Source organism: Erinaceus europaeus, chromosome 8, assembly GCF_950295315.1.
Source record: "Erinaceus europaeus chromosome 8, mEriEur2.1, whole genome shotgun sequence".
Lineage (NCBI taxonomy): Eukaryota > Metazoa > Chordata > Mammalia > Eulipotyphla > Erinaceidae > Erinaceus > Erinaceus europaeus.
Genome location: NC_080169.1, coordinates 125573141 through 125642956, shown reverse-complemented (window position 1 = coordinate 125642956; position 69816 = coordinate 125573141). Strand labels below are relative to the sequence as shown.

The 69816-nt window shown below is 56.2% G+C and overlaps 1 protein-coding gene across 1 annotated transcript; it reads left to right on the top strand.

Moving 5' to 3' along the window:
* The first annotated feature begins 26978 nt into the window (after positions 1 to 26978).
* LOC132539820 (vasoactive intestinal polypeptide receptor 2-like) lies at positions 26979 to 68755 on the top strand. Its single transcript, XM_060195750.1, has 5 exons — positions 26979 to 27094; positions 29256 to 29352; positions 48644 to 48751; positions 50251 to 50348; positions 68323 to 68755. Exons 1-5 carry the CDS (start codon positions 27035 to 27037, stop codon positions 68422 to 68424), a joined length of 465 nt encoding a protein of 154 aa, XP_060051733.1. The 5' UTR covers positions 26979 to 27034; the 3' UTR covers positions 68425 to 68755.
* The last annotated feature ends 1061 nt before the right edge of the window (positions 68756 to 69816 follow it).

Here is a 69816-nt window from a genome sequence, read left to right as displayed (position 1 = left end):
ACTCACTCACTCACAAAACACAACTGACCAGTCATAGCATAAGACATTCGGGGGGGGGGGAGAAGAGTTCTGTGAATCAGATTTTTTTTATTCTGCCATGCTGTATTATGGATCCTGGGGTGCATCCTGTAGCCAGTCCTCTTGCAGCCAGTCTTCTTGCAGTATTTCTTGTTCTTCAGGGATATCAGCGCCATCATGTGGGTATTGCCAGACATGGCGGGCAGAAACCCAAACAGGCTTGGAGTAATTTTGTGGAAAAATGCATGCGAAACCCCTCCCTATAGTCAACAAGGGGTCAGGTCCTTTCCAAATTTTATCAAGTGGGTCTTTCCATTTGACTTTAATAGCTGGGAGGGTGGGTGGTGCTTGCCAATGAATAATAATAGGAGGTTGGTCTGAGTTTTTGTAAATATTAAAGAGATTTAATGTAGTTAAGGCTTTTGCCAGCTGGATATTGGAGGGGTACATTTCCCCTTTTTCTTTATTTAATTGAGCCTTAAGAGTTTGATGGGCCCTCTCAACAATGCCTTGTCCCTGTGGATTATACAGAATGCCTCCAACTCTGGGGAACCTCTGCTTGTCTTAAGATTGTTTTATCTGCTCCCGTGTCAATCAAACACTTAAAAGGAATATTACCAATCTTTACTGTCATAGTTGGGTGACCCCTTTCTAAAATAGGGGTGGTCCATAAAATCTCAGGCTCCGAATCTGAGCTGTTCTTTTGCTCCAGCCGGTTATTTCTATGCTGGAAGTTCCCACATACCGCAGGTTCCTCCTTCTGCTCACCCTCTGTTATTGTTACTTGGCGTGATGGGTGTAGCAATGGGTTGGGTCCCAAGCTGGGCTTCTGTTTGTGGAAGAAGGGCACAGCACCAAGTGGGGGACCTGCTTCCTTCCCTCTTGGGGGCGGGGCTAAGGGAAGCCCCACACCTAGTTTAAATCCCTGTTTACATTTGGCAGAGGCGTGCCATTCCTATGGAACCTTGACCAACAATCTCTCCTCCAGTGAAATCCTTTCTGGCATCTGGGACAAGGCATTCGTGGTCTCTGGTTACCTGTCTGGAGGCAGGGTTGCCTTGACTGGAGGCGGGGTTTCCCTGACTGGAGGCGGGGTTGCGGTCTATTTTCTGGACATTGGTTACACCAATGCCCTTGGTGACCACACTGAAAGCAGGCCCCTTTTTGCTTATGTAAGGTAGCTGCATAGGCCTGTAACATAGGTCCTTGAAAAGAGCTTGATCTGAGATCCTGTGTAGCTAGAATCCAAGTATCTGGGTGTTTGTTTTTAAGAGTGATACAGGCCTGTCGAAAATGCGGAAGCATTCCATCCCAGACTATGGATCACAGGAGGAGAAAACGAGCATCAGGATTATAAATCTTCCTTTCCAAACTCGACTGGACCCTGGCAATGAATTTAGCGAGGGATTCATCAGGTTCTTGTTGAAGGGAGAGAATGGGGGCTGAGGCCGCTCCCATGGGTGGTGTTAATTGCTCCCATGCTTTTAATGCACACAGGCATACCTGATCAAAATACCCCGGTGTAAACTTGGCTTCTGCCTGTTGAATCCCTGTTTCTAATTGGCCTGTTCCAAACAATGCATCAAAATTCCCCTCTGGCTGATTTTGAATATTTTTCCACGATTGCTGCAAACATTCGTTGCAAAAAAATGCCTCCCATTGCAGGAAGAGGGGGCCTGGGAGCATAGCACGAGTTACATCCCTCCAATCTTGGGGGGGTATTAAGGTTCTGAAGCAGGCCTTGTAAAATGGACCTGGTCCATGGGGCATGAATACCGTCATCTTTGATAGCCTGGCGTAGTTCCTTCAGGTCTGTGGCGGAATATGGATACCAGGCCTGAGGTTTTTGTCTATTGGGGGCAACATTGACCTGAAATGTGTGGACTTGCTCTGATAAGTGTGTAGCGGTAGGAAGAGTCACCAAAGTGGAAGCTTCTGGACAAGTGGCTGAAGAAGTGCTTTTGGAGGCTACAGGAGAATTAGGACATGTGTCTGTCAAAACGGGGGTGGGCAAAGAAGCAGCCATGGAGGCAGCAGGAGGTTCCAGACATGTGTCTGCCAAAATGGGGGTGGTTGAAGAAGTGGCTGTGGAGTCCAAAGGGGAATTTGGACACGTGTCTGCCAAAATAGGGGCCTCAGGGCAAGATGCCAAAATAGGGGCCTCAGGGCAAGATGCAGAGGAATTAGGGTGGGCCAGGATTACGACAGGCCTTTGCTTCTTCTTGTTTTTAAGGTGCTGGTTAAGTTCTATGATCACTTCCTTTATCTCTTGGACCTCAGCCTCTAGGTCCTTAAGCCTTTTGAGAGGTTGCCCTATATATCCCTTAAAAGCTGCTATGATGATCAACAGGATATAAGGTGCAGCCCCGAGAAAAATGTCCCAGATATATAAAAATTGTATACTGGAAAAAGAATGCAGAATTTGGAAAAGATTTTCCATGGTGGAGAGATCTCAGGAAAACAATAAGAAAGAAGAAAATCACAGTGCCTTAACACAATATTGCAGATACCCAAAAGGTGTGTACTTATCTAGGATGTCTTCTTGTAAATCTACTGCTTACGTGTCCCTGTTCAGGCGCCAGATGCCGGGATAGCCTGAGGGTGCTTCTTCCTGAGCTAGTGCTCTCTGGGTTGGAGAGAACTCAACTGTAGCCGATCTAGGCTGCTACGTGGGAGAGGGATCAGGAACTCGAGCCGCACTAACTTCGCAGGAGATACACTCTGGAACCTTCGGAGCCGGAAAGCAATTTCCAAGTGTGTTTAATCAGAAAAGCAGCTGTTTTTATACTCTCCAAGTAGGGTGGAAACAGGATGTGACATAGAGAGGGTGGAGTGAAAAGTGAATGGTGGAAGATCAGGGTGTGACAAGGAGAGGATCAGGGTGTGACAAGGAGAGGGGGCGGAGCAGGTGAGAATTTTACCACTAAACCACTAATGCCCTGGAGGGAGTGTGGTGCTTTATGTAAATGTAAAAGTGATTTATGTAAATAGACCAAAGCTTTGAATGAGATCAAACCAATCCCTATATAGGCATACCGGTGCTTGGTTAAGCAGAAGCCAGGGGGAGCTGGCATACTACCCAACAGGCCATGGGTGACTTGTGGGCTCTCCTGGGTTCTTCCACCTCAGGATTGTTGTCCTGGGTCCTCCCAGAGGCTGCTGCCCAGGACACACCCCCAGTGATCACCCCATAGCTGGCCACTCTGCCCAGGTCACACGACCCCCCCAATGGTCACCCCATGGCTGGCCACTCTGCCCAGGACACACTCCCCCACTGGTCACTCCATGTCTAGCCACTCTTCCAAGGACACACGCCCCCCAGTGGTCACTCCATGGCTGGCTACTCTTCCCAGGACACACGCCCCCCCAGTGGTCACTCCATGTCTGGCTACTCTGCCCAGGTCACACAACCCCCCCAAGTGGTCACTCCATGTCTGGCCACTCTGCCCAGGACACATGCCCCCCAGTGGTCACCCCATGGCTGGCTACTCTGCCCAGGACACACGCCCCCCTCTGCCTAGGTCACACGCCCCCCAGTGGTCACCCCAAAGCTGGCCACTCTGCCCAGGTCACACTCCCCCAGTGGTCCATGGCTGGCTACTCTGCCCAGGACACATGCCCCCCAGTGGTCACCCCATGGCTGGCCACTCTGCCCAGGTCACACTCCCCCAATGGTCCATGGCTGGCTACTCTGCCCAGGACACATGCCCTCCAGTGGTCACCCCATGGCTGGCCACACTGCCCAGGACACACGCCCCCCAGTGGTCACCCCATGGCTGGCCACTCTGCCCAGGACACACTCCCCTAGTGGTCACTCCATGTCTGGCCACTCTGCCCAGGACACACTACCCCCAGTGGTCACCCCATGGCTGGCCACTCTGCCCAGGACACACTCCCCCAGTGGTCACTCCATGTCTGGCCACTCTGCCCAGGTCACACTCCCCCAATGGTCCATGGCTGGCTACTCTGCCCAGGACACATGCCCCCCAGTGGTCACCCCATGGCTGGCCACTCTGCCCAGGACACATGCCCCCCAGTGGTCACTCCATGGCTGGCTACTCTGCCCAGGACACATGCCCCCAGTGGTCACCCCATGGCTGGCCACTCTGCCCAGGTCACACGGCCCCCAGTGGTCACCCCATAGTTGGCCCAGCAGGGTGGGGAGGGCCACTAGAAGGCCACCCAGCTTCAGAGTTGCCTGAGTCAGCCAAGGCCTCTGGGAAACTCACTGGTTCAGGTGCCTGCTGTGTCCACCCTTCCTTCCACCATGGGCTGGACACCCCAGAACAACCACGTCCATCCACATTGGGTGTCTGGGAGCCCCGGATCCCCAGTTTACACCAACTGCGTTTGGCTCAAGAGGACAGAGACAGGGACAGAGGCAGCCCGGGGCGGCCAGCATAGGACAGGTGTCTGTGAGAAGCAGAGGTGCCCAGCATGAGGGTCTGCTACTGTCAGAACTGGGCCCATGACCAGACAGCCCATTCTGTGGAAGGCGTGAAGGGCAGGCCCTGGGGGAGGCACCATCCTCCGTGGCACAGCAGGACCCGTGGCAAGAAGCTCCAGCCAACGGCCGAGCGAGGGCCAGTATGGCCATGTACAGGGTGAGGGAAGGAGAGGTCAGCAAGGCTCTGGGCCCCTGTACAGCTAACCCAGACATCATGGGATGGAGGTGGGCATCACCCACCCCAGCAAGACCTCAGGGCACGGCTGTCTCCAGAATCCCACAGTCTGGGGACCCAGGCATCACAGAGGGAGTGGCACCTGGCAGCTATCCACAGCCCCAGGCCCTCTGCTCCTCCCCCACAGGACTGCTCCCAACTTACTGCCAGTGGAGAAGGGCAGCCGTTCCTTCTAAGACTGGACCCACGCAGCCCAAGGAGCCTCAGCATGTGAAGAGCTAAGAAGCCCTGGGCTGAGAGATTGCTCAGTGGGCAGGACGCCTGCACAGCCAGGCACACAGGCCAGGCCAGGCGTTCAGAGCCCTCTGGTCTCCTATCATTTATCTCCTCCTATCATTTACCCTGAGAGCAGGGACCCAAATTCTTTCTGGGGAGCAGAAGGTGGGAGGTCTGGCTTCTGTCATTGTTTCTCCGCTGGACATGGGTGTTGGCAGGTGGACCCACACCCCCAGCCTGTGTCTGTCTGTCCCTAGTGGGGCAGGGCTCTGGGGAGGGGAGGCTCCAGGACACATGGGTGAGGGCGTCTGCCCAGGGAGGTCAGGATGGTGTCATGGCAGCATCTGCAACCTGGTGGCTGAAAGGCAGGAAGATAGACAACATGTTTAATAACCAGGAGCCATAAAGTAGGAATAGAGCAGATAAAAAATAGGGGCCTTAAGGTGGAAGGAAGTTGGGAGTGTTTTAGGAATGTTCCTAGGAGCCTGTGTCTTTACTTGAGCCTGACGTCTAACATGGGGATGGACTAGAAATATTGTCAAGGAAGATGGTGTCAGAGTTGAGAGTAGGAGTAGGAAACAGGATTAGGGCAGAGAGTTGCACACAAGCTTGAAGAAAATATGTAAATACAATTAACTATGTACCACAATGATCTAACACGGGGCCCATGCCTATTCATTTTCCTTTTTATTTCTTTTTATTGTATTTCTGCACATTCGAGTTGAATTGGTACAGACATTCTTGTCTTCTTTTCAGTTTATGAAGAAAACATTCAATCTTTCACCACTAAGTAAAGTGACCTTTTGTCCAATATCAAGTTGAGACAATTCCCATCTATTCCTGGTGTCCTGGGAATGTTTATCTATTGATAAGACTGGGTAGTTTCTCCTTCTGTCTGTGCCATGACGTGCTACACTGTTTATTGCCTCTTTTGTTTATGGTCTGTTACATTGCTTGATCTTTGGTTGCAGTCTTGAGATAAATACCGATTGGCCAGAATGTATTATTTCCTTTTAAATATGGATTTGACCTACTAATATTTCACTGAGAACTTGTCTGTTTTTGATGGCCATACTTCCATGCTCTTATAATGTCTTTTTCTGGTTCTGGCACCAGGGTGAGGCTGGCTTCATAAGATGAGCTGGAAAGCTCTTGCCTTTGCTATGTTCGGAAAAAAAAAACTCGTAGATGTGCCTTTTTTTTTTTTAATGTTCTCTAGAATTTTCCAGAGTAACCATCTGTGTCTGGGTTTCTGTACTGGGAGGTTGTTAACTACAGATATCTTCAGATGATCTATTTATTATCAAGTAATTTAGTTATATCTTTTAAGAAATTGGTCTTTTTCATTTAAGTTATTGGATGTATGGACACAGAGTTAAGTCCAGCATACTTGATTTTACTACCATTGGGTTCCTTAGTGAAACTATCATCAGTTCTGATAGTAATGATTGGTGTTGTCTCATTTATTGGCTGGCCCGGCTAACGTTTTACCATTTTAGTGACATTCTTAAAGCACAAGTTTCTGAGTTCACTGATTTCCTTTATTCTTCTGTTTTCAGTATTATTTGTTTGTGGGTTTATTACTTGTTTCTCTGTCCTTGTTTAATATTCTCTCTTTCTACTTGGATTTCTTTTTCTTTTTCTAACATGAACATTTATGCTAGAAAATTTCCCACTGGCAACTCCTTCAGATAGACCTTGACAGACTTTACATGTTCCATTTTATTAAGTTCAGAATATTTTCAGATTTCTCTTTATATTTATTTACTGACACATGGTAAACCAAAAATATGTTTTTTTTTAATTTCCAGTACTTGGGGGTTTCTAGCTCTACCTCCATGTTTGGCTGCTGTTCAATTTCACGATAGCCATGCTTCGATGTTGTGAAGGGCCCAGTTCCTCACAGTCACCGACGATCACCTTAGGGTCTGGGATGTGTCTCTCTTGGTAAGTGGTCTGTTTGCTCTTGGGAATGTGACCCTGAGACGCACACTTTGCTGTTGACGAATTGCTTCAAATTGTTGGTTAGAGATGCACATACTGATTTTTTGTCTACATGTTCAGTTTGTAATTGAGAAAGAGACACAGAAATCTCCAAATATAATTTTAGATTATGTCTTATTCCAGTAAACATTTGCTCTGTGTATTTTTTGTTGTTTTGTGTGTTTGTGGCCAGGGTTACCTCTCAGGGGGTTCCTGTATTTGCATGACTCCACCTTGCTCAGAAGCCCTTTTTAAATAAGTTATTTAATAAAATTACAGGTCAACAGAGATATAACTCCATACCATTCCCACCACCAGAGTTCTGAATTCCCAGTCCTTCCATTGCAAGCCATAGCAGTTCTCTGAAGTTTGCAGACATAGGTTAACAATTATGTCTACATTTGCACATAATTGCCCCCTTTTCCTTCCAAGTCCAGTCCTCTCTGCCCCTCCTAGCCACACATGACCCTATTACTACATCCAAATGTCCCTCACCTTTCCTCCTCTCTCTCCGGGTTCTGATGGAGCTGGAGTTCAGAGCCCTCTTGTCCTGTTCCCCTATCACTTCTCAATGTTTCCCTTCCCCTTTCCTTTTTGATAAGAGGTGAGAGACAGCAAGAGGTTGAGAGACAGAGAGAGTGAGAGACAGAGAGATATCTGCATCACTGTTCCACTGCTCATGAATCTTCCCCCCTGGAAGTTGAGAACTGGGGCTGGAACCTGGGTCCAAGGTAACTTCATGTATTTTCAACACTTTTGAATAGGCACATAAACATTTACAATTCTTGGGGCCAGGGGGTGGTGCACCTGGTTAAGTGCTCACATTACAGTACTCCAAGGCCCAGGTTCAAGCCTCTGGTCCCCACCTGTAAGCGGGGAAGCTTCACAAGTGGTGAAGCAGGGCTGAAAGTGTCTCTCTGACTTTCTCCCTCCCTATCTGCCCTCCCTCTCAATCTCTCTGTCTCTATGCAATACATAAATGAAAATAAATAAAACGATTAAAAACATTTGCAACTGTTCTAGCTTCCTGAATTGCCTTCACCTGTGTAAATATGTTCACCCTCGTCCCTCTAGCTCTCTTTGTTCTAGAGTCTGCTTCGTCCGTGCTATGTCCTTGTAGCTCTCTCTCTGTCTTTGTTTACAGAGTATGTCCTGATATTCTTGGAAATGAGAGACAATCTATTTATTTGACCAGCCTAACAGTGTTTGTTTTTCAATCGATGGGCCCAAACCTTTTGCATTTAAAGCACATGTTGTGATATTTAGATTTATGATTGCCTTTCAGTTTTTTTCTCTTTTCCTGACTTTTTTTTTATTCTTAGTAGCTATGATCAGGGAAATATTTAATCTCATTCCAGTCTTTTCGAGTCTATGCACAGTGCCAGGTCATGCTGCACTGGGTGGAGCGCACATGTAATAACGCACAAGGTTCCCCAGTCAAACCTCCGACCCCCACCTGAAAGGGAAGCATCATGAGTGCTGAGCAGTGATGCTTGTCCCTCCCTCCCCTCCCCCACTATTTCCCCCATCTCTCTCGACTTATCAAAGGGAAGTTTGTGCTGTGTGCCCCCCCTCTGTCTAGCTGAATGAGAAAAAATAAATTAATAAATAGCCAACCCAGGAGTGATAAAAATATTCCTAGCACAAATGTATAGATAAAAAAATTAAGTAATATGATGACAATTGTTGGGAAAAGAGTATTCTGATGCCTTTGTAATTTTAATTTCCTGACGAGATTGGTAATAACATTCTATTTTCCTATTCATTAACTTACTGGTCTCTAACTCATTTTTGACTATCTTTATTTTATTTATTCATTGGTTAAAGAGAGCCAGAAGTTGAGAGGGGAAAGAGAGATAGAGAGGGAGGGGGACAGAGAAATACCTGCGACACTATTTTACCACTGTGAACCTTTTCCCCCTCCAGATGTGGACTGGGGGCTTGAACCTGTGTCTTTGCATACTGAAATATATTTGTTCAGCTAGGTGCACCACCACCCAGCCCCATATTCTATTTTCTTCTATATGATAATTTCTGAAAACAAATTGTCTTTCTTTTCTTTTCCTTCAAGGTTACCACTGGGGGCTCAGGGCTATGGTGCTGGCACTATGAATTCACTGCTGTTAGATGCCACTTTTCATTTTTATCGCATAGGACAGAGAGAAATTGAGAGGGGAGAGGGAGAGAGACACCTGCAGACCTTTATTATTATTATTATTATTGTAGTTATTGATGTCATAGTTGTTAGATAGGACAGAGAGAAATGGAGGGGGGGAAGGCAGGGGGGAGAGAGAGACAGACACCTGCAGATCTGCTTCACCGCCTGTGAAGCGACCCCCCTGCAGGTGGGGGGCCAGGGGCTTGAACCGGGATCCTCACGCTGGTCCTTGCACCTCGCGCGCTTAACCTGCTGCGCCCCACACCCCCTGCAGAATTCTTTACCTTAACCAGTTCTCTTAGACTAACAGATTTTCTTATCATTAACTCTGTCAGTTATGCTGCCATGTGTCTAAAGGTGGCTAGTCTGGGACTCAGGTTGAGTTTGAATTTTAATATCTTACCATATTTGAAATCTCTCAGCAAAGTCTCTTCAGATACTGTTTCTGCTTCACTCCTGCTCCTCTGTCTGAAACCACACTTAAAAGTGTGCACGCTTTCATGATTCCTTATGCCTCCCCACCTATTTCTACTATAATCCATCTCTCTGTTTCTTCACTTTTACTCTCTCAGTCTATTCTGAACTCCCGTCCAATCCCTCTGAACATCTCTTCTCCTCTGCTCTGCCTCCCTTCACCTTATCCACTGAGCCTTAGTTCTGATTGGGTACTTTTTCCACTCTAGAACATTCACTTAGTCACATCCCCGCTTCATTGTCAAATGTTAGCCTTGTCAGTTATTGACTTAGTTTTATCGTAGCACTTGCTAAGTTTCTTCCGATTGTTCACTGTGTGTCTGCGCTTGTGTAGTTTCATCTCATCAATCAAATGGTTTATATCCCTGGGGATAAAGTTTTCTTTAATTTCTTAATGTAACTCTATAACACAAAAAGTGTAGAATGTTCAAGGCTAGGGACAAAGGTATATTTCTTGGAAAGAGTCTCAGTTATGGACGTGACCACTTTATCCATTTGGGGATCAGTGAGGTTTTAGATATGACTCAGCCCTCGCATGGATGGAAGAGTTTGTTTTGAAATGTCTTTTGTATAAGGGGAGACCAGAATTATCATTCTTCATTACGTTTTTCAAAGTTATCGATTTGTTTGTTTTAAAGAGAGAGGAGACAAGGGGTGAGAAGAAAGGCACAAGCACCGCACTAGTCTTGCTTGGAGTGCAGGCCGGTGGGTAGGAAGTGAAAGCTGGGAATCCAGAGAGAAGCAATGTGCAATTTCTCCTCCCCGGCATCTACACCCCCACCCAAGATACCACGTGACCTTAACTCAGAGAGAATTCAGGATTGCTGCACATGTTGAATCACATTAACACATGATTGTCTGGTGGCTGTGCTGTGTCAGGGAGGCCCAGGTGTGTGCACGGTGGCTGTGCTGTGTCAGGGATCCCAGGTGTGTGCACGGTGGCTGTGCTGTGTCAGGGATCCCAGGTGTGTGCACGGTGGCTGTGCTGTGTCAGGGATCCCAGGTGTGTGCATGGTGACTGTGCTGTGTCAGGGATCCCAGGTGTGTGCCTGGTGACTGTGCTGTGTCAGGGATCCCAGGTGTGTGCATGGTGACTGTGCTGTGTCAGGGATTCCCAGGTGTGTGCATGGTGGCTGTGCTGTTTCAGGGATCCCAGGTGTGTGCATGGTGGCTGTGCTGTGTCTTGGATCCCAGGTGTGTGCATGGTGGCTGTGCTGTGTCTTGGATCCCAGGTGTGTGCATGGTGACTGTGCTGTGTCAGGGATCCCAGGTATGTGCATGGTGACTGTGCTGTGTCAGGGATCCCAGGTGTGTGCATGGTGACTGTGCTGTGTCAGGGATCCCAGGTGTGTGCATGGTGACTCTGCTGTGTCAGGGATCCCAGGTGTGTGCCTGGTGACTCTGCTGTGTCAGGGATCCCAGGTGTGTGCCTGGTGACTCTGCTGTGTCTTGGATCCCAGGTGTGTGCATGGTGACTGTGCTCTGTCAGGGATCCCAGGTGTGTGCATGGTAACTGTGCTGTGTCAGGGATTCCCAGGTATGTGCATGGTGACTGTGCTGTGTCAGGGATCCCAGGTGTGTGCATGGTGACTATGCTGTGTCAGGGATTCCCAGGTGTGTGCATGGTGACTGTGGGATCCCAGGTGTGTTCATGGTGACTGTGCTGTGTCAGGGATCCCAGGTGTGTGCATGGTGACTGTGCTGTGTCAGGGATCCCAGGTGTGTGCATGGTCACTGTGCTGTGTCAGGAATCCCAGGTGTGTGCATGGTGACTGTGCTGTGTCAGGGATCCCAGGTGTGTGCATGGTGACTGTGCTGTGTCAGGGTTTCCCAGGTGTGTGCACAGTGGCTGTGCTGTGTCAGGGATCCCAGGTGTGTGCCTGGTGACTGTGCTGTGTCAGGGATCCCAGGTGTGTGCATGGTGGCTGTGCTGTGTCAGGGATCCCAGGTGTGTGCATGGTGGCTGTGCTGTGTCAGGGATCCCAGGTGTGTGCATGGTGGCTGTGCTGTGTCTTGGATCCCAGGTGTGTGCATGGTGGCTGTGCTGTGTCAGGGTTCCCAGGTGTGTGCATGGTGACTGTGCTGTGTCAGGGATCTCAGGTGTGTGCATGGTGACTGTGCTGTGTCAGGGATCCCAGGTGTGTGCATGGTGACTCTGCTGTGTCAGGGATCCCAGGTGTGTGCCTGGTGACTCTGCTGTGTCAGGGATCCCAGGTGTGTGCCTGGTGACTCTGCTGTGTCAGGGATCCCAGGTGTGTGCATGGTGACTCTGCTGTGTCAGGGATCCCAGGTGTGTGCATGGTGACTGTGCTCTGTCAGGGATCCCAGGTGTGTGCATGGTGACTGTGCTGTGTCAGGGATTCCCAGGTGTGTGCATGGTGACTGTGCTGTGTCAGGGATCCCAGGTGTGTGCATGGTGACTGTGCTGTGTCAGGGATTCCCAGGTGTGTGCATGGTGACTGTGGGATCCCAGGTGTGTTCATGGTGACTGTGCTGTGTCTTGGATCCCAAGTGTGTGCATGGTGACTGTGCTGTGTCAGGAATCCCAGGTGTGTGCATGGTGACTGTGCTGTGTCAGGGATTCCCAGGTGTGTGCATGGTGACTGTGGGATCCCAGGTTTGTGCACGGTGGCTGTGCTGTGTCTTGGATCCCAGGTATGTGCATGGTGACTCTGCTGTGTCAGGGATCCCAGGTGTGTGCATGGTGACTGTGCTGTGTCAGGGATCCCAGGTGTGTGCATGGTGACTATGTTGTGTCAGGGATTCCCAGGTGTGTGCATGGTGACTGTGGGATCCCAGGTGTGTGCATGGTGGCTGTTATGTGTCAGGGATCCCAGGTGTGTGCATGGTGACTGTGCTGTGTCAGGGATCCCAGGTGTGTGCATGGTGACTGTGCTGTGTCAGGGATCCCAGGTGTGTGCCTGGTGACTCTGCTGTGTCAGGGATCCCAGGTGTGTGCATGGTGACTGTGCTGTGTCAGGGATCCCAGGTGTGTGCATGGTGGCTGTTATGTGTCAGGGATCCCAGGTGTGTGCATGGTGACTGTGCTGTGTCAGGGATCCTAGGTGTGTGCCTGGTCACTGTGCTGTGTCAGGGATCCCAGGTGTGTGCATGGTGACTGTGCTGTGTCAGGGATCCCAGGTGTGTGCATGGTGACTGTGCTGTGTCAGGGATCCCAGGTGTGTGCATGGTGACTGTGCTGTGTCAGGGATCCCAGGTGTGTGCATGGTGACTGTGCTGTGTCAGGGATCCCAGGTGTGTGCATGGTGACTGTGCTGTGTCAGGGATCCCAGGTGTGTGCCTGGTGACTCTGCTGTGTCAGGGATCCCAGGTGTGTGCATGGTGACTATGTTGTGTCAGGGATTCCCAGGTGTGTGCATGGTGACTGTGGGATCCCAGGTGTGTGCATGGTGGCTGTTATGTGTCAGGGATCCCAGGTGTGTGCATGGTGACTGTGCTGTGTCAGGGATCCCAGGTGTGTGCATGGTGACTGTGCTGTGTCAGGGATCCCAGGTGTGTGCCTGGTGACTCTGCTGTGTCAGGGATCCCAGGTGTGTGCATGGTGACTGTGCTGTGTCAGGGATCCCAGGTGTGTGCATGGTGGCTGTTATGTGTCAGGGATCCCAGGTGTGTGCATGGTGACTGTGCTGTGTCAGGGATCCCAGGTGTGTGCATGGTGGCTGTGCTGTGTCAGGGATCCCAGGTGTGTGCATGGTGACTCTGCTGTGTCAGGGATCCCAGGTGTGTGCATGGTGGCTGTGCTGTGTCAGGGATCCCAGGTGTGTGCATGGTGACTGTGCTGTGTCAGGGATCCCAGGTGTGTGCCTGGTGACTCTGCTGTGTCAGGGATCCCAGGTGTGTGCATGGTGACTATGTTGTGTCAGGGATTCCCAGGTGTGTGCATGGTGACTGTGGGATCCCAGGTGTGTGCATGGTGGCTGTTATGTGTCAGGGATCCCAGGTGTGTGCATGGTGACTGTGCTGTGTCAGGGATCCCAGGTGTGTGCATGGTGACTGTGCTGTGTCAGGGATCCCAGGTGTGTGCCTGGTGACTCTGCTGTGTCAGGGATCCCAGGTGTGTGCATGGTGACTGTGCTGTGTCAGGGATCCCAGGTGTGTGCATGGTGGCTGTTATGTGTCAGGGATCCCAGGTGTGTGCATGGTGACTGTGCTGTGTCAGGGATCCTAGGTGTGTGCCTGGTCACTGTGCTGTGTCAGGGATCCCAGGTGTGTGCATGGTGGCTGTTATGTGTCAGGGATCCCAGGTGTGTGCATGGTGACTGTGCTGTGTCAGGGATCCCAGGTGTGTGCATGGTGACTGTGCTGTGTCAGGGATCCCAGGTGTGTGCATGGTGACTGTGCTGTGTCAGGGATCCCAGGTGTGTGCATGGTGACTGTGCTGTGTCAGGGATCCCAGGTGTGTGCCTGGTGACTCTGCTGTGTCAGGGATCCCAGGTGTGTGCATGGTGACTATGTTGTGTCAGGGATTCCCAGGTGTGTGCATGGTGACTGTGGGATCCCAGGTGTGTGCATGGTGGCTGTTATGTGTCAGGGATCCCAGGTGTGTGCATGGTGACTGTGCTGTGTCAGGGATCCCAGGTGTGTGCATGGTGACTGTGCTGTGTCAGGGATCCCAGGTGTGTGCCTGGTGACTCTGCTGTGTCAGGGATCCCAGGTGTGTGCATGGTGACTGTGCTGTGTCAGGGATCCCAGGTGTGTGCATGGTGGCTGTTATGTGTCAGGGATCCCAGGTGTGTGCATGGTGACTGTGCTGTGTCAGGGATCCCAGGTGTGTGCATGGTGGCTGTGCTGTGTCAGGGATCCCAGGTGTGTGCATGGTGACTCTGCTGTGTCAGGGATCCCAGGTGTGTGCATGGTGGCTGTGCTGTGTCAGGGATCCCAGGTGTGTGCATGGTGACTGTGCTGTGTCAGGGATCCCAGGTGTGTGCCTGGTGACTCTGCTGTGTCAGGGATCCCAGGTGTGTGCATGGTGACTATGTTGTGTCAGGGATTCCCAGGTGTGTGCATGGTGACTGTGGGATCCCAGGTGTGTGCATGGTGGCTGTTATGTGTCAGGGATCCCAGGTGTGTGCATGGTGACTGTGCTGTGTCAGGGATCCCAGGTGTGTGCATGGTGACTGTGCTGTGTCAGGGATCCCAGGTGTGTGCCTGGTGACTCTGCTGTGTCAGGGATCCCAGGTGTGTGCATGGTGACTGTGCTGTGTCAGGGATCCCAGGTGTGTGCATGGTGGCTGTTATGTGTCAGGGATCCCAGGTGTGTGCATGGTGACTGTGCTGTGTCAGGGATCCCAGGTGTGTGCATGGTGGCTGTTATGTGTCAGGGATCCCAGGTGTGTGCATGGTGACTGTGCTGTGTCAGGGATCCTAGGTGTGTGCCTGGTCACTGTGCTGTGACTCAGGGAACACGAAGTGTCTGCAAGGTTTCCATCCTGTCTTTTAAGAAACCATAAGATCACCCTGTGTGCATCTTTTAGAGACCCTTGCCTCTGGGCCTCCTGTCCCCACTCTCCTTTCGGATGTGCGGGTCTGCATTTCCCTTAAGGAGCATCCTGCTTCCAGCCTCACCTCACTGTCGGGACTGCAGCCCTCAGCTGGCCTCCTCACTGTCTGGCACTGCCATGGTCTTGGCTGTTGTAGCCCTGGATTCAGTTCAAGGCGATGGACTCTGGCTGTGACTCTGCACTGTGTTGCTTTTCTGCCGTTCTGCAGAGAACTGTCTGTGTCTGTTTTGTATCATCTGTGGGGAAATGCCCTAGAGTTCTCTGTGATTCATGAAGGGATATCTTGAACACAGAATTGCTGAGTGCTGGTTGGACATCTCTATGTCAGCTCTTGGGTAATCTTGAGAGCCCACTGGCACTAAGCTCACTTGCATCATGAATTTGCTCTCTCATCAACACAACCCAGGTTCCAGCTAGTCCCCACCACACTGAGGGAATTTCTGTGCTGTGGTGTTTCTCTGTGTTTCTTTTCTTTCTGAAACAAATGTCAGCCTGGGGCAGTGAGCTCCCATGATGATCAGACTCTCTTAGGAGCCCAGTGTCCTAGTAGTGCATAGAAGGTTCTTGGAAAATGAGGGACTAAGCTTTCACCTTGAAATGCAAATGGGATTTACAAATGGAAAAGGATTTACGTACAATACACATGGTTTAAACAAATAGACATGTTCATGGTTTGGACAAATTGACAGAACTATCAAGGGCTCTAGGTCAGGAGAATGGGATGTGACCGTAAGGGTTGGCTGGTTAATGATCAGAGAAAACAAGACCAAAAACGGAAAGCCATTTGCTGAAAACTGATAAGGAATAAACCTGACAAGTATTGCATTTTCAGAGCAGACGCCATAGACGCCTGAGCCGGCCATGATAGGCGCCTGTCGCAGCACACGCCAGAGTGGAAATGAGAGCCAGGAACCAGATTCAGGGTCTGGGTTTGAAAACCAGATTCAGGAGAAGTCCCTGCAGCGGGAAGTGATGGGGTCCTAGAGCCTCAGGGGAGGAGGAGTCCCTGCAGCTGGAAGTGATGGGGTCCTGGAGCCTCAGGGGAGGAGGAGTCCCTGCAGCAGGAAGTGATGGGGTCCTGGAGCCTCAGGAGAGAAGAGTCCCTGCAGCGGGAAGTGAGGGGGTCCTGGAGCCTCAGGAGAGAAGAGTCCCTGCAGCGGGAAGTGATGGGGTCCTGGAGCCTCAGGGGAGGAGGAGTCCCTGCAGCAGGAAGTGATGGGGTCCTGAAGCCTCAGGGGAGGAGGAGTCCCTGCAGCAGGAAGTGATGGGGTCCTGGAGCCTCAGGGGAGGAGGAGTCCCTGCAGCAGGAAGTGATGGGGTCCTGGAGCCTCAGGAGAGGAGGAGTCCCTGCAGCTGGAAGTGATGGGGTCCTGGAGCCTCAGGGGAGGAGGGGTCCCTGCAGCGGGAAGTGATGGGGTCCTGGAGCCTCAGGGGAGGAGGAGTCCCTGCAGCTGGAAGTGATGGGGTCCTGGAGCCTCAGGGGAGGAGGAGTCCCTGCATCTGGAAGTGATGGGGTCCTGGAGCCTCAGGGGAGGAGGAGTCCCTGCAGCTGGAAGTGATGGGGTCCTGGAGCCTCAGGGGAGGAGGAGTCCCTGCAGCAGGAAGTGATGGGGTCCTGGAGCCTCAGGGGAGGAGGAGTCCCTGCAGCAGGAAGTGATGGGGTCCTGGAGCCTCAGGGGAGGAGGAGTCCCTGCAGCTGGAAGTGATGGGGTCCTGGAGCCTCAGGGGAGGAGGAGTCCCTGCAGCTGGAAGTGATGGGGTCCTGGAGCCTCAGGGGAGGAGGAGTCCCTGCAGCTGGAAGTGATGGGGTCCTGGAGCCTCAGGGGAGGAGGAGTCCCTGCAGCTGGAAGTGATGGGGTCCTGGAGCCTCAGGGGAGGAGGAGTCCCTGCAGCTGGAAGTGATGGGGTCCTGGAGCCTCAGGGGAGGAGGAGTCCCTGCAGCGGGAAGTGATGGGGTCCTGGAGCCTCAGGGGAGGAGGAGTCCCTGCAGCTGGAAGTGATGGAGTCCTGGAGCCTCAGGGGAGGAGGAGTCCCTGCAGCTGGAAGTGATGGGGTCCTGGAGCCTCAGGGGAGGAGGAGTCCCTGCAGCTGGAAGTGATGGGGTCCTGGAGCCTCAGGGGAGGAGGAGTCCCTGCAGCTGGAAGTGATGGGGTCCTGGAGCCTCAGGGGAGGAGGAGTCCCTGCAGCTGGAAGTGATGGGGTCCTGGAGCCTCAGGGGAGGAGGAGTCCCTGCAGCTGGAAGTGATGGGGTCCTGGAGCCTCAGGGGAGGAGGAGTCCCTGCAGCTGGAAGTGATGGGGTCCTGGAGCCTCAGGGGAGGAGGAGTCCCTGCAGCTGGAAGTGATGGGGTCCTGGAGCCTCAGGGGAGGAGGAGTCCCTGCAGCAGGAAGTGATGGGGTCCTGGAGCCTCAGGGGAGGAGGAGTCCCTGCAGCGGGAAGTGATGGGGTCCTGGAGCCTCAGGGGAGGAGGAGTCCCTGCAGCGGGAAGTGATGGGGTCCTGGAGCCTCAGGGGAGGAGGAGTCCCTGCAGCGGGAAGTGATGGGGTCCTGGAGCCTCAGGGGAGGAGGAGTCCCTGCAGCTGGAAGTGATGGGGTCCTGGAGCCTCAGGGGAGGAGGAGTCCCTGCAGCGGGAAGTGATGGGGTCCTGGAGCCTCAGGGGAGGAGGAGTCCCTGCAGCGGGAAGTGATGGGGTCCTGGAGCCTCAGGGGAGGAGGAGTCCCTGCAGCTGGAAGTGATGGGGTCCTGGAGCCTCAGGGGAGGAGGAGTCCCTGCAGCAGGAAGTGATGGGGTCCTGGAGCCTCAGGGGAGGAGGAGTCCCTGCAGCAGGAAGTGATGGGGTCCTGGAGCCTCAGGGGAGGAGGAGTCCCTGCAGCTGGAAGTGATGGGGTCCTGGAGCCTCAGGGGAGGAGGAGTCCCTGCAGCTGGAAGTGATGGGGTCCTGGAGCCTCAGGGGAGGAGGAGTCCCTGCAGCGGGAAGTGATGGGGTCCTGGAGCCTCAGGGGAGGGGTCCCTGCAGCGGGAAGTGATGGGGTCCTGGAGCCTCAGGGGAGGAGGAGTCCCTGCAGCTGGAAGTGATGGAGTCCTGGAGCCTCAGGGGAGGAGGAGTCCCTGCAGCTGGAAGTGATGGGGTCCTGGAGCCTCAGGGGAGGAGGAGTCCCTGCAGCTGGAAGTGATGGGGTCCTGGAGCCTCAGGGGAGGAGGAGTCCCTGCAGCGGGAAGTGATGGGGTCCTGGAGCCTCAGGGGAGGAGGAGTCCCTGCAGCGGGAAGTGATGGGGTCCTGGAGCCTCAGGGGAGGAGGAGTCCCTGCAGCGGGAAGTGATGGGGTCCTGGAGCCTCAGGGGAGGAGGAGTCCCTGCAGCTGGAAGTGATGGGGTCCTGGAGCCTCAGGGGAGGAGGAGTCCCTGCAGCTGGAAGTGATGGGGTCCTGGAGCCTCAGGGGAGGAGGAGTCCCTGCAGCGGGAAGTGATGGGGTCCTGGAGCCTCAGGGGAGGAGGAGTCCCTGCAGCGGGAATTGATGGGGTCCTGGAGCCTCAGGGGAGGAGGAGTCCCTGCAGCGGGAAGTGATGTGGTCCTGGAGCCTCAGGGGAGGAGGAGTCCCTGCAGCTGGAAGTGATGGGGTCCTGGAGCCTCAGGGGAGGAGGAGTCCCTGCAGCTGGAAGTGATGGGGTCCTGGAGCCTCAGGGGAGGAGGAGTCCCTGCAGCGGGAAGTGATGGGGTCCTGGAGCCTCAGGGGAGGAGGAATCCCTGCAGCTGGAAGTGATGGGGTCCTGGAGCCTCAGGGGAGGAGGAGTCCCTGCAGCTGGAAGTGATGGGGTCCTGGAGCCTCAGGGGAGGAGGAGTCCCTGCAGCTGGAAGTGATGGGGTCCTGGAGCCTCAGGGGAGGAGGAGTCCCTGCAGCTGGAAGTGATGGGGTCCTGGAGCCTCAGGGGAGGAGGAGTCCCTGCAGCTGGAAGTGATGGGGTCCTGGAGCCTCAGGGGAGGAGGAGTCCCTGCAGCTGGAAGTGATGGGGTCCTGGAGCCTCAGTGGAGGAGGAGTCCCTGCAGCTGGAAGTGATGGGGTCCTGGAGCCTCAGGGGAGGAGGAGTCCCTGCAGCTGGAAGTGATGGGGTCCTGGAGCCTCAGGGGAGGAGGGGTCCCTGCATTGGGAAGTGATGGGGTCCTGGAGCCTCAGGGGAGGAGGAGTCCCTGCAGCTGGAAGTGATGGGGTCCTGGAGCCTCAGGGGAGGAGGAGTCCCTGCAGCGGGAAGTGATGGGGTCCTGGAGCCTCAGGGGAGGAGGAGTCCCTGCAGCTGGAAGTGATGGGGTCCTGAAGCCTCAGGGGAGGGGTCCCTGCAGCTGGAAGTGATGGGGTCCTGGAGCCTCAGGGGAGGAGGAGTCCTTGCATTGGGAAGTGATGGGGTCCTGGAGCCTCAGGGGAGGAGGAGTCCCTGTAGCTGGAAGTGATGGGGTCCTGGAGCCTCAGGGGAGGAGGAGTCCCTGCAGCTGGAAGTGATGGGGTCCTGGAGCCTCAGGGGAGGAGGAGTCCCTGCAGCTGGAAGTGATGTGGTCCTGGAGCCTCAGGGGAGGAGGAGTCCCTGCAGCTGGAAGTGATGGGGTCCTGGAGCCTCAGGGGAGGAGGAGTCCCTGCAGCTGGAAGTGATGGGGTCCTGGAGCCTCAGGGGAGGAGGAGTCCCTGCAGCTGGAAGTGATGGCGTCCTGGAGCCTCAGGGGAGGAGGAGTCCCTGCAGCTGGAAGTGATGGGGTCCTGGAGCCTCAGGGAAGCCAGGACTAAGGGAGAAATGTTGTTAGAAGAAACATTATGGATACCTGTATGTTTCCCTGTTTCTCCACAGATTTTGTTCTTACTTTGTCAGAGGAAAAATAATATTTCCCACACCGCTTTGCTGTTCTCACCTAGCCAGGGCCTAGCACAGGGTGACTTTAGGTAGCTTTTGCATTTCTATGGAGACAGAAAAAGAGAGGGGAAGATGGTACAGCATGGGGAGCCCCAGGCCCCAGCATCCACCCCCATGAGGGGAGGGATCCACATGGCTAGCAGGGCACCTCCTGCCTGAGGAGCTGTCTGGGGGGGTGGGGATCCTGCCTGAGTGAGGCTGAGAGTCAGAACTCTGCTTATCCATCTTACTTTGAAGCATCATCTCCAATCACCAGAAAAAGGTGAAAATAAATTAGAAAAATGCCAGCCCCCGTACAAGTGCATGTGAAAGATCTCCCATAGAAAAGTTTCCTACAGACACCTTTCAAATTTTTATTAGTGATGTCCTGGCCTCACTTCTGTCAGTGGGGAAAATTGCTTCATTTTCTGGGCAGCATCAAATTCTTTTCCCCAAAAATAATGTTAAGACACTTCAAGTACCTTCTGTTTTCTGTAGGTCAGGTTGATGTGGAGAGAAAGGGGTGTGGGTGTGAAGCCCCCACCCACCCTTGGTAGAGCTCAGAGAGGCAGGAAAGGAGGCCCAGCACACAGGGCAGCCCAGCCCAGACCCATGTGGGGTGGCGGGAGCCTCCACAGCCCAGGGGAGCATCCTGTGGGCCAGGGGCGGGTCCCTGCAAGCCCAGCTCCCTGCAAGCCATCACCCAGGCCAGGGTCTGTGCAGGAGCCTGAGCCCATCCCCAACTTCCAGGGTGAGCAGTGCTGGCTGTTCCGTTGGGAAGTCCCTGGTGATGAGGCAGAGGTAACCAATGGCTGTCACTGCAGAGAGGCAGACCGCCTGCCAGGGGGCCCCACTGGCCTCACAGCTGCTTCTGAGTTAGAATTTACGAGTCATTTCTTGTAAATCATTGGAAGACAGGAGGTCTTGGGTTAATAAAACAATGCTACTTTAGGACCACTTGCTCAGTTTAATTTATGTTGAAAATGTCTCCAGTTTCTGCCCAGTTACGGGGTTCTCCTCCCAGCAAAATGCACCCGTGTAGCTGTAATTACAGAGGTAGTACACAGCACCCTTGGGTGGGCAGAGAGGGCAAAGTCAAACCTAAGTGTTCTTACCATCATAGTATAAAATTGCAATGTCAGTTTTTCAGCTCTGCAGAAATTCCCCCCCCCCCACACATCATTGGCTTTGATTTTTTTCTTAGTAAACACAAATAAGTTTTAGGTTTGTCTTATTATTTAAACTCTATTTATCAACAATGTTTTCTTGAATTTAAGTGTTTTAATTGGGGGAATTAATGTTTCACAGTAAACACAGTTGATACAAGAATAAATGTTCTCAGTTTTCTGCAAACACTCCCACCCCCAGGCTAGGTTCTCCTCCACCATCTTGCACCAGGACTGAAAGCCCCCAACCAGTGAACTGTAATTTTGAATTCCATCCTATAACATTGAGAGAAGGTAGAATGCTTTATTCTTTCGTCTTTAATTTTTTCTCTGTGAGAGAATAAGAGAGTAGACAGAGAGAGGGGGACCAGAGCCTTGCTTTGCTCTGACATAAGACAGACTGAACATGTGGCTTCTGGAGCATGCAAGTCTCATGTCCTCCCAGGCTGAACTGTTTCCCCAAGGAGAGTTTAAATGGGAAATTCTCTGATTAAAACGCATGTCCTGATTCTCACTGTTATCGTTACATTTGAGCTTCTTGATCACAAGTGAATATTAATTTTTTTATTCAATTCAGTGGCATGCCTCAGAAAGTTTTTAGGACTAACCAGACTTAAAAATAAATAAATAAATAAATAAACAAGCAAACAGAATTGGCAGCCTGGGTGGTTCTGTGGTGGCCAGAACACTGGACTTGCACACTTGAGCACTTCTGTCTCCTGCCCCAGAGATGTTGGTTAAATCAGGGTACTCACAGATGGCAGGTCAAAAGACCCTGCAGGACAAGACACCCCAGGACCATGCCCAAACCCTTGGGTTAGGTCAGGATTCGCAAAGTCTACAAGAATCTGGCACGATCACTAAAACAGGAAAGAACAGGTGTGATATAGAGTGGCTGCGTACTGGGAGAGAGTATCCAGTCATGTGCAGCCGTACAAACAGCACAGGGTGCGGCTGGTCGAGGGCAGTTCCCTGTGGGCCGCCGCCTGTGCCCAGCTCCCTGCTCCTTTCCATTAATGGCGACCAGGTGACTCCTTTGCATCCAATCCGGGGAGTGGTGGGTGCCTGATTCCTGCAGGAGGGAGTGGTCTGCCTGACCTCACATCACCTTGGACTCACCTCACCCACATCCCCCTTCTCGTCCCCTCACTATTACCTCGCTTCTTCACCCTCACCCACATCCCCCTTCATGTCACCCTCAACCTTACCTTCACCTCACCTCACCCTCACCTCACCCACACCCTCACCACCTGCTCACCTCCCTCGCGCTTCGTGCCTGTTGCGGGGCACCTGCCCTGACTCTGAGGGAGGGAGCGGCAGTGTAGCATCCCCGTGACCCGGGTGAGAGAGGAGAGGACAGGCCCTGCTGACTGCTCTGGGACGAATTTGCTCTCCTTCCTGACTGGCGCCCATGGTGCGACACCTTTTTGTCCCTGACACACGGGAAATGTCTGTGAACAGAGTCCACTGTCTGTGGAGAGACATCCTTGTGGCCAGGGAGCCTGTCTCCCTGGGCCCTGAGCCAAAGACAAGGTGGCTTACCAGCATCCCCACATCCGCCTATCCCCACATCCCATGTCCCCAAGTCCCACAAACTGTGTCACCATAACCCCGCATTGCCATGTCCCCATGGCCACCAGCTCCCTCCTACAGGACTGGCATCCCCATGGCCCCACATCCACATGATCCTGTGTCCCCATGTCCCGCGTCCCCATGTCTCCATGGCCACCAGCTCCCTCCTGCAGGACAGTCGTCCCCTCCAGGTGGACAAGGGAACATGTCTGAGGCCACAGGCAGAGGCCCCACATGAGAGTCTGAAGACATTTCTGTGCAGCAGAGGCCTGGGGCACCTGCTGGTCAACAGCTCCTGCCATGTCCTCATGAGACAGAGACAGAGGCAGAGTTGGGGAGAGACAGACACGCAGCACCCACTCCTCTGCTGTCACGGCACTCTCCTGAGGTGTCAGGGCTCAAACCAGGGTACGTGCATGGAGGCAGGTGCCCCCAGTGGACTGCAGCCCCATCTGGTCCCTGAGGCTAGCTGAGAGGGAGGACCTGGCAGGTGGGCTCCCTGTCTGAGTCTGAGGGGACAAGACCCCTGACAGCTCCATGGCTGTGGTGGGTTCTGCAGGTGAGGGGGGTAAGGTGCTAGGGCTGGGGGAGGGGAGAGGGGAGGGAGGGGGATGGAGGGGGAGTGAATGGACAGGGGAGGGCCCAGGGTTATAGGGGAGGGGAGGGGAGGGGAGAGACCAGGGCTAGAGAAGAGGGGAAGTGAGGAGGGGAATGAATGGGCAGGGGAGGGACCAGGGTCTGAAGTGAGAGGAAGGGAAGGCAAGGGGAGGGAGGGGAGGGAGAGTAGAGGTGGGCAGAACTCGGCCTCAGCCATGCTCCCCTCCCTACTGGCCACCAAAGCCGGTGGTTTTCTTTTTCTTAGAAACCCAGTTCTGGGAGCAGGGTGGTGGCGCACCTGGTCGAGAGCACGTGTCACAATGTGCAAGGGTATGGGGTCGAGCCCCCGGTCCCCACCTGCAGGGGGAAAGCTTTGCGAGTGGTGAAGCAGGGCTGCAGCAGGTGTCTCTCTGTCTCTCTCCCCTTCTCTATCACCCCCTTCCCTCTTGATTTCTGGCTGTCTCTAGCCAATTAAAAGATTAAAAATAAAGATTAAAAGAAGAAGAAGAAGAAGAAAACCCAGTTCTGAGAAGTGGCTCTCACAGGACTGCAGAGGAGACTCCTGGTGCAGTGGCAATGGGAGCTGGTTTCCCACTGAGGGAGGAAGTGACATGAGCAAGGCGGTGCTGCCTCTGACTCTGGCCACAGGGGGGACCGTGCTGCTCCCCGATCCTCAGAGAGGACCCAGTAGGTTTGCTCACCCAAGTGTGGGTAAGACGTTCTCCTGGGTGGACGCTGGCTTGACCTCTGGCCGCAGCCTGAAGCGACAGGGGCCCCACAACAGAGGCCCCAGTAAGAAGCCGCCTTCAGGCACCCTGCCTTTGCCAGCGATCTCGGGGCTCACGGCCACAGCAGGCAGGCCGGGTGTGGACACAGACCGGGCCGTTCCCGGTGCAGTGGTCACTCGGGGCCCCTGCAGTCCAGCCCTGCCGCTCTGCTCCATGGAGAGGGCAATGGGTCGCCCTCTAAGGCCACGTGGGTGCTAGGCCTGGCTCTGGGTGGCCAGCCCCTCAGGGAGCTGTGGGGGGGCATAGGCCCTAGCACATGCCGAGGAGGCTTGCCTGAGGTGGGGGTCCCGCCTCCACTGCTGATGCTCAGACTCTGGCTGTGAGACCCAGGGGCACCAGGCAGGTGTGGAGGAGGTGCTCGAAGTCCAGCCGCAAGCACACAGCACCTGTGAGACCCTGTCACCTGCCTGCCCTAGGCCACACGGACACTGGATCACCACATCTCATTCTGCTCTTTTGGCATCTTGTCCAGTTCCTGGCATTCTATTTTTAACCCTCACACACACTCAGAAAGGAGAGGACACTGAATAAAGAGAATTAAAGCAAGATCTGACTGCTTGAAGAATGAAGCATCCTAAAGCCATCAGCTAAAGTGCTCTCAATTATAGCAAGTGTCTGTCGGGAGGGAGCAGGCTTCTCGAGGGGCGGACACTCCGTTTTCTGTAGTTACAGACTGTCCAGTGACTATCACCCTGTCTCACTGACTTGGAAGCACGTTTGAAACAAAACACAACACTTGTTTTCTGTATGCTTCAATCTACATCATCAAACACCTACTTCTACTTCCATCATGTCCTACCTATTATTGCAAACGCTAGAAGAAGATGTCCTACCTATTATTGCCTATCCATGCATCCCACTAAACCCTGTCACCAGCTCTTGGGGACAGAGCATAGCCTCTGCACAGTGGGCTGGGCTCTGAGTTGCAGAGGGAGCTCACTCACAGCAGAGGAACAGGCCCTGTGGCTTCCCTGCATGTCCATCACCTGCCAAACTGTGACTCAGAAGTGGCCCAGCTCATCATCTTCCTGGCCAGTGGTATAGCAATCCGCTAAGAGGCGCTAAGTTGTCAAAGTGGCTCAAACCCTCGAGCCAAATCTCTCATGCCCACTGTCTGTGGCCTTCGGCACAGGGACCACAGACCACCAGGGCTCACACAGACCCTGCCAGGCACAGGGTCCCCCCAGCCCAGGGCCCAACTTCAGGACCCCTCGTGGCTGTGTGAGCTGCCCCCACGCCCCAGGAGACCACCACTGCAGCCATGTCTGCTCAAGGATCCAGACTCATCCTGCACACACTAAAGCCTGGGTTGTTTTATACTGACGTGATACAGAATCAAGCCACAGGACACCCACTGCCACCAAACTGGAGGCACAAGCTGATGCAGACAGTCGGGCAGTGATCTCTGTGGGCCTCCCCAGGAGCCCAGCTGTGAGCGACAAGCTGGTTCCTGTGCACAAGGTAAGAGCTGGAGCCCCGGGCAGAGCCTGCCCTTGTTTTAGCTCTAGTGCTCCCCGCCCAACACCAAGCTCCCCCAGTCCAGCTGGTGCACAGAGAAGCGAAAGTGAGCTGAGAAAGAGGGAAGAAGGCTGTCTCGGTTCAAATATGGTAGCCGTGTCGTACAGAAATCCCAAAGAACCAATAGCCGCAAAAACTCCTAAACCAGTGAGTGAGCCCAGCAGAGCTGCAGGACTCAAGGTTAATATGGAAAGTTCACGGCTTTCCTTAGGCCAGAAACAAGGACTGGAGCGCCCACCCAAATAGCAGAGAAAGGAAACACAATGTTGAAACCTTAAAAACAAAGAGGTTCAAGTCCTGTATGAGAAACAGCAGGACTTGAAGAATCAGTCAAAGGAAGGAAGCACATGCCAGCCAGCGGACCCCAGGCCTGCTCCACACGCCGGCCAGACCAGAGCCCTGCTCACTTAGTGGAGACAGCAAGCAGCTTGCTGCCCTGGGGCGCAGGGCTGGGAGAGCCCACCCTCACACAGACCCCGGCTGTAACAAGTGGGACAGAAGGGGTTGCAGGCAGCTGCATCCTCCACTGGCCCAAGCCCACGAATGAGAAAAGCAACTCTTTCCAGCAAAACTGGACGATCAGATACAAAGTGACAGCAGAAACAAAAATTAACTCAAAATAGGGCCCAGGTGGTGGCACACCCGGTAGCACACACCTACAGGGCACAAAGACCCAGGTTCAAGTCCCCACTCCTCCCCTGCAAGGGGGAAGCCTCTGTAGAGCAGGGCTGCAGGTGTCTCTCTGTCTCTCTCCCTTCCTCCCTCTCTCCCTGGACCCCTCTCCCAGGGGGTGACTGTCCCTCCAGGACCCCTCTTCCCCCATCTCCACTTCCCCCTGCTGCCCCAACCAGAACCCGACTTTCTAGTGCCCCCCACCCTCTCAGCCTTTCTGCCCCCCAGTTGGGGGAAAAGGAGGAGCCCCCTCAGGGAGGGGTGCAGGTCGATAAACTGGGGGGCTCTGCTCACACCCCAGCCTGTCTGTCTGTCTGTCTTGGGAGCTTGCCCAGCTGAAGGTGGGAACCCCATAGGCACACAGCAGGCTGCGCAGAAAGTCCAGTCCGGGAGGTGGCCAGGGGACAGGGGGCAGGGGGGAGGTCCGGGGAGGACCGGTCCCAGAGAGGAGGGGTCCCGGGGAGGAGGGGTGGGAGGAGAGGGGTCTGGAGCAGGGGAGACCCGGGTGGGAGTGGTCCCCAGAAGAGGAATCCCAAGGGGGGGGTCACAGGAGGAGAGGCGGGGGAGACGTCCGAGGAGGAGGGGTGCAGGAAGAGGCGCCCGGGGGGACCGTGGGGCTGAGGAGGGCTCCCCGGCGGAGGAGGCTGGAGGAGCGTCCGGGAGGCCAGTGTGGAGGAGGGCGGCTGGGGTCGGACGGCAGGGGTGAGGCGGGCGGAGGGCGGAGGCTCGGGCGGCCTGGCGGGCGGGGCGGCGGGAGGCGGAGGCGCCGGCCGAGGAGCCGGGAGGAGCCGGGATGAGGGCGCCGCTGCTGCCGCCCGCTCTGCTGACCTGCTGCGGATGGCTGCTCGGCCCCGTGAGTCGCGCCCCTCGCACCCCGGCCCGGGACCCCCACTCCCCTAGAGGCCCCCAGGAACCCGAGGCCGCCCCTTGCAGGACCCCAGGACCCCGAGGCCGCCCCTTGCAGGACCCCAGGAACCCGAGGCCGCCCCTTGCAGGACCCCAGGACCCCGAGGCCGCCCCTTGCAGGACCCCCAGGCCCCCTGAGGCCGCCCCTTGCAGGACTCCTGGGACCCCCGAGGCCGCCCCTTGAGGAACCCCAGGACCCCTGAGGGCGCCCCTTACAGGACCCCCAGGACCCCCGAGGCTGCCCCTTGAGGACCCACAACCCCCCCAGGGCGCCCCTTACAGGACCCCCAGTCCCCCCCAGAGGGCACCCCTAACAGAACCCACAACCCACCCAGGGCGCCCCTTGCAGGACCCCTAGGACCCCAGAGGGGTCCCCCTGGTCAGGCCCCCCAGGGGGATCCCCTCACAGGGCCCTGCAAAGAGCTCTGCTCAGCTCCCCACAGTGTCCAACCAGGACTCCTCCACAGACCCTCCAACCAAGACCCCCTCAGAGGACCCCCTCAGGACACCACCAGAGGGCCCCCAAGTTCAAGACACTTCCCAGGGTCCTGGCTCCTGGCCCCCGGGGACCCCCACCCCAGGTCCCCTGGGTGGGCAGAGCAGGGACCTCTGGCTCTCCTGCTGCCCTGGGTGGAGGTGAGCGTCCTGCCAGGGTCTGTGGGGAGAAAGTTTCCTCTGGTGAGGGGAAGGAAAGGGGCAGTCTGTTGGTGGGACTTCCATGCCCCTGGAAAGGTGAGACCCGGCTTCCTGCCTCACAGCGGGAGTGGGCCACCACCACAGGGAGTCTGCCTGCGGGATTCCTGTCCCCCCACCTGACTGGGGTGCTGTGCCCCTGATTGGGGTGGACACCAGGGCATGAGGGGGACAGGAACCATGTCCAGTACCCAGTACCCACACGTGCCCTGCCTGCCCAGGACGGACTCCACAAGGCCTTGGGGAGCCCCCACACATCCACTCCCAGTCCCTGAAGCCCGTGGCCGCCTGGTCCTGGGATGTTCCAGTCCTGCCGGGATGTCGTGGGCCGCTGAGTGTCTTGCTAAAGCTGACTTCCTTTTCTTTTCTTTTTTCTGCCACCAGGGTTATTGTTGGGGCTTGGTGCCAGCACTGTCAAACCACCACTCCCGGATGCCTTTTTTTTTTCCCCTTCTTCCTTTTTTCTAATTCTTATTAGATAAGACTGAAAGAATTTGAGAAAGGAGGGGGAGGTAGAGAAGGCGAGAGGCAGAAAGACACCTGTATCCCTGCTTTATTGCTTGTGAAGAGTCCCCCTGCAGGTGGGGTGCAGGGGCTCAAACCCTGGTCCATGCGCCTGGTAAAAGGTGTGCTTAACTGCTCACGCCCCTGCCCTGCCCCCTGACTTAAGTCAGTGTTTTCTCTGAACTCAGAGCAGAGACTCGTGGGCTCGTGAGACAACCCTCTGCAGCTGGCCGCATCCAGCCAGGAAGGTGACCAGATTCTCCTCCCCGTCCCCCTGCTTCCTGCCAGGACCTCATTGTCCATGGGTCCTGGGCCGGTGAGCTGGGTGGCCATGCAGCCAGGATTCTGCTAGATAGTTGGTGTCAGGCTGGTGGGGAGTCAGACCCAGGCCTGGGAGAGCAGGTCCTGTAAGGCTGGGGTGTGGCCACCCGGCCTGGTCGCTGCTGTGCCTGTCCTGTTCCTGGTGGAGGCCATGTGCCAGGCCCCGGCACCCCAGTCTCTGAGGCTGAATAGGGTGAGGCCTCCAGGGTGCAGGCACAGAGGTGCAGGTGCAGGGGCGAAGTGCTCAGGGCTTAGGCACAGGGGTGAGGGCACAAGGGTAAGGCACTCGGGTGCAGGTATAGGGCTGGGGTGTGGGTGCATGGCTGAGGCTTCTGGAGTGAGGGCACAGGGGTGAGGCGCCCAGGATGCAGGCTCAGGGGTGCGGGTGCAGGTGCAGGGCTCTGCAGGAATGCAGGCTGATCAGGTCAGGGCTATGAGGGGCCCCTGAGCTGCGAGCTGCCGGCTGTTTCCCGCAGCCCTGCAGGCTGCACCCGAGTTGGTGCTCCTGCAAGTGCAGCACATGGGGCCTGGGGGCAGCTGGGGCAACTGCCTCTCAGAACCGGCTGTGACTCTACTTCGGCCCCGTTCAGGTGTCCAGCATCCACCCAGAATGCCGCTTCCGCCTGGAGATCCAGGAAGAGGAGACCAAGTGCGAAGCTCTCCTGGGGGCGCAGCCGGAGCACAAAGGTGAGGGGCCGGGCAACCCTCCTTCCAGAGCACAGCTGGATCACCCTGGGAATGTTGGGATGACCACCCTGCCCCCCAGCCTGGGGAACCTGTTCAGTGTTGGGGCCCATCGTGTTCTCCAGCCTGGGAACCCAGTGCATGTTGGGAACCCTACCCTGCCTCAGATGGGGGTCACACAGACCTCAGATGGGGGTCACACAGACCTCAGATGGGGGTCACACAGACCTCAGATGGGGGTCACACAGACCTCAGATGGGAGTCACACAGAGCTCAGATGGGGGTCACACAGAGCTCAGATGGGGGTCACACAGAACTCAGATGGGGGTCACACAGAACTCAGATGGGAGTCACATGGACCTCAGATGGGGGTCACACAGACCTCAGATGGGGGTCACACAGAGCTCAGATGGGGGTCACACAGACCTCAGATGGGGATCACACAGACCTCAGATGAGGGTCACACAAACCTCAGATGGGGGTCACACAGACCTCAGATGGGGGTCACACAGAGCTCAGATGGGGGTCACACAGACCTCAGATGGGGAGTCACTCAGACCTCAGATGGGGGTCACACAGAGCTCAGATGGGGGTCACACAGACCTAAGATGGGGGGGTCACTCAGACCTCAGATGGGGGTCACACAGACCTCAGATGGGGGTCACACAGACCTCAGATGGGGAGTCACTCAGACCTCAGATGGGAGTCACACAGAGCTCAGATGGGGAGTCACTCAGACCTCAGATGGGGGTCACACAGACCTCAGATGGGAGTCACACAGAGCTCAGATGGGGGTCACACAGGCCTCAGATGCGGGTAACACAGACCTCAGATGGGGGTCACACAGAGCTCAGATGGGGGTCACACAGACCTCGGATGGTGGTCACACAGACCTCAGATGGGGGGTCACACAGAACTCAGATGGGGGTCACACAGAGCTCAGATGGGGGTCACACAGACCTCAGATGGGGGTCACACAGAGCTCAGATGGGGGTCACAGAGCTCAGATGGGGGTCACACAGGCCTCAGATGGGGGTCACACAGACCTCAGATGGGGGTCACACTGACCTCAGATGGGGGTCACACAGACCTCGGATGGTGGTCACACAGACCTCAGATGGGGGGGTCACACAGAACTCAGATGGGGGTCACACAGAGCTCAGATGGGGGGTCACACAGACCTCAGATGGGGGTCACACAGACCTCAAATGGGGGTTACACAGACTTCAGATAGGGGTCACACAGAACTCAGATGGGGGGTCACACAGAGCTCTGATAGGGGGTCACACAGACCTCAGATGGCGGGTCACACAGGCTTCAGCGGGTCACTCAGACCTCAGATGGGGGTCACACAAGCCTCAGATGCAGGTCACACAGTCCTCAGATGGGGGTCACATAGAGCTCAGATGGGGGTCACACATAGCTCAGATGGGGGTCACACATAGCTCAGATGGGGGTCACACATAGCTCAGATGGGGAGTCACTCAGAGCTCAGATGGAGGTCACTCAGAGCTCAGATGCGGGTCACACAGACCTCAGATGGGGGTCACACAGACCTCAGATGGGGGTCACACAGACCTCTGATGTGGGGTCACACAGAGCTCAGATGGGGGTCACACAGAACTCAGATGGGGGTCACACAGAACTCAGATGGGGAGTCACTCAGAGCTCAGATGGGGGTCACACAGACCTCTGATGTGGGGTCACACAGACCTCAGATGGGGGTCACACAGACCTCAGATGGGGGTCACACATAGCTCAGATGGGGAGTCACTCAGAGCTCAGATGGGGGTCACACAGGCCTCAGATGTGGGTCACACAGACCTCAGATGGGGGGTCACACAGACCTCAGATGGGGGTCACACAGACTTCAGATGGGGGTCACACAGAGCTCAGATGTGGGTCACACAGAGCTCAGATGGGGGGTCACACTACCTCAGATTGGGGGTCACACAGAGCTCTGATGGGGGTCACACAGACCTCAGATGGGGGGTCAGACAGACCTCAGATCAGCATCACACAGACCTCAGATGTGGGGTCACAAGAGCTCAGATGAGGGTCACACAGACCTCAGATGAGGGTCACACAGACTTCAGATGGGGGTCACAGAGCTCAGATGGGGGTTACACAGACCTCAGATGGGGTTCACACAGACCTCAGATGGGGGTCACACATAGCTCAGATGGGGTTCACACAGAGCTCAGATGGGGGTCACACAGAGCTCAGATGCGGGTCACACAGACCTCAGATGGGGGGTCAGACCGACCTCAGATGGGGGTCACACAGACCTCTGATGGGGGTCACACAGACCTCAGATGGGGGGTCAGACAGACCTCAGATGGGGGGTCACACTACCTCAGATGGGGGGTCACACAGAGCTCTGATGGGGGTCACACAGACCTCAGATGGGGGTCACACAGACCTCAGATGGGAGTCACACAGACCTCAGATGGGGGGTCACTCAGACCTCAGATGGGGGTCACACAGAGCTCAGATGCGGGTCACACAGATGTCAGATGGGGGGTCACACAGACCTCAGATGGGGGTCACACAGAGCTCAGATGGGGGGTCACACAGAGCTCAGATGGGGGGGTCACACAGACCTCAGATGGGGGGTCAGACAGACCTCAGATGGGGGTCACACAGACCTCAGATGGGGGTCACACAGAGCTCAGATGGGGGGTCACACAGACCTCAGATGGGGGGTCAGACAGACCTCAGATGGGGGTCAGAAAGACCTCAGTTGGGGGTCAGACAGACCTCAGATGGGGCTCACACTGAGCTCAGATGGGGGTCACACAGACCTCAGATGGGGGTCACACAGACCTCAGATGGGGATCACACAGAGCTCAGATGGGGGGGTCACACAGACCTCAGATGGGGGTCACACAGACCTCAGATGGGGGTCACACAGACCTCAGATGGGGGGTCACTCAGACCTCAGATGGGGGTCACACAGAGCTCAGATGGGGGTCACAGAGCTCAGATGGGGGTCACACAGACCTCAGATGGGGGTCACACAGACCTCAGATGGGGGTCACACAGAGCTCAGATGGGGGGGTCACACAGACCTCAGATGGGGGTCACACAGACCTCAGATGGGGGTCACACAGACCTCAGATGGGGGGTCACTCAGACCTCAGATGGGGGTCACACAGAGCTCAGATGGGGGTCACAGAGCTCAGATGGGGGTCACACAGACCTCAGATGGGGGTCACACAGACCTCAGATGGGGGTCATACAGAGCTCAGATGGGGGGGTCACACAGACCTCAGATGGGGGTCACACAGACCTCAGATGGGGGTCACACAGACCTCAGATGGGGGGTCACTCAGACCTCAGATGGGGGTCACACAGAGCTCAGATGCGGGTCACACAGACGTCAGATGGGGGGTCACACAGACCTCAGATAGGGGTCACACAGAGCTCAGATGGGGGGGGTCACACAGAGCTCAGATGGGGGGTCACACAGACCTCAGATGGGGGGTCAGACAGACCTCAGATGGGGGTCACACAGACCTCAGATGGGGGTCACACAGACCTCAGATGGGGCTCACACAGATGTCAGATGGGGGGTCACACAGACCTCAGATGGGGGGTCAGACAGACCTCAGATGGGGGTCAGAAAGACCTCAGATGGGGGTCAGACAGACCTCAGATGGGGCTCACACCGAGCTCAGATGGGGGTCACAGAGCTCAGATGGGGGTCACACAGACCTCAGATGGGGGTCACACAGACCTCAGATGGATGGTCAGATAGACCTCAGATGGGGGTCACACAGACCTCAGATGGGGGTCACATGGACCTCAGATGGGGGTCACACAGAGCTCAGATGGGGGGGTCACACAGACCTCAGATGGGGGTCACACAGACCTCAGATGGGTGGTCAGACAGACCTCAGATGGGGGTCACACAGACCTCAGATGGGGGGTCAGACAGACCTCAGATGGGGGTCAGAAAGACCTCAGATGGGGGTCAGACAGACCTCAGATGGGGCTCACACCGAGCTCAGATGGGGGTCACAGAGCTCAGATGGGGGTCACACAGACCTCAGATGGGGTTCACACAGACCTCAGATGGATGGTCAGATAGACCTCAGATGGGGGTCACACAGACCTCAGATGGGGGTCACATGGACCTCAGATGGGGGTCACACAGAGCTCAGATGGGGGGGTCACACAGACCTCAGATGGGGGTCACACAGACCTCAGATGGGTGGTCAGACAGACCTCAGATGGGGGTCACACAGACCTCAGATGGGGGTCACATGGACCTCAGATGGGGGTCACACAGACCTCAGATGGGGGGGTCACACAGACCTCAGATGGGGGTCACACAGACTTCAGATGGGGGTCACACAGAGCTCAGAAGGGGGGTCACACAGACCTCAGATGGGGGTCACATGGACCTCAGATGAGGGTCCCAGGCATAAGCCCTGCCCTGGGCCATGGATGGAGACAGCTGACAAGCACAGAATCTGAGTTGAAGCTGGTAGGTTCAAATGAGTTTATATATATATCTAGCACTATACCTTGTGTATCCACATCACATGTGAGTCATTATCCTGTGGGCAGTGCTCAAACTTGGGGTGGGAGCAGGCACCTTCTGTCTGTAGCCCTCCTGACAGGGTGGCCCCCAGGAGGACATGCTGGGCCTCCTCCGACCCTTGGGTGGCTCCTTCCTCACACTCCCAGCACCCTGCTTTGTACACACCCGACAGGGTGCAGGGGTGACCAGCGTCTTGGCACAGGGAAGCTGTTAGCCAAGTGGCCATGGGGTGGGGAGACTGACTGGGAAGGTGGGGACCTCCTATTGCCATGGGAACACGCAGGCGCCCCCTCCGTCCTTTCAAAGGACAGAGATCAAAGTCCCCCCCACCCCACGTGTCCACTAGAGTTTGAACAGAAGTTGGAGCAGGGCTGTGTGGGACTCCTGGGGGGGGTCAGAAAATCAGATGCCACCCTCTCCAGGCTTTCCCTGCACATCAGAGACCTGTGTGGTCAGGCATGCTGGGCAGCAGTGACCAGGGGCAGTGTGGGGCAGTGTCTAGGGCTGAGCAGCAGTGACCAGGGGCAGTGTGGGGCAGTGTTAGGGCTGAGCAGCAGTGACAGGGGCAGTGTGGGGCAGTGTCTAGGGCTGAGCAGCAGTGACCAGGGGCAGTGTGGGGCAGTGTCTAGGGCTGAGCAGCAGTGACCAGGGGCTTTGTGGGGCAGTGTCTAGGGCTGAGCAGCAGTGACCAGGGGCAGTGTGGGGCAGTGTCTAGGGCTGAGCAGCAGTGACAGGGGCAGTGTGGGGCAATGTATAGGGCTGAGCAGCAGTGACAGGTGCAGTGTGGGGCAGTGTCTAGGGCTGAGCAGCAGTGACCAGGGGCAGTGTGGGGCAGTGTCTAGGGCTGAGCAGCAGTGACCAGGGGCAGTGTGGGGCAGTGTCTAGGGCTGAGCAGCAGTGACCAGTGGCTGTGTGGGCAGTGTTAGGGCTGAGCAGCAGTGACCAGGGGCAGTGTGGGGCAGTGTCTAGTGCTGAGCAGCAGTGACCAGGGGCAGTGTGGGGCAGTGTCTAGTGCTGAGCAGCAGTGACCAGGGGCAGTGTGGGGCAGTGTTAGGGCTGAACATCAGTAACCAGGGGCAGTGTGGGGCAGTGTCTAGGGCTGAGCAGCAGCGACCAGGGGCATTGTGGGGCAGTGTCTCGGGATGAGCATCAGTGACCAGGGGCATTGTGGGGCAGTGTCTAGGGCTGAGCAGCAGTGACCAGGGGCAGTGTGGGGCAGTGTCTAGGGCTGAGCAGCAGTGACCAGGGGCAGTGTGGGGCAGTGTCTAGGGCTGAGCAGCAGTGACCAGGGGCAGTGTGGGGCAGTGTCTAGGGCTGAGCAGCAGTGACCTGGAGCAGTGTGGGGCAGTGTCTAGGGCTGAGCAGCAATGACCAGGGGCAGTGTGGGGCAGTGTCTAGGGCTGAGCAGCAGTGACCAGGGGCAGTGTGGGGCCGTGTTTAGGTCTGAGCATCAGTGACCAGGGGCAGTGTGGGGCAGTGTTAGGGCTGAGCGGCAGTGACCAGGGGCAGTGTGGGGCAGTGTTAGGGCTGAGCAGCAGTGACCAGGGGCAATGTGGGGCAGTGTCTAGTGCTGAGCAGCAGTGACCAGGGGCAGTGTGGGGCAGTGTCTAGGGCTGAGCTGCAGTGACAGGGGCAGTGTGGGGCAGTGTCTAGGGCTGAGCATCAGTAACTAGGGGCAGTGTGGGGCAGTGTCTAAGGTTGAGCAGCAGTGACTAGGGGCATGTGGGGCAGTGTCTAGGGCTGAGCAGCAGTGACCAGGGGCATTGTGGGGCAGTGTCTAGGGCTGAGCAGCAGTGACCAGGGGCAGTGTGGGGCAGTGTCTAGGCCTGAGCAGCGGTGACAGGGGCATTGTGGGGCAGTGTCTAGGGCTGAGCAGCAGTGACAGGGGCAGTGTGGGGCAGTGTCTAGAGCTGAGCAGCAGTGACCAGGGGCAGTGTGGGGCAGTGTCTAGGGCTGAGCCGCAGTGACCAAGGGCAGTGTGAGGCAGTGTTAGGGCTGAGCAGCAGTGACAGGGGCAGTGTGGGGCAGTGTCTAGGGCTGAGCAGCAGTGACCAGGGACAGTGTGGGGCAGTGTCTAGGGCTGAGCAGCGCTGACCAGGGGCAGTGTGGGGCAGTGTCTAGGGCTGAGCAGCATTGACCAGGGACAATGTGGAGCAGTGTCTTGGGCTGAGCAGCAGTGACCAGGGGCAGTGTGGGGCAGTGTTAGGGTTGAGCAGCAGTGACAGGGGCAGTGTGGGGCAGTGTCTAGTGCTGAGCAGCAGTGACCAGGGTCAGTGTGGGGCAGTGTTAGGGCTGAGCAGCAGTGACAGGGGCAGTGTGGGGCAGTGTCTAGGGCTGAGCAGCAGTGACCAGGGACAGTGTGGGGCAGTGTCTAGGGCTGAGTATCAGTGACAGGGGCAGTGTGGGGCAGTGTCTAGGGTTGAGCAGCAGTGACCAGCGGCAGTGTGGGGCAGTGTCTAGGGCTGAGCAGCAGTGACAGGGGCAGTGTGGGGCAGTGTCTAGGGTTGAGCATCAGTGACCCGGGGCAGTGTGGGGCAGTGTCTAGTGCTGAGCAGCAGTGACCAGGGGCAGTGTGGGGCTGTGTCTAGTGCTGAGCAGCAGTGACCAGGGGCAGTGTGGGGCAGTGTCTAGGGCTGAGCATCAGTGACCAGGGGCAATGTGGGGCAATGTCTCGGGCTGAGCTTCAGTGACCAGGGGCAGTGTGGGGCAGTGTCTAGGACTAGCAGCAGTGACTAAGGCCTGGCAGTGATCAGGGTCAGTGTACCCAGGCTGGGTGTCCAGTGACCAGGGACAGTGGTTGGCCATCCTTATCCAGGGCATTCCAGAGTCCCTGGACCTGACCTTGCTGTCATCTTGAGGAGTAAGGTCAGTGATGGTCACACAAGCCCCTGCATTTGGAGCAAGAGGAAGGTGGCCATGTTCCCTAGTGGTAACAAGCTCTGGTCCTTGGACATGTTCTGAAACTGGAAACTCTTGTTCATTTGGACTCCAGACAAGGCCCTCTTCTACCCTCACACCCCACACAAGCTACCTTCTGGTCAGCATGATGGGGCAGCGGGCATCAGATGGGTGTGTGGCCACCCTGAGACGCCACTGGGCAGAAGCTGGGCCTGGATGTCCTGGGAGGCCATTGGACAGCATGACAGGAGCTGGGCCTGGCCACCCCAGAAGGCCACCGGGCAGGAGCTGGGCCTGGCCACCCCAGAAGGCCACTGGTCAGCATGACAGGAGCTGGGCCTGGCCTTCCTGGGAGACCACTGGTCAGCATGACAGGAGCTGGGCCTGGTTGCCCCAGAAGGCCACTGGGCAGGAGCTGGGCCTGGCCGCCCAGGAAGGCCACTGGTCAGTATGACAGGAGCTGGGCCTGGCCACCCCAGAAGGCCACTGGTCAGCATGACAGGAGCTGGGCCTGGCCACCCCAGAAGGCCACTGGTCAGCATGACAGGAGCTGGGCCTGGCTGCCCAGGAAGGCCACTGGTCAGCATGACAGGAGCTTTACCTGGCTGCCCAGGAAGGCCACTGGTCAGCATGGTAGGGCAGTAGGAGCTGGGTCTTGCCAGCCTGTAGCTTTCTGTCAAGACATGTGCTCCGAATTCCTTGTGTTGTTCTTTGCACACTTTGAAATGCCAGGGCTATAAATAGAAGTGACCGATGAAGATGCAGAGATGGGGCAGGATGGCCTGAGCATTGCTGGCCAAGTTGTGGGCACAGCCGGGGGTGGGGCATGTGAACTGGGGCTGCACAGTAGCTGCTGGGCTCCGGCAGGTGGCCACTCCACACAGTAGCGTCCCGCCCAGCATCCAGCGAGAGGGCCTTTGTGCTGAGTCTGCAGACAGCTCTCCGATGGCGTCTGTGGGCTTCCTCTGTGCCTCCTTAGGAGAAGGGTGTGGGGCACCCTCAGGCTCCTCAAGAAATATGGACTCAGTGCCAGACTGCCTCTGCCAGTGTGCAGACCAAGAGCCAAAGCCCTGGGCCTAAAAACGCAGAAAGGCAGCCTGTTCCCTGGCTGAGTCAGCCTGCACCCTGCCGCTGAGCTGTCTCCCTGCCTGTCCCTCTTCAGTTCCTTACTGTGTGCATGTGGGTCACCAGGCCGTCACTGCTCAGAGACTCCTCCTTAGGATACAGGGAGAGAAGGAGAGACCTCAGCCTGGGCGCTCCCCTAGTTGTGGGGTTTCACATGGCAGAACAACACCCCTCCAGCTGAGAGTTTTTGCCGGCCTAAACATGGGAGAAAGACAGGAGAGGGAGAGGGAGAGAGTACAGGAACCGGCGCACCCTCTGCTGGCTGCTGTGTGCCCAAAGTCTGTCACTACCCACTGGGCCACCTCCCAGCCCCTCTTCTCTATAGAGAAAGGGAAGCCAAGGAGGCCAGGTGGTGGTGCACCTGGTTAAGGACACACGTTACAGTGCACAAGGACTGGGTATGAGCGCCCTGGTCCTCACCTGCAGGGGGGGAGCTTCATGAGCGGTGGAGCAGCTGCAAGTGTCTCTCTGTTTCCCGCCCCTCAATTTCTCTCAATCTAATAAAATAGAGAAAAAAGGAAGATGTGGCCGCCAAGAGCAGTGGATTCCTACTGCTGGTACTGAACCCCAGTGACAGCCCTGGTGGAAATAAGTAAAGGATCAGGAGAGAGAGAGAGAGGAGCTGGCATAGGGGTGTGACATGAGAGGGAGGGGGCTGCACCTGCCAGTAGGAGACCCTGTGTGGTGGTAAGACCCTCGCTGCCCACAGTGGTCAGCTTCCCTGACCAGAAGAGAGACCCAAGGTCAGCAGGACAGACAGGAGGATGGTGTGAGTGGACGCACAACCAGGAGGCACTCAGCAGTGAGTGGGTCTCGGTGGAGCTGACCCCAAGGGGACACAGTGGCCCCAAGTCAGGTAGGGTGGTGGCCCCGGGTTTGCATGGCATGTGGAAAGTGATATAGGAAGTCCTCTCAACGGCCAGCGGCCTTGAGGCCATCCTGAGAGCCCTGGTGAGGAGACCTGGCAGCTGACCAATGTCCACACCCCTACAGAGAGCCCTGGGCTGACTTTCGGGCTCCCCAGGGAGCCGGGAATGACTCGACTCGGAGCCAGGCTGCCTCTGGGGGCTGGCATGTGAGCCAGAGCCAGGGGAGGGCTGTGGGCTCGGACCCTAATGCAGCCGTGACTAGGGAGCCGAGCCCAGCAGCCTCCCCCATGCCAGGTCAGCTCCTTCACACAGGGTCACGCTGCTGTGTGGGGGTGGCTTGTCACATCTGTCATAACAGTGGGAGATGTGTGTTCTGGAATGGTCCTGGGAAATCATCCAGTCCAGGTCATAAATCAGAAGAATTATGCTGGGAGCGGCGTGGCAGGTCCCCAAGTGGTCCCTCATCCTGGAGCACTGTGGCAGGTCCCCACGTGGTCCCTCATCCTGGAGCAGTATGGCAGGTTCCCACGTGGTCCCTCATCCTGGAGCAGTATGGCAGGTTCCCATGTGGTCCCTCATGCTGGGAGCAGTGTGGCAGGTCCCCACGTGGTCCCTCATGCTGGGAGCAGTGTGGCAGGTCCCCATGTGGTCCCTCATCCTGGAGCAGTGTGGAAGGTCCCCACGTGGTCCCTCATCCTGGAGCAGTGTGGCAGGTTCCCACGTGGTCCCTCATGCTGGGAGCAGTGTGGCAGGTCCCCACGTGGTCCCTCATGCTGGGAGCAGTGTGGCAGGTCCCCACGTGGTCCCTCATGCTGGGAGCAGTATGGCAGGTCCCCACATGGTCCCTCATCCTGGAGCAGTGTGGCAGGTTCCTGTTGTTTTTGACGGGCTATGTTGTTTTCACCGGGCTGGCTTCACGGGCGGGTAACAGACGACCAGGGACTCATGGTTGAGCTGTAGGCAGTATCTCTTTATTCATGCAGGACGCAGCACAATCTAAGACGAGCTAAGTTAAACTCAAAGTACAGTACTGTAAAACTCACAATGCTGTCTTTATATATACTTGCCAAGTAAGGTGGAAACAGGATGTGACATAGAGAGGGTGGAGAGAAAAGTGACTGATGAAAATCAGAGTGTGACAAAGAGGGGGCAGATTAGGCGAGAATCCTATCACTGAACCACAAATGCCCTGGAGGGAGGGTGGAACTTGTTAACAGTGGTTATGTAAATAGAATGAAGTGGTTATGTAAATAGAATAGTGTTAAGCAGGGGGGATTTAAACCAAATGAAACAGAAGGGGTCTCATGCATACCAACAGGTTCCCACGTGGTCCCTCATGCTGGGAGCAGTGTGGCAGGTCCCCACATGGTCCCTAATCCTGGAGCAGTGTGGCAGGTCCCCACGTGGTCCCTCATCCTGGAGCAGTGTGGCAGGTCCCCACATGGTCCCTCATCCTGGAGCAGTGTGGCAGGTCCCCACGTGGTCCCTCATGCTGGGAGCAGTGTGGCAGGTCCCCACGTGGTCCCTCATGCTGGGAGCAGTGTGGCAGGTCCCCACGTGGTCCCTCATCCTGGAGCAGTGTGGCAGGTCCCCACGTGGTCCCTCATGCTGGAGCAGTGTGGCAGGTCCCCACATGGTCCCTCATGCTGGAGCAGTGTGGCAGGTCCCCACATGGTCCCTCATCCTGGAGCAGTGTGGCAGGTCCCCACGTGGTCCCTCATGCTGGGAGCAGTGTGGCAGGTCCCCACGTGGTCCCTCATCCTGGAGCAGTGTGGCAGGTCCCCACATGGTCCCTCATCCTGGAGCAGTGTGGCAGGTCCCCACGTGGTCCCTCATGCTGGGAGCAGTGTGGCAGGTCCCCACGTGGTCCCTCATCCTGGAGCAGTGTGGCAGGTCCCCACATGGTCCCTCATCCTGGAGCAGTGTGGCAGGTCCCCACGTGGTCCCTCATGCTGGGAGCAGTGTGGCAGGTCCTCACGTGGTCCCTCATCCTGGAGCAGTGTGGCAGGTCCCCACGTGGTCCCTCATGCTGGAGCAGTGTGGCAGGTCCCCACGTGGTCCCTCATCCTGGAGCAGTGTGGCAGGTCCCCACATGGTCCCTCATCCTGGAGCAGCGTAGCAGGTCCCCACATGGTCCCTCATGCTGGGAGCAGTGTGGCAGGTCCCCACGTGGTCCCTCATCCTGGAGCAGTGTGGCAGGTCCCCACGTGGTCCCTCATCCTGGAGCAGTGTGGCAGGTCCCCACATGGTTCCTCATCCTGGAGCAGTGTGGCAGGTCCCCACGTGGTCCCTCATGCTGGGAGCAGTATGGCAGGTCCCCCCGTGGTCCCTCATGCTGGGAGCAGTGTGGCAGGTCCCCACGTGGTCCCTCATCCTGGAGCAGCGTAGCAGGTCCCCACATGGTCCCTCATCCTGGAGCAGCGTGGCAGGTCCCCACATGGTCCCTCATCCTGGAGCAGCGTGGCAGGTCCCCACATGATCCCTAATCCTGGGAGCTCCACATATGGACCCACCACACTGCTCCTAGGACAGAAGGATCCAGCCTTGTGGGGACCTCGGTGGGGAGCTTTCTGGGGCATGAAGGCTCTCTCTGTGTGCCCCTCAGTCTCCTGGGAGCCGTGAGGGGGAGGTCTGGCCCCTGGGTCCTCCCCTTGTCCCACCCCCAGTTCCTGTGGGTAGTGAGCTGCAAAGTGGATATTTTGAATGGTGGAAAGGCTTTGCAGATGGGTGAATGTTCTGGAAGGAATGAAAAGAGCAGGTCCTCTCTGGGAGTGGACAGCATCCCTGTGCAGAGCCCTGGGGTCAGTCCTTCTGGTGGGGAGGCCATTTGTGTTGGTGCAGCTGACCTGTGAGCGGTGAACAGGCCTGGCAAGTGACTCGGAGCAGCCCTCGGCTGTTTGAGGGGCCTCACCCTGCCCCGTGGACTGGTGACAGGCACTGGCGCACATCATCTTCACGTCTCTCACCATGTTGACTGACGTCACACCACCCCTGGTGCATGTCTCAGATAAGGCAGAACCCCAGCCTTCAGCTCTGAAGCTGCTGGGCCTCTGCTATCAGGAGTAGGGCTGCTGTACCCACCTCTCAGCTGCGGTGTCCTGCCCAGACCTCACCTCAGGGCTGCGGGTGCCCTGACCTGACCTCAGTCTGGGGGTGTCCTATCCTGATATCAGTCTGCGGGTGTCCTGTCCGGACCTCAGTCTGCGGGTGCCCTGCCCTGACCTCAGTCTGCAGGTGCCCTGCCCTGACCTCAGTCTGGGGGTGTCCTGCCCTGACCTCAGTCTGCGGGTGTCCTGTCCTGACCTCAGTCTGCGAGTGTCCTGTCCTGACCTCAGTCTGCAGGTGTCCTGCCCTGACCTCAGTCTGGGGGTGTCCTGTCCTGATATCAGTCTGCGGGTGTCTTGTCCTGACCTCAGTCTGCGGATGCCCTGCCCTGACCTCAGTCTGCGGGTGCCCTGACCTCACTTCAGTCTGGGGATGTCCTGCCCTGACCTCAGTCTGTGGGTGCCCTGCCCTGACCTCAGTCTGCAGGTGCCCTGACCTCACTTCAGTCTGGGGGTGTCCTGCCCTGACCTCAGTCTGCGGGTGCCCTGACCTCACTTCAGTCTGTGGGTGTCCTGTCCTGACCTCAGTCTGTGGGTGTCCTGTCCTGACCTCAGTCTGGGGGTGTCCTGTCCTGACCTCAGTCTGGGGGTGTCCTGTCCTGACCTCAGTCTGCGGGTGTCTTGTCCTGATCTCAGTCTGCAGGTGTCCTGTCCTGACCTCAGTCTACAGGTGTCCTGCACTGACCTCAGTCTGTGGGTGCCCTGCCCTGACCTCAGTCTGCGGGTACCCTGACCTCACTTCAGTCTGGGGGTGTCCTGCCCTGACCTCAGTCTGTGGGTGCCCTGCCCTGACCTCAGTCTGCGGGTGCCCTGACCTCACTTCAGTCTGGGGGTGTCCTGCCCTGACCTCAGTCTGTGGGTGTCCTGTCCTGACCTCAGTCTGCGGGTGTCCTGTCCTGACCTCAGTCTGGGGGTGTCCTGTCCTGACCTCAGTCTGCAGGTGTCTTGTCCTGATCTCAGTCTGCAGGTGTCCTGTCCTGACCTCAGTCTACGGGTGTCCTGCACTGACCTCAGTCTGTGGGTGTCCTGTCCTGACCTCAGTCTGTGGGTGTCCTGTCCTGACCTCAGTCTGCGGGTGTCCTGCACTGACCTCAGTCTGCGGGTGTCCTGTCCTGACCTCAGTCTGCGGGTGTCCTGTCCTGATAATCAGTCTGCGGGTGCCCTGACCTCACCTCAGTCTGCAGGTGCCCTGCACTGACCTCAGTCTGGGGGTATCCTGCCCTGACCTCAGTCTGCGGGTGTCCTGTCCTTACCTCAGTCTGGGGGTGTCCTGTCCTGACCTCAGTCTGCAGGTGTCCTGTCCTGACCTCAGTCTGCAAGTGTCCTGTCCTGACCTCAGTCTGCGGGTGTCCTGTCCTGATCTCAGTCTGCAGGTGTCCAGTCCTGCCCTCAGTCTGCGGGTGTCCTGTCCTGACCTCAGTCTGCGGGTGTCCTGTCCTGACCTCAGTCTGCGGGTGTCCTGCACTGACCTCAGTCTGCGGGTGTCCTGTCCTGACCTCAGTCTGCGGGTGTCCTGTCCTGATAATCAGTCTGCGGGTGCCCTGACCTCACCTCAGTCTGCAGGTGCCCTGCCCTGACCTCAGTCTGGGGGTATCCTGCCCTGACCTCAGTCTGTGGGTGTCCTGTCCTTACCTCAGTCTGGGGGTGTCCTATCCTGACCTCAGTCTGCAGGTGTCCTGTCCTGACCTCAGTCTGCGAGTGTCCTGTCCTGACCTCAGTCTGCGGGTGTCCTGTCCTGATCTCAGTCTGCAGGTGTCCAGTCCTGCCCTCAGTCTGCGGGTGTCCTGTCCTGACCTCAGTCTGCGGGTGTCCTGTCCTGACCTCAGTCTGCGGGTGTCCTGTCCTGATAATCAGTCTGCGGGTGCCCTGACCTCACCTCAGTCTGCAGGTGCCCTGCCCTGACCTCAGTCTGGGGGTATCCTGCCCTGACCTCAGTCTGCGGGTGTCCTGTCCTTACCTCAGTCTGGGGGTGTCCTGTCCTGACCTCAGTCTGCAGGTGTCCTGTCCTGACCTCAGTCTGCGAGTGTCCTGTCCTGACCCAGTCTGCGGGTGTCCTGTCCTGATCTCAGTCTGCAGGTGTCCAGTCCTGCCCTCAGTCTGCGGGTGTCCTGTCCTGACCTCAGTCTGCGGGTGTCCTGTCCTGACCTCAGTCTGCGGGTGTCCTGCCCTGACCTCAGTCTGCAGGTGCCCTGTCCTGCCCTCAGGGCTGTGTGGTTCTGGTTTCATCTGGGTATAAACTCCCTGCAGAACATTTTCAGCAGCATCTGATTGTCTGACACCTGTGGCATGGCTTGGCCTCGGTTCTGCTGGCCTGCTGTGTAGACTCAGCACAGCCCAGGAGGCAGCCTTCTGTGTAGACTAGCACAGCCCAGGAGGCAGCCTTCTGTGTAGACTAGCACAGCCCAGGAGGCAGCCTGCTGTGTAGACTAGCACAGCCCAGGAGGCAGCCTGCTGTGTAGACTAGCACAGCCCAGGAGGCAGCCTGCTGTGTAGACTAGCACAGCCCAGGAGGCAGCCTGCTGTGTAGACTAGCACAGCCCAGGAGGCAGCCTGCTGTGTAGACTAGCACAGCCCAGGCCAGCCTGCTGTGTAGACTAGCACAGCCCAGGCCAGCCTGCTGTGTAGACTAGCACAGCCCTGTGTGGGTACTCACGTTGGGTGGCTCCAGCCAGGAGGCAAGTCACCTATCTTCCCTCTCTGGCTCTAAGGGACCCAGAGATTCAGAAAGGAAGACTCGGGAGTATTTTGGTGCAAACACTTGTTTTATTTGAGGGTGGGCTTGGGTATATATAGAAAGTTAAACAAAGAACATTTTCAAATACGTCAGAAATTACAGGTTTCTTAAAAGTCAGCTTGCCCCCATGGTAGGGGGCTGGTATGACAAGAATTGATGCGATACATGTCCTGTCTGCCCCAGCCGGCTGCTGGTGGCCATGTCCTGTCTGCCCCAGCCGGCTGCTGGTGGCCATGTCCTGTCTGCCCCAGCCGGCTGCTGGTGGCCATGTCCCCTCTGCCCCAGCTGGCTGCTGGTGGCCATGTCCTGTCTGCCCCAGCCGGCTGCTGGTGGCCATGTCCCCTCTGCCCCAGCCGGCTGCTGGTGGCCACGTCCTGTCTGCCCCAGCCAGCTGCTGACTCCGTGCTGTGAGGCCCAGGGCTCTGGAGCAGGACTACCTGCCAAGCTTCTCCCCACAGCCCACTGGCCTCTGCTGGCCACAGCAGCCCCTCCTTCAGACTCAAATTGACTTTGTGGTCACATCTCAGACACCAGATTGCCACAAAGTGTAACTGCATCAGCCTCCTGCTTCCCCAAGGACCTGAGGACGGATGCCTCCTGCTCCCCAGAACATCTTCCTCCCATCAAGTGTCCTACTGGGGACTCAGAGCTCTGCCCCCTCCTGCCCACCCTCTATAGTCACTGAAGCATGAAGACCCCTGCCCGTCTAATCTGGGTGGCCCAAGACCTCCCGTGGACATGTCCTCCCCACTCACAGACACTGCAGCCTGAGCCTTCTTGCCAAGGGGAGAGGCCACGTCTTTAAGTGAGTGTTTCAGTGGAGGCTGAGGACGCCATGAGGACACCAGAGCTGGGCACTGTGCTGCCATCTCTCCCTGCAGGACCAGGAACTCTGTGTCACAGCACATCCTGCACTGTGGTTTCAACCCAGTGGGGCTTTTGTAAATCTGTAGCTACAAATAGTGTGACAAGGCTTTCAGAGAGGAGACAGCCCCTCCTGCAGCTGCTCTCCTTGGAGAGACTCAGTTCTTCCGGCCCTTTCTCTGCTGCTTCTTTTCATTTTTCTAAACAACACCCTGCATGGCTCTGTCCTTTCTCCCTGGCTTGCACCCTTGTCCTGCTCAGAGTGAGACTGTCTCCACTAAGGCTCTTCTCCACCCCTCCCCGCCGCCCGCTCCCTCCCAGGACCCCCACCCTGCCCAGCTGGCCTGGATGCACAGGGCTTGGGGTCCTGCCCTGTGAGCTTATGTCATCTTGCCCGAGAAGGAATTCCGGAGGTTTCTACACCCCGAGCCCCAGCATTAGACTTCTGAATGTGGGTGGCTGAGTGGGGGCCTGGCACCTCCAGACCCTCGGGCCCCTCACCCTGCCAGGCCTGGGCCTCTGGGCTCCCTGTCTGACCCTCATGACACAGGTGGTGCTGCCCTCAGGTCTCCTGTCCCCAGGAGGCAGGGGACACTCAGAGAGAGACCCACACCTCCCACCCGGCTGCTTCCTGCCCTCAGACTCAGCTTGATGCTGGCTGGCCCATTTGCTGAAGTTTCAGTGAAACACAGTATTTAAGAGGTCAAAAAGTAACATGGAACAGCCTTGGATTTGTAGTGAAATGCCCTGTGTCTGACTGTGGCTGCCTCAGGCCTGTGTGGCCTGGCAGCTCTGTGTGGAGGCCTCACCTGAGGGACCTGACAGCTCTGTGTGGAGGCCTCACCTGAGGGACCTGGCAGCTCTGTGTGGAGGCTTCACCTGTGTGGAGGCCTCACCTAAGGGACCTGACAGCTCTGTGTGGAGACCTCACCTGAGGGACCTGGCAGCTTTGTGTGGAGGCCTCACCTGAGGGACCTGGCAGCTCTGTGTGGAGGCCTCACCTGAGGGACCTGGCAGCTCTGTGTGGAGACCTCACCTGAGGGACCTGGCAGCTCTGTGTGGAGGCTTCACCTGAGTCAGGCCTCACCTGAGGGTCCTGGCAGCTCTGTGTGGAGGCTTCACCTGAGTGGAGGTCTCACCTGTGTGACCTGGCTGCTCTGTGTGGAGGTCTCACTTCTGTGGAGGCCTCACCTGAGTGGAGCCCTCACCTGTGTGACCTGGCTGCTCTGTGTGGAGGTCTTGCCTGTATGGGGCCTCACCTATATGGAGGCCTCACCTGAGTACAGGCCTCAACTGTAGGACCTGGCAGCTCTGTGCGGAGGCTTCACCTGTGTGGAGGCCTCACCTATGGGATGAGGACAAGCCTGTGTGGAGGTCTCACCTGTGTGTCCTGACAGCTCTGTGTGGAGGCCTCACCTGTGTGGAGGCCTCACCTGTGGGATGAGGACAGGCCTGTGTGGAGACCTCACCTGTGTGACATAACAGCTCTGTATGGAGGTCTCACCTGTGTGGAGGCCTCACCTGTGGGATGAGGACAGGCCTGTGTGGCCATCCCTGGAGGTGCTTTGGTCAGGACAGTATCACAGAGTCATTGGTCACCCCAGGAAGGTGACTAAGATCCCTAGTGTGGCATCTTCATGCTGAAATCAGCTGGGTCTCAGCAGGTAGCTTCAACTGGAAATGATCCTCCAGGCCAGATGGCCTGGGTACAGGGGTGTTGTTTTCGACGGGTTATGTTGTTTTTGCCGGGTTGGCTTCACGGGCGGGTAACAGACGACCAGGGACTCATGGTTGAGCTGTAGGCAGTATCTCTTTATTCATGCAGGACGCAGCACAATCTAAGACGAGCTAAGCTAAACTCAAGGTACTCTAAAACTCACAATGCTGTCTTTATATATACTTGCCAAGTAGGGTGGAAACAGGATGTGACATAGAGAGGGTGGAGAGAAAAGTGACTGGTGAAAATCAGAGTGTGACAAGGAGAGGGCAGAGCAGGCGAGAATCCTATCACTGAACCACCAATGCCCTGGAGTGCTTTATGTAAATGTAAAAGTGATTTATGTAAATAGACCAAAGCTTTGAATGGGATTAAATCTATCCCTATATAGGCATATGGTTAAGCAGAAGCCAGGGGGAGCTGGCATACTATCCAACATCTCCCCCTTTCTTTTTAACTATTTGCCATAGTATTAGGAGTGTGGGGTGAACAGAAACGTATATCGTACAGGTGTTTTCAAAAGAACTGGCATAAGACATGGAAAACAAAATAGGCGAACAGCAATAACCAGCGTGATGCCAAGGGGAACATTTCTTGCCTCAAAGGGCAAGGCCTAGCAGGCGAAAGGGCATTTCTTGCCTCTGGGAGCGCTTCATGCCTCTGGGGGCATCTCTTGCCTCAAAGGGCGTTTCCTGCCTCTGTGGGCATCTCTTGCCTCTTGGGGCGCTTCATGCCTCTGTGGGCATAACCTAATAAGGAGGGGGAGTTTTCTGCCTCTGGGGCAGAGCCTGCAGGCAAGGGGACTTGATCTATAAAGTCTCAAGGCAATTGGCTGAAGTTAGTCTTTGAGAAACACAGCAGCGTGTACCAGTAAATCCGATGGGGGTGTCAGTCCAAAGTAGCTGACCACAGAAGAAAATGCCAGAGGATGAAACGCTGCACGTCTGTCTCGATGGGGAAACAACACAGGGGCTTCCTCCTCCAGGGCCCCTGAAGCCCTCAGGAGCCCTGACGTGGGGCAGGGGTGTGAGAGGTGTACACTCCCCCGCAGCCAATGCTGTGAACATATGAGCCTGACAGCTTCTCCCAAGCCCCTTGCCCGTCCTGTGACAGGGAAGCAGTGAGCAGGGGCTTGTGAGGCTAATGGCTTTCTGCTTTTATTTATTTACTTGGATAGAGACAGAGAGTGACAGAGTGGAGAGAGTAGTGCCTTTCTCTAAAGGCAGAGACACCTGCAGCCCTGCTCCACTGCTCATGAAGCCTCTCCTTTGCAGGTGGGGAACAGGGGCTTGAACCTGGGTCCTTGCACTTGGGAGCAGGTGTGCTCAGCTAGGTGCCCCTCCAGCTGCCCCCTCCCAGATTTTGCAAGGCTTTCGGGGCTGTGGTGCAGGCACTGGGGGCTGGCTACCTGCCTCACCCCTCTCTCCCTTGCAGCCTGCAGTGGGCTCTGGGACAACATCACGTGCTGGCAGCCGGCAGACATCGGGGAGACGGTGACTGTGCCCTGCCCCAGAGTGTTCAGCAACTTGTACAACAAGCCAGGTACCCATGGGGCGCTTCCGCTGGGGGCAGGGGACAGGCTGTGCACTGATGGGGCCCCACATGCAGCCAGGCAGGGCTGGGGTGTCCTGGGTGCTGGGCGCTGGGTGGAGGCAGGCAGGGGCCTGGCGCAGACAGAGGGTCCCTGGCAGCCCTTGTAGCAGTGCCCAGAGGAGTGGGCAGTGGAGCACGGGCTAAGCGCACATAGTATGGAGCAGGGTGTGGGCACGAGAAGGGTCTCTTGGACCCCGGCCAGAGCAGGTACCCACCAGGGCCCAGGAGCAGGTGCCCATCCACCCACGACGTCCACTTACCACCCAGATCCCTCCCGTACCAGCCCCTGCCAGCTCCCAGAGTCCTGTGGGTCTGGGGCCTCTGTCACCCGTCTTGCTCACTGGATGCCAGACATGCCTCTCAGCTCCCCGGAAGGTGACCTCTCTTTGCTCTGTGTCTTTGCTCTGTGTCTGAACACAGCAGAGGCTGAGGCTGGCTGGTGGCACAACTGGTTGAGCATACACATCACAATGCTCAAGGACCTGGGTTCAGGCCCCCGTCCCCACCTGTAGAGGGGACAGTTCAGGAGTGGAGAAGCAGGGCTGCAGGTTAGTGTCTGTCTCTCTGTCTCCCCCTCTCTATTGTCCTCTCCATTTCTCTCTGTCTCTAATAAAATGACTCCAAGAGTCAAAAAGAAAGAAGAAAGAAAAGATTTTCATAAAACAAATGAAATTACCCAAAGCAGAAAGCAAAAGACGCTACAGAATTTCCCCTCACCTGCACCTCTTCCCTCCCCTCCCCTCTCTCTTCTCCATCTCCTCACCATCCATCTCCTCCGTCCCTCCCCTTCTGCCCCTCCCTCCATCCCCTCCCTTCCATCTCCATCTCCTCACCATCCATCTCTTCCATCCCCTCACCTCCATGTCTTCACCTCCACCTCCCACCTCCTCTACCCTTCCATCTTCTCACCTCCCTTCCCTCACCTGCATCCCCATCTCCAGCTCCTCGTCCCCTCACCTCCTGTCATGCACCACATTCTCCTTCTGTCCTCTCACCTCCCTGGCCGCTGTCTGTCTCCACCCCCCTGCAGTCTCACCTCCAGCTCTGGGGGTGTGGAGGCAGCAGATGAGGTGCCTGGCTCTGTGAGGAAGCTGCTAAGCGCCTCCTACTAGTGTCTCCCTTGGAGCTGGGGTAAAGCCAGCTGTGGCTCAGGCTGTGTGCTGTACAGACTTGGGGTGCAGGCCCCCAGCTGTTCTGCTGTGCTGGGCCCCCTTTGAGGTGCTGACTCTACAGGGTAGCCGCCCCCACCTCCGAGTGGCAGGCTACTCCCACCTCTCGCTGTCCCCACCACAGCCTCTGGCGGAGGTGGCCTGGCCTGTGGGCCCGCTGGTCAGGTCCCGCTTGAACTGGTGGGGTGAGGAGTGCTGGCCCAGGTGGTGGCCCAGGTGCTGGCCCCGTCACGCCCCCCCATCCTGACTCAGCAGCCCAGTCTGCACCTTCCCTTCCAGGGAACATAAGCAAGAACTGTACGCGGGACGGCTGGTCGGAGATGTTTCCGGACTTCATGGATGCCTGTGGCTACCGGGAACCGGAGGACGAGAGCAAGGTGCTACCTTGAGGATGGGGAGGGCGGCGCTCTGTCAGGGTGGGGCTCCCGGCTCTCTCTGCCAGCCCCCGTCTCTGAGGATGGGATGGGTACCTCTCTCTGCCAGCCTCTGTCTCTGAGGATGGGATGGGTACCTCTCTCTGCCAGCCTCTGTCTCTGAGGGCAGGGTGGGTACCTCTCTCTGCCAGCCTCTGTCTCTGAGGGCAGGGTGGGTACCTCTCTCTGCCAGCCCCCGTCTCTGAGGGTGGGGCGGGTACCTCTCTCTGCCAGCCCCCGTCTCTGAGGGCGGGGTGGGTACCTCTCTCTGCCAGCCCCCGTCTCTGAGGGTGGGGTGGGTACCTCTCTCTGCCAGCCTCTGTCTCTGAGGGCAGGGTGGGTACCTCTCTCTGCCAGCCCCCGTCTCTGAGGGTGGGATGGGTACCTCTCTCTGCCAGCCCCCATCTCTGAGGGCGGGATGGGTACCTCTCTCTGCCAGCCCCCGTCTCTGAGGGCGGGGTGGGTACCTCTCTCTGCCAGCCTCCGTCTCTGAGGGCGGGGTGGGTACCTCTCTCTGCCAGCCCCCGTCTCTGAGGGTGGGGTGGGTACCTCTCTCTGCCAGCCCCTGTCTCTGAGGGTGGGGTGGGTACCTCTCTCTGCCAGCCCCCGTCTCTGAGGGCGGGGTGGGTACCTCTCTCTGCCAGCCCCCGTCTCTGAGGGCGGGGTGGGTACCTCTCTCTGCCAGCCTCCGTCTCTGAGGGCGGGGTGGGTACCTCTCTCTGCCAGCCCCCGTCTCTGAGGGCCTTAACTTTTTCATGCCTCTCTGTCAGGCCCATGGCTCTCTCTAAGGCCAGGCTCCCTTGGCTCTCTCTGCCAGGCCCTCATCTCTGCAGGCAGAACCCCGTGGCTTTCTCTGCCAGGGTCCCATCTCTGAGAGCAGGGGGTTCCCGGACTCTCCATGCCAGGCCCCATCTCTGATGGTGGGGTCTCTGATGGCGGGGTTCCCAGACTCTCCCTGCCAGGCCCCATCTCTGATGGTGGGGTCTCTGATGGCGGGGTTCCCAGACTCTCTTCCAGGCCCCAGCTCTGATGGTGGGGTCTCTGATGGCGGGGTTCCCGGACTCTCCCTGCCAGGCCCCAGCTCTGATGGTGGGGTCTCTGATGGCGGGGTTCCCAGACTCTCCCTGCCAGGCCCCAGCTCTGATGGTGGGGTCTCTGATGGCGGGGTTCCCAGACTCTCTTCCAGGCCCCAGCTCTGATGGTGGGGTCTCTGATGGCGGGGTTCCCAGACTCTCCCTGCCAGGCCTCAGCTCTGATGGTGGGGTCTCTGATGGCGGGGTTCCCAGACTCTCCCTGCCAGGCCCCAGCTCTGATGGTGGGGTCTCTGATGGCGGGGTTCCCAGACTCTCCCTGCCAGGCCCCAGCTCTGATGGTGGGGGTCTCTGATGGCGGGGTTCCCAGACTCTTTTCCAGGCCCCAGCTCTGATGGTGGGGTCTCTGATGGCGGTGTTCCCAGACTCTCTGCCAGCCCCATCTCTCACGGTAGAATTCCTGGGCTCTCTGCCAGGCCTGTGGCTCTCTCTAAGGTCCTGTGGACCCTTGCACAGTCCACTCTGCACAGTGACTTGGGAGCTGAGTGACTCATGCTGTGAGCTGTCACCATCTCAGGATGCTCCAGGTGCTCTGGGGGGGGGGGGGGCGGGGGGGGGGACAGGACACTTCCCCAGCCTAGGGAGGGCTCATCTCACCCATAGGAGGGAGTCTACCCTGAGCTTCTGTGTCTGCCATGTGGTCGCTGGAACCAGTTTCTCCAGCCCTCCGGCCCCTCCGGCCTTTAGCTGTGGGAACAAAAGGGGTTAGCTGCCAGGCTCAGCCTGGAGGCTCCACGGGGAGCACACTTGGGCCCCTGACCCGGCCGCTTATGTCCACCTCGAGATGGACTGGAGGCCCCACCTGGCTCTCCCTCCCTCCACCCTCCCCACACACCCCTGTGTCCAGCCCTGTGTCTGCTGAGTGGAGGCTCCACATGGTCTGGGCTAACAGAGGAGCTGGCTACACAGAGGGTCTTTGAAGACTTGTTTGTTTATGCTTGATTTTTAAGGTCTGCCTGTTTTCATTCGAGTGGAGAGCCCCACTCAGCTCTGGGATTGAACCCGGAGCCTCTGGAGCCATGGACATGCAATGCAGCGTGTTCCTGCTGGGCTGTCCTCCCAGCACAGCCTCCAGCACCCATCTGTCATGCTTCACCTGCCCTCTGCTGGAGGGACAGCCAGGCCACTACAGAGGAGGCCCCGTGGCCAGAGCGTGGGGGCAAGCCGTGTGTGTGGCCTCTGCAGACGGGCAAGAAGAGGGCTTTGCTCAGGGCCGGCCCTCCAGAGCTCCTGGCTCTGTCCTCAGGTGCTGCGGCCGGCCACATGTGGCTGTGGAGAGCCGGGGAGGGAGCTAAGAGCAGAGCTTTGGTGTGTTCTGGAACCCCAGAGCCCCTGGGTCCTCGCAGGGAGACCCCAAGGGCGGGATCCGGGTGCTCAGAGCTCAGAGCAGCCAAGCCCGGTTCTGGCCACATCTCCAGGCCCAGGAGTAGCGGTTTGGCTCATGGGCCATGTGCTCAGCGAAGGGGCTTGTTGTGGGTGGGGGTGAGGGCACACCCACTAGAGCGCACATCACACCCTGTGCCAGGTCTGCAGAGTCTGCACCCTCTGAACTCTCAGTCTCGTCCTGCCAGGCTGCCGGGGTCATGTGGGGAGTGGGTGCCCAGTGCTGTGCGTGACGTGAGGGAGGAGCTCTGGCAGGTGGCTTTGTCCTGAGCCCCGAGTCCCATCACCTCCTCACCCTCCCCGCCGCCAGCCTGTCTGGCTCTCTGCTCTCAGAACACTCGTCTCCCTGGTGCCGCCTCTGCTGGTCTCAAGATGAAGTGTGTCTGAGAAAAGCATCCGTGGCCAGGAGAATGAGATGCTACCAGGATCATGGGGGGCTGAGGCCCTGGGGGGCTGAGACCTTGGGGGACTGAGACCTTGGGGAGCTGAGACCCTGGGAGGCTGAGACCTTGAGGGGCTGAGACCATGGGAGGCTGAGACCTTGGGGAGCTGAGGCCCTGGGGGGCTGAGACCTTGGGGGGCTGAGACCTTGGGGGACTGAGACCTTGGGGGCTGAGACCTTGAGGGGCTGAGATCTTGGGGAGCTGAGACCCTGGGGGGCTGAGACTTTGGGTGGCTGAGGCCCTGGGGGGCTGAGACCTTGGGGGCTGAGACCTTGGGGGACTGAGACCTTGGGGGCTGAGACCTTGGGGAGCTGAGACCTTGGGGGGCTGAGACCCTGGGGGGCTGAGACCTTGGGGGACTGAGACCTTGGGGGCTGAGACCTTGGGGAGCTGAGACCTTGGGGGGCTGAGACCTTTGGGGGCTGAGACCTTGGGGAGCTGAGACCCTGGGAGGCTAAGACCTTGAGGGGTTGAGACCATGGGAGGCTGAGACCTTGGGGAGCTGAGACCCTGAGGGGCTGAGACCTTGGGGGGCTGAGACCCTGGGGAGCTGAGACCTTAGAGGGTCTGAGACCTTGGGGGCCTGAGACCCTGGAGGGCTGAGACCTTGAGGGGCTGAGATCTTGGGAGGCTGAGACCTTGGGGAGCTGAGACCCTGGGGGGCTGAGACCTTGGGGGGCTGAGACCCTGAGGGGCTGAGACCTTGGGGGGCTGAGACCCTGGGGAGCTGAGACCTTAGAGGGTCTGAGACCTTGGGGGCCTGAGACCCTGGAGGGCTGAGACCTTGAGGGGCTGAGATCTTGGGAGGCTGAGACCTTGGGGAGCTGAGACCCTGGGGGGCTGAGACCTTGGGGGGCTGAGACCTTAGAGGGTCTGAGACCTTGGGGGCCTGAGACCCTGGAGGGCTGAGACCTTGGGGGACTGAGACCTTGGGGGCTGAGACCTTGAGGGGCTGAGACCTTGGGGAGCTGAGACCCTGGGGGGCTGAGACCTTGAGGGGCTGAGACCTTGGGAGGCTGAGACCTTGGTAGTCTGAGACTGTGGGGGGCTGAGACCTTGGGGGGCTGAGACCTTGGTGGCCTGAGACCTTGGGGGGCTGAGACCTTGGGAGTCTGAGACCATGGGGGCTGAGACCTTGAGGGGTGGAGACCCTTGGGGGATGAGACCTTAGAGGGTCTGAGACCTTGGTGGGCTGAGACCTTGGGAGTCTGAGACCGTGGGGGGCTGAGACCTTGGGGGGCTGAGACCTTGGGGGGCTGAGACCTTGGGAGTCTGAGACCGTGGGGGCTGAGACGTTGAGGGGCGCAGACCCTGGGGGGATGAGACCTTAGAGGGTCTGAGACCTTGGGGGGCTGAGGCCTTGGGGGGCTGAGACCTTGGGGGCCTGAGACCCTGGAGGGCTGTGACTTTGGGGGACTGAGACCCTGGAGGGCTCTGACCTTGGGGGATTGAGACCTTGGTGTGCTGAGATCCTGGTGGGCTGAGACCTTGGTGGGCTGAGACCCTGGGGGGCTGAGACCTTGGGGGCGTGACCTTGGGTGGCTGAGACCCTGGGGGGCTGAGGCCCTGGGGGCTGAGACCTTGGGGGGCTGTGACCTTGGGGAGCTGAGACCTTGGTGGGCTGAGACCCTGGGGGCTGAGACCTTGGGGGGCTGAGACCTTGGGTGCTGAGACCTTGGGGTTGTGACCTTGGGGAGCTGAGACCTTGGGAGGTTGAGACCTTGGGGGGCTGAGACCTTGGGGGTCTGAGGCCTCAGAGGGGCTGAGACCTTGGGGGGCTGAGACTTTGGGTGGCTGAGACCCTGGGGGCTGAGACCTGGTGGGCTGAGACCCTGGGGGCTGAGACCTTGGGGGGCTGAGACTTTGGGGGGCTGAGACCTTGGGTGCTGAGACCTTGGGGGTGTGACCTTGGGGGGCTGTGACCTTGGGGGGCTGAGACCTTGGTGGGCTGAGACCCTGGGGGCTGAGACCTTGGGGGGCTGAGACCTTGGGGGGGCTGAGGCCTTAGAGGGGCTAAGACTTTGGGGGGCTGAGACTTGGGTCGGCTGAGACCCTGGGGGGCTGAGACTTTGGGGGGCTGAGACTCTGGGGTTGAGACCTTGGTGGGCTGAGACCCTGGGAGGCTGAGGTTTTGGGGGGCTGAGAACATGCGTGGCTGATAGCTTGGGGGGCTGAGACTCTGGGTCCCTGAGACCTAGGGAGGCTGAGACCTTGGAGGGCTGAGGCCCTAGATGGGGCTGAGTCCCTGGGGGGTGCTTACACCCTGGAGGATGAGGCCCCAGGGAAAGCAGAGACCCTGAGGGGGGTTGTTGAGACCTTAGATGAGGTTAAGGCCTTGAGGGAGCCTGAGGTCCTGGGTGCTGAGACCCTGTGGGGAGCAGAGACCTTGTGGTGGGGGTTTTGTGGCTGAGGCTCTGGGCTGTGGAGACTTGGCCTTTGGAGGGCTAAAGCTATGGAGAGTAACACCCTGGGGGAGCTGAGATATTACAGGGGCATGGCTGAGGCTCTGGGGTATTGAGACCCTGGGTGGGAGCTGAGACCCTGGTGGGGGTGACAGTGTGTCTTCTTTTTTGTGCACAATGTAGCCCTGGAATTGGACATTCTTCTTCTTCTAGCATTTGCCCTTCTTCCGTAGCCAGTCAACAGCATCAGGTTGAGCCTGATGTAAAGTTTCAAGACCTCCTTTGAATCTGGATGCCCCGACCAGCAGGGCGGTGAACAGGGGCTAGGAACCTGAAAGACCTGGAATGAAAGGAACACGAGACACGAAGAAGGACAGCAAGACAGGTTTCTGATCAAGCTGCAAAATTTTATTGTGTTCACAGACATTATAAGGCTTTGGGGAAGGAGAGGGAATGCTGGAGGAGGGGGGAGGGAGAGCAAACTTCAAAGCGGAATGTTCCTTGCAACAAATGGCGGAAACCATGTTTGTAAACACAGCTGTGTGTTGACTCACTTGATTACTGATTACTGATAAATGGTTTACCTGAGGGGAAATGGCCTGCCCAGGGGGGAATTAACACTTGTCTTGAGGGGTTCCATTGTCTCAAAGCTTATCATCTATCAAGCAGAGAAATGGCTCCTGGCATATCCTCCCTTTGTTATAATTTAAATTGAGGCTGGCAATTGGGGGTGAGGAGCGGAGACCCTAACAGCAGGTTTAGTGGGCATAACCAGAGGAGGGAAGTATTGACCCAATTCCTCCCGCGGGGTGGGTACAAAACCAATCTTCCCGTATCTTATAAGGTTAAGGCTCTCGGTGTCTTTTTGGGAAGGGAAGGCAGAGCCACGGTTTCTAGGGAAACAATTTTTGTTGCTGACACCAACCTCCATGCAAATCAGGTTTGCTTCACGGGGGACTCAGAGGCGGACAATAGGGTCCTCCCCCTGCAGTGCTTTGCCTTGCACCCCTTACTGGTGTCCTTGCCCTGCCAAGGTTGGATGTCTCGATGCATAATTCTGAGTTTTATGCCATCCGAAAAGGGGGTCTGTCATCCTCAGGTTCAGCCAGGCCTCTGTCAGCCAAATCAAGTCTGTGATAATGTATTTGCAAAGGTTTTGATGCCAAGGAGTCAATCTGCTGTTTTATAAAATCAGTAATCTTATTAAAAATAAAGGGTCCTAAGGTAATCATTAACAAAAGACTAATAAGGGTCCCATAAGGGGCTCTTTAGTGACTCAAGACTATTTGTGGTGGAGTCTATAACCTGTTGTAATTTGTCAGAAAATTCATGGGAGGAATATATAGAGTGTCCTAGCATGCCACCAGCAAGTCTAAGGGAAGCAGTCAGTGGATGTGATGTCCAGGGGAAGAAACACAGCACGTCTGGTCTTCTGGTCAGCACCAACTGATGAAATTTTTCTTCTTCATAGAGGGTCAGCTGTGGAACAAGCAAAACTAGGAGTCAAGGACCAGGTAGAGAAGAATTGACATGAAAATATAGGATGATGTTGTACCAAAATACAGAGGAGGTGCATACACATTAGAAGTTAAGGTGAAGTTCCTTGAACATCAAGGAATATTTTGAGAAAAGTGAGCAGTCAATAAACATGCAAAGATGAAGTCAGCAGTGGTAGGTCAGCAGAAAGAGAAGACTTGGATAAGCTGGTGAGGTTAGCTGGACTATATACTGCCATGGCGTCCTTTGTGGTAAGGACTTGCCAACAGGGACTCTGTGGATTTTGCAAGAGCAATGTCATCCACCATAATAAAAGGAAAACAAACATGGACATCCAGTGTTGAACAAAGAGAAAAAGAATATGTCTCTGTGACTGGAAAAGTGGGTGGCTTTGTCAATGAGATACAATAAATGGACAATTTGAATTTTTGTAAATATTAAGAAGGTTTAGTATGTTACTTCATTGACACTTTAGCCAACTGAATACTGGGGGGTGCGTTCCCCTTCTTTTTTTATTAATTAAGCTTAAGGGTTTTAGTTTTTCTTGTTTGAGCTGTAGCCCACATAAATTTAGAAAAAATACCAACTGAGAAAGAAAAAATGTTTTTGTTTACTAAACATGGGCAGGTGAATTACATCAATCTGCCAGAGAGCATTGGCTTTTATCAATGGAGATTAATCTTAAAAGTCTGAATAACGGGATCTTAATTAAACAATGCAGGAGCAAGTAAAGTGCTCTCACTATGGCAGGTCAAGCATTACAATTTTAAGAGGCTTGTAAAAAAATGAGAAAAATTTTAGGATATGAGTGACTTTAGGAGTCATCACACACCCATAAATAAAAAATTAAAAATGTTTAGTTTTAAATCTTACCATATGAGCAGTCAGTTCTTCATGAGCAGATGTACCTATAATTATTTACTTAGGGAGAGAACTTGTACCAAGTTGATTGATGATCTAATGGTTAGAATTGGCTTGAGTTCTTTCATATGATTTTAGAAGGCTCTTTATTAGAATATACCAATATGTTATAGAAAGTCAATACCTAATGTGTTGACATGATAAAATGTTTACCATTTTTAGCATTATTTTAAACTGATTAGACAGTTTAAGTACAATACTATAACTTTAGTTTACTAAGATCTTTACTCATCACAAGGCTATCAAGAGTAAGCATAGATATAAAACTCTTAATAGATTTTGTTCCTTAGAACTCTAATATGGCTACTTAAAAGGCTAAAATAAAACCTCATAGTTTAAATGTTCAAAATAATAATTTTGTTAAATCAGGATTTGCCAAAACAAATCTATCAGACCAAAAACACCATTTGCCAAGAATAAATCTCTGACACCGTCTTAAAACAAACCAGATAATTTTTAAAAGCAGAAAGATATAAAGAGGAAAACCAAAGCAAAAGCCTCTGGCATGTAAATAATTAACATAACTATTGTGTTATCTTTTATTAACCCAAGCCAGTCTTAAACAATTTTAAGTAAAATGTTAAACTTTGTTTGTTAGGATCTTTGTTTATCACAAAGCTATCACACCCTTAGGGCAGCTATGAACAAGGGTGGGTACACAACTTAATTGATTTTTCACTTTGATTTGGATAGGTAACTTAAAAAGCTAAGATAAACCTTATAGCTGAAATGTTAAAATAAATTTTTACTGTTAACATTTCTTTTAGATGACCATTTTACACTAAATAATTTTGTTGAATCACATCTGTTGAAAGTTTTTTATCAGGCCAGGAATATGTTTAACCCTTTTTTTCCTGGCAAGGCCACTGCTCTACACTGACTGGGTTATTAGAAAGTCAGTTCAAGCATGGAATTAACAAACAGTGGCAGTTGGTATTGGGGTGCTGGTAAGATTTACAATTCTCATAAGAGTGAGAGAGACTGTAGAGGCATTTTACCATGCCTAGATATCTCAGAAAATCTTTTAACTAATGAACTGATGCTGATATTAGCTATTAGAAGGATGAAACTGTCCTATATTTTACTTTGGTAAAGGTGTGCCAACTCTATGAGTCGGGATCTTTAAAACCATATTTAGCTTAACTAAATCTTATTTAAAACTTAAAACAAACTTTAGTTACTTAGGGGTTAACACACATTAATGAAAACAAGGTTAGCACAGACTTAAAACAGACGTTCTTCGTGAAGAGAAAAATTTTCCCTTTGAAAAACCGCTTTTGGATTTCTAACTCACCGCCACCCAGGAGGGGTGTTTGTGGCTAGGGAATGATTGGCTGGAGTCTTTGCCAATCTGTGGAGCAGGAGCTCTGTGCCGTGATTGACTGTGCGGGCGGAACAGGCGGGCTTAGTTCGCCGCCGTGCAGAGAAAAATCTTTGAAATTTTTTTTTTCTTGGGGCTAAGGTACATTTTACAGTTTTAAAGAAAGTGGTCTAATCAGTATTATTGGCCAAGTCAAGGACCAGAGCACAAAACGGAGGGGCGGTGGTGTAGGGAGGCAGTCTGGACAAGGAAGAGCATAGGGGTTAGGGTTAGCCAGTTTGAGCCTGGCGCCGAGTAACAGGGAAAGCCCAAACCGGTTTTGATTTGGATGGTTTAGTTTTAGTTTTAGGGATTGGGTTTTTTGGTGAGACTAAAAATGTAAGTTCTTCTGTAACTGCAGCTATTTCTTTCATTAATTGAAGCTGCTCTCTCCGGTCAGCAAGGACCTTGCGGAGTGTGGAAATTCCTGTAAGGGCTCCTGAGCATACCCACCTGACAGAAGGATTGTCAAGAAGAGGGTCAGGCTGGAGAGCAGGGGCATAAGTTTTGGGAGATTAAAGGGAGGAGGACACCAATCAGGATTGTGGTACCTGGCAGCCTCTTTTTCTAGCAAAGCCTCATCCTCCGTGGGAAGTGCTTCAGGAAAGGGAGGGTTTTGTAAAACTGGATAGAGGCGGGGGAAAGAATGCTGGGTTTCATTCTCATGTGAATTAGCAATAGGAGGGTCAATAAAGGGAACTTTAGTAAGTGCAGTGGGACCTATAGGGAGGGGGACAGGGCTTTTACTTTCATCGGGTGCTGGGAGGCTTTTATTTTGACTGGGTACTGGGGGATCAAGATCAATAATCACAGAAGGGCATGGGGATGGGGACTTTGTCCTGGACTGCGGACTTCAAAGTTGCCGGAGGACCTTTTCACCCTCTGTAATAAGGTTTTTAATATCAGGGTGATTATTATAAATTTTTAAGATATCATTAATTAAATTCCAGTAGCAAAAGGCAGAAACAGGTACACGTTCAGGACCAAAAGACTGATAGTGATCATTAAGACAGTCACCAATTTTCCTCCAACGTTTCTCATCTATAGTGCCTTCCTGGGGGAACCAGGGGCAAATATTTCCAATATAATCTAAAAACTTCTTTAATTCTTTCTTTTTAACCCCAGTTCCTCGTGTCTTGAGTGACTCCGTGAGTCCTTTAATGAATAAATATTGTTTGCTAAATTCATGTCCCATGGTTTTGCTTACCTCAGCCGCTGTGACACTCTCCTCCAGATGTGACTCACAGTCGGGTATCTACGTGGCGATCTCTGCGAGTCTTTGCGTTACCCCCTCGGCCGCGATGACTCTGTGAATTCGGGTAGGCCTACCCTCTCGATCAGCGGAATTCCTAGGTCCAGAAGGCTTCTTCGCCCCACGTCCCGGGCGGCAGAATGCCCCGACCAGCAGGGCAGTGAACAGGGGCTAGGAACCTGAAATACCTGGAATGAAAGGGACATGAGACACGAAAGAACGACAGCAAGACAGGTTTCTGATCAAGCTGCAAAATTTTATTGTGTTCACAGGCATTACAAAGCTTTGGGGAAGGAGAGGGAATGCTGGAGGAAGGGGAGGGGGAGCAAACTTCAAAGCGGAATGTTCCTTGCAACAAATGGCGGAAACCATGTTTGTTAACACAACTGTGTGTTGACTCACTTGATTACTGATAAATGGTTTACCTGAGGGGAAATGGCCTGCCCAGGGGGGAATTAACACTTGTCTTGAGGGGTTCCATTGTCTCAAAGCTTATCATCTATCAAGCAGAGAAATGGCTCCTGGCATCTGGAGAGATGGCAGTCGTTGACTGTGTGGGTCATAGTCTGTCTGGAGCCGCAGGGACAGTTCAGGTCATCTCTGGCTCCCCAGCGATGGAACATAGTGGCGCACCGGCCATGGCCTGTTTGATAGCGATTGAGGAGGGCCCAATCATAACGTGCCAGTTCAAAGCTGGGTTGACGCTTGCAGGGGTCTGTGATGAGGTGTTTGTTCTTTACCTCAGCTGGCTGCCAACTCTGTTTCCAAGAGTCTGGAACAGAGAAGTTCAGTGTAGGCGTAGGGGACCAGATTGGATGACGAGACGTCAAGCGTTGGACAGGGTGGGCAAAGATATCTGCGTATATTGGCAGGTCCGGTCGAGCGTAGACGTGGGAAATGAACTTAGATGATGCCACATCCCGACGAATATCTGGCGGGGTGATGTTGCTAAGAACTGGCAGCCATGGAACCGGGGTGGAACGGATGGTTCCAGAAATGATCCTCATGGAGGAATATAATTTGGAATTGACCAAGTGGACATGGGGGCTACGGAACCATACTGGGGCACAGTATTCTGCAGTGGAATAGCATAATGCCAGAGATGATGATCATAGTGTGGAAGCGCTCGCGCCCCATGAGGAGCTGGCCAGTCTTGCAATGATGTTATTCCTCGCGCCCACCTTTGCTGCAGTTTTTATGAGATGTTTGTGAAATGACAGAGTGCGATCGAGAGTAACGCCAAGATAGACTGGCTGGGCTTCGTGCCGGATTCTCGTATCGCCAAGCTGCACATTAAGCTCACGCGAGGCCGAGGCATGGTGTAGATGATACCGTTTTTGCAGTGCTAGGGATTAGTCGCCATTTTTAACAGTAATCAGATATCAGAGACATGTCTTTCGTGAGTGTTTCCTTGAGGATGTCGAACTTGGATGCCTGAGTTGCACAGCAGATGTCATCAGCGTAGATGAACTTCCTTGAAGAAGTTTCTGGAAGGTCATTGATGTAAATATTAAATAGCCTAGGAGCCAGAACAGAGCCCTGGGGGAGGCCACTTGAGATAAGTCTCCATCTGATAGACTTGTTACCCAGATGCACCCGGAATCTTCTGTTTTGGAGAAGAAACGATATAGTGTTGGCCACCCATGGAGGCAGGCATCTTGAGATCTTGACTAGGACATGATGGGGCCAATTTCTGGGTCAGGAGCCAGTGAGATGAGGAGCCGCTGGCCCTGCCCCAGTCCGACTCCCTCTCTGCCTGGGTCTATCCTGAACTCAGCCCAGCACAGCCTGTCCTGCCACAGGCAAAAAGTGCCTGGGAACCCCGCCATCAGAGACCCCACCATCAGAGCTGGGGGCCTGGCAGAGAGAGTCCGGGAACCCCACCATCAGAGACCCCACCATCAGAGCTGGGGCCTGGCAGAGAGTCCGGGAACCCCGCCATCAGAGACCCCACCATCAGAGCTGGGGTCCTGGCAGAGAGAGTCCAGGAACCCCACCATCAGAGACCCCACCATCAGAGCTGGGGCCTGGCAGAGAGTCCGGGAACCCCACCATCAGCTGTCCTCATACCTTCCTGCCTCCTTTGGAGCAGGATTCCAGGGAAGGACGATTCTGATGCCCAGCCCAGGGGCCCTTCCCTGGAGGCCAGGGTTAGGGGTGCCACTGTAGCCGGGGGCACATGCTGGCTCAGCCTGAGCCATCCACCAAGTGGCAGTGGTCCTGCAGGCGCCCGCTGCCCCCAGAGCATTCGGAGAGGTGACGGCACGTGTCTGGGTAGGGAATGAGAGCCAGTGCAGGAGGGAAACTGAGGCACACTGTGCCTCTCACAGAGGCCTGCAGACGCTCACGGGGCATCCTCAGAGCCTGGTGGCTCTGAGGTGCTGCCAGGTATTCCAGTAGGTAGGCCTCCCTCCCCCATTGCCCGTCCTCATTGCCTCCCCCTGTCCACCCACTGCCCATCCCCATGGGTTAAATGGGAGCTATCTGGGGGGCTGCTTGGGAGCCATCTGCATTCTAAGGGGCTCAGAAGGAGCAATCTGGGCTGGCTGAGTAGCTTTCTGGGGCTGCTGCATGGGAGCCGTCTACTGGGGGCTGTGTAGGAGCCGTCTGAATTCTGAGGGGGCTGCGTGGAGCCGTCTGGAGGCAGGGGGTTGAATCAGAGCCATGGGAAGGTGGGGGGCTGGGGGCTTCAGCCGTCTTGGCCCACCCACAGTGAGCATTTCCCCTGTGGCCCAGTGCTGGCCCTGGGCACCCCTTCTCTGGGCAGGGGCTGCCCCCCCTCTGCTAAGGACTATAAATAGTCTGTTAACACGGACAGACAGCAGACACAAGCCAGGCCCCTCTGCTGGCCTTGCTGAGTCACTGTGTGAAGAACGTGGGGTGGGTGGCAGTCCTGGAAAAGGTGGTGTATGGGGCTGGACAGGCCATCACGTCCAGCTGCCCAGGGACCCCAGGGACAGGGTCCCTCCTGCCGTGTGGACTCTACCCTCTAGGGCTGGGTGGGGGGTCCTTTCCCCCAGCACAGACTCAGGCTGGGGCACTGGCATGCACCCCCATGTCAGTGAGATCACCCTCCCCACCCTCTGACCTCTGACCCTGCCCTGCAGCTCAGACAGCCACAGTACTGCCCTCAGCCTGGACCCAGCAGGAGGACTCAACACCAGCACCGCATGAGCCAGTGCTGCTTGGGAGCTCTCCTCCTCTTCCTCCTCTTCCTCCTTCTTCTCTCTCTCTCTCTCTCTCTCTCAGTCAGTCATAGACAGGGTGGCCTGCACCTTTGAAACTGCATGAAAGTGGTGGCTCCACAGGGAGCAAGGAAAAGCTGCAGAGTTGGGCCCTGTACTCAGTCCTGGAAACCCTTAAATCACCATCTAAAACTTTTTATTGTTGTAGTTATTATTGTTATTGGATAAGACAGAGAAATGGAGAGAGGAGGGGAAGACAGAGAGGGGGAGAGAAAGACAGACACCTGCAGACCTGCTTCACCGCCTGTGCAGCGACTCCCCTGCAGGTGGGGAGCCGGGGCTTGAACTGGGATCCTTACGCCGGTCCTTGTGCTTTGCGCCACCTGTGCTTAACCCTCTGAGCCACCGCCTGACTCCCTTCATCTAAAACTCTTAAGACGAAATGCACAAGGGCAGGGAGGTGGCCAAGGAGCATGTTGAGTGTCCACTGCTCACGTGAAACCCAGGTTCTGTCCCCGTCACCCACATGCCCCACATGTTGTCATCTGTCATCTGTTGTCATCTATCATCTGTTGTCATCTGTCATCTATTATCATCTGTCATCTATCTGTTGTCATGTATCATCTATTGTCATCTGTCATCTGTCTGTTGTCATCTGTCATCTATCTATTGTCATCTGTCATCTATTTATTGTCATCTGTCATCTGTTATCATCTGTCATCTATCTGTTGTCATCTGTCTATGTGTCACATATCTCATCATGTACAAACATATCTATCTATATCTATATATATATAGAGAGATATAGATATTTGTGGTTTTGTTTTTAGAAGTGTGTACAGTCACAAGGTAGAGGGCAGGTACACGCCGCATGATTAGAGATATGAAAAATCGATGTGTCTGCTTATGGATTGAGAGGAGGGGAAGAAATTGAGAGAGGACTGGTCATAGAGACGCCTGCAGTCCTGCTTCCTGCTCCTTAAGCTCCCCTGCAGGTGGGGGCTGGGGTTTGAACCTGGGTCCCTGTCTACTGTAATGTGTGTGCTCTACTGTCTGCGGCACCACCTGGCCCTAAATAGATATTTAAAATATTGAATAGAAGGCTGAATGAGAGCTCACTGGGTAGGCCACCTGCTTGTCGTGCTCATGACCTAGAGTTGTACCCGGGACCACGTGGGAGTACCAAGGCACTGGGGGAAGCTCTGGTGCTGTGATGTCCTCTCTCTCTCTCTCTCTCTCATAACCTCCATCTCATATGAGATAGATAAAATGAATCTTGAAAGAGGAAGAGAGTTTCCTGTGCTGCAGTCAGTTCAGCTTCCACATCAAGGATCAAGATTTGGCAGACGGAGCACACCAGACCGTCCTGGCACGGCTGTGTCCGCTCTGCACCAGCTGCGTCACTCTCGGATCCCTACCCTAGGGAGGTGTCCTCAGCCCTCCGTGTCCAGCTCGGCCCAAGGGCCACACACAGGACAGGGATCTGAAAAGGGAACAGTTTCACTGGCCCAGGGCCCACATGCCACTGCGGTCTGTCCACCTCCTTCCTTCCTTCCGCTCTCTCTCTATATATATTTCTCTCTTTCTTTCTCTCTCTCTCTCTTTCTTTCCTTTTATTATTATTGTCACCAGGGCTCAATGTCTGCCTGATGAATCCACCACTCCCAGCAACCATTTATTTCATTTTTATTTGATATCACAGAAAGAAATTGAGAGGGGAGGGGAAAATACAGAGGAAGAGAGACACCTCCAGACCTGCTTCACCACTTGGGAAGCTTCCCCCCTGCAGCTGGGGACCAAGGGCTTGAACCTGGATCTTTGTGCGCTGCAATGTGAGTGCTCAGCCAGGTGCGTCACTGCCCGGCCCCGTGCCCACTTTCTGATTCACCCGCTTCTGCAACTCCCCTGCTACCAGACGTGACTGTCCTTGGCATTTCAGATGGAACTTAATACAAAAGGGGCCAGTTGAGTGCACAGCTCACCATGTGCAAGGACCCGGTTCAAGCCCCTGGCCCTCATCTGCGGGGGGGGGGGGGGGAAGCTTTACAAGCGGTGAAGCAGTGCTGCCTGTGTGTGTCTCTCTCTCCCCCTTCCCTCTTCATTTCTCTCTGTCTCAATATTCTCAACACAAAAAGCGTCCTGGGAGGTGGTGCAGTAGTAAAGCCCAGGCCTTGGTGAGCGAGGTCCCGGGCTCTGTCACTGGGCCTCTCTCGTGTCCCGGTGCTCCGCAGGCTCCCTCTGCTCAGGCGTGTGCACTGCGGCTGCTGAACCGTGCACGGCTTCTCTGCTTTCTGTGTGGCACTGAGGCCTTATGCGTGCGGAAACACTACTGAGAGGCCTCCGAGGTTGTTTCTGATGCATTGTTTTGAGAGGAAGAGATGGCAGAGATGAGAAGCAGAGACAGGAGAGGCCTGAAATGCCAGTCCACCAGCCATGGCTCCCTAGCTGTTTCTGATGGTTGCCAGAGCAGGTCCCAGACCTCACGCATGCCAGGGGCACCTGCCACCAGGTGATCTGTGGCCGGCCAATTCCAGCCAATCTAGTTACCCCAACTGGTGCTGATATGCATGGTCTCACCTGGGTTCAGGGGGAGACTTCCATGTTCACCCCTGCATCTCTCCAGGGCTCCTGCTCACCTGTGACAGCTAATGTGTGTGGCCACCTGTGAGGTGTGGGACAGCCAGTGTCACTTCAGTCCTATGTCCCCATCCTCCTGAAGGCCCCAGCAGGTGGGGACACAGAGGCCCTGGCTCCCCACTTCAGCATCAGGCTCTGGTGGGGGTCATGCCCCCTCCCTTGTGGGGACTGAGGCCCATTGTGGGGATGGGCAAGAAGGGCCTGCGATCAGTGAGGGAATGTGTCCTGAGCAGAGCAGTGGGCTCGGCGAGAGCTCTGGGCAGCACATTGTGTGGGGGAAGGGGTCTTTTTACACAGGTCCTTCGCGGCTGCAGGAACAGAGCAGACGGACCTCTCCCTCTGTTTTGTGGGGGGTGAGCATTCCCCCAGAGCAGGACTTCTGCCTGGGCTCGTGCCATGGCAGTCACACCTGGGCTCCCGGACCCAGGTCACGGCTCCTGCTGAATTCCTAGAGCTTAAAAGGCCTTGTAGCCCCCATACCCAGAAATGTTGAGGAAGTCGGTGAGGAGGCCCTGCAGCGCCGTCCAGGCCCCCAGTCCCTGAATGCCATGTCCTGTGACGTCGCTCAGACGTGCGTGTCACTTCAGCTGATAAACAGAGCCCTAACCTGGGGGCTGGGGGCCCCAACACTCGCAGAGAGTGGCCCCTGCCAGCCTTCCATCCGTCCATCTGTCCATCCTCCTTCCATGTGTCTGCCACTGCCCATGATGAGGGCAGGTCCTGCATCCCACCCCTCACCACCACAGCGAGTCACAGGGAGGCTGGCAGTTAAAGAGGGGTGCAGTCTGAGGTTAAAATGGAAGCAGCACTACAGTCACGACAGCTCACGGGCTCCAGGCCAGGCGGCGGCCAAAGACTTCCCTGGGGAGACACGAACACATCTGGGTCCAGCCCTGCCTACCCCAGCAACTGGTGACCCTGTGTGTCCACAGTGATGAGGGCTCCCTCCCTGCCTGTCCCCAGACACTGTGACCCCTCCCCTCCTGTCCCCAGTGACGGGACCCCTCCCCTCCTGTCCCCAATAACAGAAGATCCCTCCTTGCCATCCCCAGTGACAGTGGCCCCCTCCCTTCCTGTCCCTAGTGACTGGCCCCTCCCTGCCATCCCCCAGTGACGGGGCCCCCTCCCTGCCATCCCCAGTGACTGGCCCCCTCCTGCCATCCCCAGTGACTGGCCCCCTCCCTGCCATCCCCAGTGACTGGCCCCCCTCCCTGCCATCCCCAGTGACAGGGACCCCCTCCCTGCCATCCCCAGTGACGGGCCCCCTCCCTGCCCATCCCAGGTGACTGGGCCCCCTCCCTTCCTGTCCCCAGTGACTGGCCCCTCCCTGCCATCCCCAGTGACAGGGGCCCCCTCCCCGCCCATCCCAGGTGACTGGGCCCCTCCCTTCCTGTCCCCAGTGACTGGCCCCTCCCTGCCATCCCCAGTGACAGGGGCCCCCTCCCTGCCATCCCCAGTGACTGCCCCCCTCCCTGCCATCCCAGTGACTGGCCCCTCCCTGCCATCCCCAGTGACAGGGGCCCCCTCCCTGCCATCCCCAGTGACTGGCCCCCTCCCCTCTTGTCCCCAGTGACTGGCCCCCTCCCTGCCATCCCCAGTGACGGGGCCCCCTCCCTGCCATCCCCAGTGACTGGCCCCCTCCCCTCTTGTCCCCAGTGGACAGGGGCCCCCTTCCTGCCATCCCCAGTGACTGGCCCCCTCCCCTCTTGTCCCCAGTGACTGGCCCCCTCCCTGCCATCCCCAGTGACTGGCCCTCCTCCCTCACAGATGCAGTTTTATGTCCTGGTGAAGACTGTCTACACTCTGGGCTACAGCGTCTCTCTCATCTCCCTCACCACCGGAAGCATCATTCTCTGTGCCTTCAGGTAAGTGGCATAGACAGGTGCAGAGGATGGGGAAGGTGCTCTGTCCCCAACTACACGTGCGTCTGCCCCTCCACGCTGATGTGGCCATGGACAGGGCTTGGGGTGCCTGCCCGTCAGGGAGCCCCTGCAGGCGTGCCTGTCCTGAAACATGGGCTGCCTAAACCGCCCACCCGGGCCTTCAGTGCCGGCCGCTGTGCTGGGCTCCGGAGCAGGGAAAAGGCCTGGGCTGCCTGGGGCCAGTCTTGTGCCCGTGTGGCCTTGGACAAGCGACGTGGCTTCTGTGGTCTGCCCCTGTCTCCACAGAGGAGCCGCGTGGGAGGCACCACGCCCCGCTTCTCCCTGGAGGTGAGCTGGGCTCCCAGCCGCTGGGCTCCTGCAGCCGCCCCCAGAGACGACCGCAGGCGACCAGGGCGGGAGGCGCTGGTCACTTCAGAGTGGCCAGGGAGCCAGCGCACACGTCCAGCCACGCCCACGTTTCACCTCCAGATGAGAAGGGCCCGTGGCTGCCTTGGGCCAAGGGGGCTCTGTGTGCATATCTTGCTGCCCTCCCAGCATGCACTTCAGACGTCCGCACACAACTAGCAGAGCAGAGCCGTCGGGCCGGCAGGGTATGGCAGCTGGGCACCAGCCTTGCAGGGCCAGGTTCAGCCCCGGCACTGCAGGGTGAGGCCATCGCCCGGGGCCCTCGTGGTGAGATGGCCCTCCCCACCCAGAAGGCCCATGCTGGGTTCTGGGTGAAGCCCAAGGGCAAGCGCCCTGGTGTGACCGAGTCCTTAGTCACCTTACGCCCCTCTGAGTCGTCTTTCCTGACAGGTTTACAGGAGCTCCAAGCCCACACAGTTCCATGGCTACTCCCTCAGAGTCCTTTCTTTCGTCCTTCTTCTTCAAGCTGGGGGGAGGGGGAGAAAGAGAGAAAGAGGGAGAGAAAGGGGGAGAGAGTGAGAGAAAGGGGAGAGAGGAAGAGGGAGAGAGAAAGAGGGAGAGGGAAGAGGAGAGGAAGGGGGAGAGAGGGGGAGAGAGAGAGAAAGAGGGAGAGGGGAAGAGGGAGAGAGAGGAAGAGAGAGAGGGAGGAAGAGGGAGAGGGAGGAAGAGAGAGAGGGAGGAAGAGAGAGAGGGAGGAAGAGGGAGAGAGAGGAAGAGAGAGAGAGAGGAAGAGAGAGAGGGAGGAAGAGGGAGAGGGAGGAAGAGAGAGAGGGAGGAAGAGGGAGAGAGAGGAAGAGAGAGAGGGAGGAAGAGAGAGAGGGAGGAAGAGGGAGAGAGAGGAAGAGAGAGAGGGAGGAAGAGGGAGAGGGAGGAAGAGAGAGAGGGAGGAAGAGGGAGAGAGGAAAGAGAGAGAGGGAGGAAGAGAGAGAGGGAGGAAGAGGGAGAGGGAGGAAGAGAGAGAGGGAGGAAGAGG

Bases quoted from the DNA above. Each gene is read 5' to 3' on its own strand.
- LOC132539820 (XM_060195750.1), top strand. From the start codon at position 27,035: ATGAGGGCGCCGCTGCTGCCGCCCGCTCTGCTGACCTGCTGCGGATGG. The intron at 27,095-29,255 runs GTGAGTCGCGCC...GGCCCCGTTCAG, and splicing joins GCGGATGGCTGCTCGGCCCC to GTGTCCAGCATCCACCCAGA. The intron at 50,349-68,322 runs GTGCTACCTTGA...CCTCCCTCACAG, and splicing joins AACCGGAGGACGAGAGCAAG to ATGCAGTTTTATGTCCTGGT.